This window comes from Homo sapiens, chromosome 7 (genome assembly GCF_000001405.40).
Source record: "Homo sapiens chromosome 7, GRCh38.p14 Primary Assembly".
Classification (NCBI taxonomy): Eukaryota; Metazoa; Chordata; class Mammalia; order Primates; family Hominidae; genus Homo; species Homo sapiens.
Window position 1 is genome coordinate 46,885,427 of NC_000007.14, and position 72,089 is coordinate 46,957,515.

General features: G+C 38.8%; 1 long non-coding RNA gene across 1 annotated transcript; it reads right to left on the reverse strand.

The window, feature by feature from the left end:
• Window positions 1-5,198: 5,198 nt before the first annotated feature.
• On the reverse strand, window positions 5,199-52,071 carry LOC124901626 (uncharacterized). The gene is made up of 2 exons (XR_007060316.1): window positions 52,008-52,071; window positions 5,199-5,354 (listed from the first exon to the last, which is right to left on the reverse strand). It is a non-coding gene; the product is annotated as an uncharacterized LOC124901626 (long non-coding RNA).
• Window positions 52,072-72,089: the final 20,018 nt, after the last annotated feature.

Here is a 72,089-nt window from a genome sequence, read left to right on the forward strand (position 1 = left end):
CTACCGTATGTTGTAGATAATATGATAAACTAAAACTAACAATCTAGCTTTATTGTCAGGCCACTAATAGGAATTAGGAAGTCCAAAGAATCCTTTTCCCAGAACAAACTTGTAAATTAGTTTTCTAACATAAAAGTCTGCATGCGCCTTTATTTTTTGCTTTTCCAGTGCATCAGAATGACTCCTCTGTGCTCTTTCTACTCCTAAATCTCTGAATTTTATTTTCAAGAATAGTTTTGGATGGATTTTCTTGCTGTGGGTCTCATGTTTATTGGTTGCTATGGGTTCTTCAAAGACTATGTTTCAATTAGGTTAATTATCAGGCACTACTCCCTCTGCACGAAGGCTCTTAGTTTACGATACTGAAATAGGTTTTAGTTTACAATGCTGAAGTAGACATAGATAGCAGCACTAGTGGGTAGATCAGGTGAATTATCTGCGGTCATTCACTTATTAAACATGACTTCTCTGGAGTTGGATCATAGCTAGGCAGAATATAAACATCTAGAATGTTAAGGACCACTCATTTGCTGTTCAAGGAACATGTGGCTCAAGGAAAAAAAGAACATAATATCCAAAATTACATGATCTGAACTGCCTCAACAGAAAACTCTCTGTTCCACCCCAAGTCGTAATCTCTCTGAGCCTACTTACTCACCTATAAGTGATAGTGACAAAGTACAATTTCAAAACATGCTTTTCAAGAAGAAATTCCCAGTAGTGTGGCGAGGCCAAGGCAGGAGGATCACTTGAGTCTGGGAGTTCAAGCCTGGGCAACATGGCAAAACAGCATTTCTACAAAAAATTTTAATAATTAGTCCAGTGTGGTGGTGTGTGCCTGTAGTCCCAGCTACTTGGGAGGCTGAGAGGGGAGGATCCCTTGAGTCTGGGATGTCAAGGTTGAAATGGCCCAAGGTCTCACCACTGCACTCCAGCCTAGGTAACAGAGTAAAACCTTGTCTCAAAAATAAATAAATAAATAAGGTGTTTTTTTTGTGTACAACAAGCAATTATCCTGTGCTTTTTTGTCACACGACTGAAACTATTTGAAGTCCAAAACTTTATGCCACTAGTCAGATAGATTTTGTTTTTATCTTGTTCTTTTGCTAACACAACAGTGCAGTGTGCTTGGGGTCCTGATTCCTGCCTGTTCTTTACAATCACTCACTCCAGCCACACACAAAGGAGAGGAGGACATCTTCAGCCTGTGCATACCTTTCAGGGGATGACTAGCCAGAAGAAATAGCAGCATGGGGTGACAAATACTTATTTTGCTTGTTTGCTTTTTGGCTGCCTGAGATCTGTTTGCATGATGTTCCTCATGCTTCTTGATGAAAGGAAGAGTTGGCCTGCCACTGAAATGATAAAATCAGAGAACACGCTCCTTCTCAGATGCTATCGCTGGTCAGTGACCCAGACTGGCGAGACAGCTATTTGGGAAGCCAGTGAGTGGAAGGCCAGAGGAAAGGATCTGAGAGAGCAGCGGTGGTTCTGTGGGATAGCAGCTGCCATCATGATCATACTGCTCCAACCAGACAAGGCCTGTGCTCAATGTATCTGTCACCTTCCACGCTATTTTGAGAGGTCCCTGGCATACTAATACATGAAGTGCTTTTTTACCTGTTCCATTTTTATAAAATTATATTCCCTTTAAAAGAAATAATGTTTATCGAGATATAATTCACATGGCGTAAAATTTACTTTTAAAAACATACAATTGAGTCTTTTTTTGCATATTCACAAAATTGCGTAACCATCACTACTATCTAATTTCAGAATATTTTGGTCACTCTCCCAAACATCTCATATTCATCAGCAGTTACTCTCCATCCTTTTCATATTGTTTTATCCTTTTTTCTTTCTTTTGCTCAGACTGGAGTATCTCAATTGATCTATCTTCAAGTTCACTGATTTTTCTTTTCTGGCTCACATCTGCCTTTGAGCTTAAGTGAATTTTTCCTTTCATTTATTGTACTTTTCAAATCTAGAATTTCTATTTGTTTCTTTTTTTATAATCTCTACTTCTTTATTGATAATTTTAAGGCACTATACTCACACTTTTCATGAGTTGTTTAGGCATGTTTTCCTTTTGTTCTTTACACATCTACAGGCTGGGCACAGGGACTCACTTGTAACCCCACCACTTTGGGAGGCCACAGTGGGAGGCTCACTGGAGCTCAGGAGTTCGAGACCAGCCTGGGTAGCATAGTGAGACCCATCTCTACAAAAAAAATTTAAAAAATTATCTGGGTGTTATGGTGTACCCATATGGTCCTAGCTACTCAGAAGGCTGAGGTAAGAGGATCACCTGAGCCCAGGAAGTCAAGGCTGCATTGAGCCATGATAGTACCATTGTGCTTCAACCTGGTTAACAGAACAAGAGGCTGTCTCAAAAATAAAATAAAATATAATACAAGAAACATATCTACAATAGATTATTTAAAGTCTTTGTTTAGGCTGGGTGCAGTGGCTCACACCTGTAATCTCAGCACTTTGGAAGGCCAAGGTGGGCAGATCACTTGAGGTCAGGAGTTTGAGACCAGCCTGGCCAATATGGTGAAACCCCATCTCTACTAAAAATACAAAAGTTAGCCTGACATGGTGGCACACACCTGTAGTCCCAGCTACTTGGGAGGCTGATGCAAGAGAATTGCTTGAATCCAGGAAACAGACATTGCAGTGAGCCAAGGTCACACCATTGCACTCTAGCCTGGGTGTCACAGCAAGTCTCTGTCTCAAATAAATAAATAAATAAATAAATAATAAAGTTTTTGTTTAGTAAATTCAATATCTTAACTTCCTTGAGGACAGTTTTTATTGACTGCATTTTTTTTCCTGTGTATATGCCATACTTTCTCATTTCTTTGCATTTACTATAATTTTGTAAAAACCGGACATTTCAAATAATATAATGTGGTAACTCTTGAAAGGAGACCCCTCCCCATGTCCAGGATTGTTTTTGTTGTGTTGTTTTGTTTAGTGATTTGCCTGAACTAGTTCTATAAAGTTTGTTGTAGTTGTTTGTTCTCACACTGCTATAAAGAACTACCTGAGAGTGGATGATTTATGAAGAAAAGAGTTGTTTACTTATAACTTGTGTATTTATTATATACAAGTTGTATATTTATTATAAAGAAAAGAGAAAATTGACCACAGTTCCACAGGCTATACAGGAAGCATGGCTGGGAAGCCTCAGGAAACTTACAATCATGGCAGAAGATGAAGGGGAAGCAAGCACACTTTACTATTGGGGAGCAGGAAAGATAAAGAGAAGGGGGAAGTGCCACACACTTTTAAACAACCAGATCTTGGGAGAACTCCATCATGAGAACAGCAAGGGGTAAGTCCACTCCCAAGATTCAATCACCTCCCACCAGGCCACTCCTTTAACACATGGGTATTACAATTTAACATGAGATCTGGGTGGTGACAGAGAGCCAAACTGTATCATTTGTATTCTTTGTCATGTGTGGTCACTGAAGTTTCTGCTCAATTAGCTTAGATGCAATCTCATGATTGAACAAAGATTTTCTTAAATAGCTCGAACCAATGTCTCCTGAATAGCCTTTGTTGAGAGGCTCTGCATGCATGCTATAGCATGTCTTCAATCCTGACAGGCATTGCATGGCTATGTCTTAGCCTAAGCTTCTTGCTTGTCCAGAGCCTCAAGGTAAGCCAGAGTTGAGAGATTAGGGGCATCTCAATTTTTTCCTCAGCATGCACAAGTCTTCTACATGCACATGGCTTTTTCAATTCCCAGGAACATGTTTAGGCTTTGTAAAGCCCCTTGAATACTTCTCTTTCTACAGGTTTTTGACCTGCATATCAACACTGCCTCAGGCTTATGCAATGTTAAATAATGCCACTGATTGTTTTTGACAGTCAGATAAGTCAAATATTGACAATCATCTTGAGATGAAGCTTTGGGATGCTCCAATCCTGTTTTGTTCCCCCCAATAGATGCTCAGGGCTCATTTTCATGGCTACTGTGATTATGATGCTATCAGGTTTAAATGCTCTCCTGTAGTTTAGAGAAGGTCACAGGAATAGGGCAAGTTAAACAATGCCACATAGCTCTCTGTTCTTACTGATATTCATACAGTTTTCTTGAATAGGCACTCCTTGGGTTGTTGCAAGTTTTGGTCAAGTTTCAGAGTTCTGAAAATATTGATTTTGACAATTTTTTTGCCAGTATTCTTGTTGCTTTTATAGATAAGTGGGTTTCTGGAAGTCCTTGCTCTACTGTTCTGGAAGTGACCAGAACAATCATTTTCTAATGTTTGCAAATAAGAATCCTGCCTGAGACATCATAGATGGATATGAACATTTAAATGATTGATTTAGCCCAATCGGGAAACAGCTATTTTCAGAGAGCTATAATCTCCCCATCTCCTCAACATAAAGCAAGAACTTTATATAAATTTAAACCTATATAGAGAGAGTTAGGTATCTTTTCAAAAAATTCTGTTTTTGTTTTTATGAGTAAGAACTCTATACGATTTACTACATATTCTTGCAATTAGCAAGATATAGAAAATAGATATTGTTGTCTGGTATTAAATCAACTCCTTACTAAGAAACTGCTAATAACCTTTAAACACTGTTTTGACTTTCACAGAACTTGTCACAACATATAATAATATTAGATGAAACACATGACTTTGCTGTATTTGAAATTCAAAAGTGATTTAATATCAGCAATTTTATGCAAATCAACATAATATAAATACTTCAACATATAAACTGCATGTTCATCCACTAGATTTTACACAATTATTTACTGTTTTCCTCACTATGTTCAAGGAGCTTAACTTTCTGACAAAGAGTTATCAGTAAATAAAAATTGAGTAAGCTACAATGTGTGAGAGCTGGAAGAGGGAAAATGGGATGAAAATTGGAAAAATTCTATAAGCCAATTAAAAAAGTATAGTTTATTTTTACACAAAAGTGAATTTGTCTTTTACTTTATTTTGAGGGCATTATATGTTTGTAAATATGATAATGACAGAGTTCTTTTTATGCTTTAGGAAATAAAAGGAGGCAGGGGGAAAAGACCAGTTACGTGAAAACTCTTTTAAGAAAAAATGGAAGTAAGTGAACGAAGAACCTAGACCCAGAGACAGAAAATAAGGAAAACTAGAACATGGGCTTTAAAACGGTATTGACAACACTGTCAGAAGACACAGGACAAGTAGGACTTCATTGAAAGGAGTTTATTAGATTGAGCAATGAAGTTTTTGGTACCTTGGTTGAAAGTAGATTCAGTGCATTGATAGGGGAATAATCCTGAGAGTGGGCCTTAATCAGGTGATTCATGGGTATGTGTGGAAGCCAGGAGTCTTCTGGGCCTGGTCCTAGTAAAAAGCAAAACAGATAATAGTGGATTGAATGAACTCATGGATTCTTCTTTTTCTAGACTATTACGGTTATAAAGTTCTATGATAAAATGCTTTGTTAAATTTTTTATGCTTATTTGTGGAATTATATCAATTCTTCTCGTCCTTCATTTGAATATAGATCACCCTAAGAATTTTGTAAAAACTATGGAACCTGCTATAGACTGAGTATCTGTGTGCCCCAACCTCATAATTCACGTATTGAAACCTAATCTGTAATGTGAAAATATTTGGAAGCAGGTCTTTTAGGAAGTGATTAGGTCATGAGGATGAAGCCCTTATGAATGGTATTAGTGCCCTTATGAAAGAGGCCCTAAAGAGCTGCCTGATTTCTTCTGCCTTGTGAGGATACAGTGAGAAGGCACCATCTGTGAGCAAGGAAGCAAACCCTCACCAGAGACCATATCTGCCAGCATCTTGATCATGGACTGCCAGACTCCAGAAATGTGAGAAATAAATCCATATTGTTTTTTAGCCACCCAGCCTGTGGGATTCTGTTACAGCCATGTGAAGACTAAGACAGAACCTCACTGCCCCCAAATGCAGGTTATTAGACATTCATAGACCTCAGGTTAAAAACTGATGGATTAAAATAATTGAAAAATGTGGTGATTAGTTGATAGCCATTGTTGTTATGTGAGATCTCTTCTTAAATCTTCTTTTCTTCGCAGTGGGATAGAGTGCTACAAGAAAATAGCATTCTAATTTCATTCAGTGGAAAGTCATATCTCGGAACTGTTCTAATCTTTCCATATTATCTTCATAGCTTTTCAATATATTTTTGTTGTCTATTTTGTTTATATGTGTCACTTTAATCTTTGAATTGTTAATTGCAATGTTCATTTATTTAATGATTAATACAATTAATTATAATTTATAATACAAAAAAATTGTACAATAAAGAAGGAAAATATAATTTATTTACTTCTTCTCCTTGCCATATTTCCCATTAAAATCTCCACAACTTTCACATAAATCTCTGCTTTCATTAAAATTTCCACAACTTTCACATAAATCTCTGCTTTCTTTAAAATCTCCACAACTTTCACATAAATCCCAGCTTATGGCATTTTTTATTTCAAAGTTTTTATTACCAACTCAGATGAAAGTTTATTATATAGCTTATTTTAAAAGTATCTCTGTTTTCACTCTTGTTCCTTCAAAGGTCTCCACACTAGCTATCATTTCATTCACTATCATTTATATATACATGTGTGTGTGCATAAATATATAATTATCTAATGGTTTAATCCAACATAAATGACCTTTTTCTTTATTATAGACATATCCCGGATTAGAAGGTGTTCATACATAGTCCATCAGATTTAGAATTAACCTTTGTGGACATCTAATGTACTGTCAACAATTCCTATACAAAGACAACTCTATAACAAGCAATATTCAATAAGATTAATGCTTAAGAGTTATGAAGGTAATGCAAATTGAAGCAAGATTTAAGGCAACTTTTGTAGCCACTAAATGAACGAACATGACGTTTTTGAAATTGTAGTAAAATTGGTACACTTAGGAACCGCTGGAAGCATTATAACAGCACAAACTTTCTGAAAAGTATTAAGAGCTTACATTTGTGGTTAACTCCTTATATTTGTGGTAAATCCACATACCATGTAACATAGGTTACATGTTGATTAATACTTTTCAACAAAGTAATCTTCTCTGTAATTAACTTATTCTAGGCAAACTGTCGCATGTCTAAAGATTATTCACTGTAGTGTCATTTATATTAGCAGAAAACACAGTTTAGTTATATCAGGATTTGGAAGTTTTGTAAATTAAATAGGGAAATAGAATATTATACAAACATTACAATAATTATAGCAACCCATTAAATATTTACCACATTAAATTAGTTGAAAATAAATGTTACTGAAAAGCTAAATTTTAAACACTTAAAACTTTAATGGAAAAAATACACTATAATCTTTTACTTTAAATTGGTACTGAATACTATATCTCACAGATTTACAACAGCAAAACCAACACAACAATTTCTTCTTTAACTACTACATCTATAGAGTTTTCATGGATTTATGTATCTCCCTATAACCAGAAGGAATGAATTTTCTATTCTGAAGACTGAGTCACAGCATGCTGATGGAGAATCGGGCTGTCAATCATTCTGCCTAAGGACAAGTACTCAGAACAAGGCCTGGCTGAGATGCCACAGGACCTCTGTGTAAATTTCTCTAAAAATGTAGGGCATAAATATGAGTCCTCCCTGGTGTTTTCCTGTTTTGGACCATTGTACAGGCCAATGTGGCTCTCCACTCCTGCTAGCATGGCCTCACTCATGCCCCCTCGGTGTGGAGGCTGCTGCACCACATGTTCCATTCACTATAACCACTGCACCTGCTGTGGCCCTGGCTGCATCCAGGAGCTCTGGGTCAGGAATGGTTATGACCGCAGGCACCTTCATGGATCAGAGAAACCATTTCCCAGAATCCCTCCACAGGGTCCACTCTGACACTTTATCTCCTGGACCAAAGCATGTGTGTTTGATTGTGGAGGAGAGTGTTGGGATTAAGGGCCAGGCTGCTCAGGGTCAGTTCTCTGTGGGGCACTAGGAGCTCTATGAAATGGGAAAGGTTTCCTTGTCTCTCTGTACCTTAGTTTCTCCCTTTGCAATATGGAAGTGATAACAGCACCTACCTCCATGACATAGTTTTGATTAGGATTAAATGAGTTAACACCTATAAAGCACTTAGAACTCTGCACTGTGTCATGCAAGTGTTTATGGAAGAAAAGAAGGAAGGGAGATAGGGAGAAAGAGAGAGAAGCAGAGAAGGAGGGAAGATTATTTTCGGCTACTGAATTATAAGAGTCAAACATTCAATCTAGCATTAAAAAGATCTTATATTTTTTAAAAAAAAAATCTAGTAAGACAAACTTAATGGTTTAAAAAAATATGTAATTAGTTGAAAAAATCTAAATATTTATAAAAGACTGACCTAAGAAAAGTGATACACAACGGCTAAAGGTAAACAGATTGACCAATATAAGGAGACAGAGGGAGAAATGAAATGATCATAGATACACCAGGCCAATTTAACCAAAAGCAAAAGAGACAGGCCTTTTCATTTTTAAAGGCAGTGGAATGTAAGATAAAACATATTACCTATGATCGAGTTGCTAAATTTTTAATGAAGTTCCACAATAAAATTATAATGATTTAATTCTTTTCCTGCTAAATAGCATGGCATCACAATTTAGAAAGCAAAGATGGTGAAACGGAAATAATAAGCAAAAGAAGACTTAAAAGTTCTTTAAGTGAAATATAAAATACAGGAAAATAAATGCAGATGTAAAAATAGCATAATTGGCCATGCTGAGGTAATGACAAACATATCCATAGGTACGCACTCTCATTTTTTTTCTTATTTATTTATTGTATGAGAGAGGGCCTTGCTGTGTTGCCCACACTGGTCTCGAACTCCTGGGCTCAATTGAACCTGCTCTCTTGACCTCCCAAAGTGCTGGGATTACAGGTGTGAGCCACCACACTTGGCCTAGATATTCATTCTCAGTGATAGGCCTTGATATGGTTTAGCTGTGTCCCCACCCAAATCTCACTTTGAATTGTAGCTCCCATAATTCCCATGTGTCATGGGAAGGATTCAGTGGGAGATAATTGAATCAAGGGGATGGTTTCCCCCATACTGTTCTCAGGGTAGTAAATAAGTCTCAGGAGACCTGATGACTTTATAAGGGGTTTCCCTTTTCACTTGGCTCTTATTCTCTCTTTTCTGCCACCACGTAAGATGTGCCTTTTGCCTTCCATCATGGTTGTGAGGCCTCCCCAGCCCATGTAGAACTGTGAATTCATTAAACCTCTTTTTCTTTATAAATTGCCTAGTCTCAGGTATGTCTTCATCAGCAGCATGAAAACGGACTAATACAGGCCTTAATATATATTTTTTAAATTTCAACTTTTAGATAAAGGGAACACATGTACAAGTTTGTAAAATGGATATATTGTACTCAGGTAATGAGCAAAGTACCCAACAGGTAGTTTTTCAGCCCAGGCCCCCTCCCTCCTTTCCCCCTTCTGTCCATGTGTGCTCAATGTTTAGCTCCCACTTGAAAGCGAGAACATGCAGTATTTGGTTTGCTGTTCCTGCATTAACTCACTTCGGATTATGGTCTCCAGCTCCATACACATTGCTGCAAAGGATATGATTTTGTTGTTGTCACGGTTATATAGCAGCCCATGGTGTATCTGTACTACATTTTCTTCATCCAGTCCAGCCTTGATGGGCATCTAGGTTGATTCCATGTCTTTGCTATTGTGAATAACATGATGATGAGCATATAAGTGCATGTGTCTTTTTGGTATAATCTATTTTCCTCCGGGTATGTACACAGTAATGGGATTGCTGGGTGGAATGGTAGCTCTGTTTTAAGTTTGTTGAGAAATTTCCTCACTGCTTTCCACAGTGGCTGAACTAATTTACATGCCCATCAGCAATGTATAAGCATTCCCTTTTTTCTACAGCCTCTCCAGCATCTGCTGTTTTTTGACTTTTTAATAAAAACATTCTGACAGGTATGAGATGGTCGCTTGTGTTGGTTTTGATTTGCATTTCTCTGATAACGAGTGGTGATGACCATTTTTTAACATTAATTTGTTGCTTGTGTGTCATCTTTTGAAAAGTGTCTATTCTTATCCTTTGACCATTTTTTAATTTGGTTATTTGTTTTTTGCTCATTGATTTGTTTAAACTCCTCGCAGATTCTGTATATTAGACCTTTGTTGGATGTATAGTTTGTGAGTATTTTCTCCATTCTTTAGGTTGTCTATTTACTCTATCGATAGTTTCTTTTGCTGTGCAGAAGCTCTTTAGTTTCATTAGGTCCCACTTGTCAATTTTTGTTTTTATTGTAATTGCCTTGGGGAACTTAGTCAAAAATTATTTGCCAAGGCCAGTGTTGAGAGGGTATTTCCTAGGTTTTCTTCGAGGATCTGTATAGTTGGAGGTCTTATATTTAAACCTTTAATCCATCTTGAGTTAATTTTTGTATATACTGAAAGGTGAGAATCCAGTTTCATTCTTCTGCATGTGGATAGGCATTAGTAATAATGATGGTTAACAATCTATAGATGAGAAAACTGAGGCTTAAATAACTTGCTTAAAAAATCATACAGATGATAATGGGCAGAGGTGGAATTTAAATCCATTGATAAATGACACAATGCTAACCACAATCCTAGGATAAATGGGAACGAAAAACTGAGCCAACACTGGAAGGAGATAGCAGAGATATGATATCCAATACCTTTCTCTTTCCTTTTTCTTCCTCCTTCCTTTCTTCTCGTCCTTCTTTCCTCCTTTATTTCTTGCTTTCTCTGATATTTTCATTTTTTAAAATCCAGACTGCTTATTAACCTGGCTTTCTTATTTTAAATGGTGGAGAGTAGAATCTCCATCTCAAACATGTTTGTATCACCCCAGGGGCTGTTAGGTGTCAACAGATATTTGTTTAATTGAATTGAAACAGAAAAAAAGAAACTTGAAAAAGAAAACATAGATGCAAATCACTAGGTAAACACTAAAATCTGGGTATGGTGTACCTTAATGTGAATACTTTTGAAATTTTAGTGACAAAGTTGCAATAATTTGCAGAATATTATTTTTCGCTTTTTGTCAAAGAGGACTGTCAAGGCCGGGCGCGGCAGCTCATGACTGTAATCCCAGCACTTTGGGAGGCCGAGGCCGGCAGATCACGAGGTCAGCAGATCGAGACCATTCTGGCTAACACGGTGAAACCCTGTCTCTACTAAAAGTACAACAAATAAAAAAAATTAGCCGGGCATGGTGGTGGGCACCTGTAGTCCCAGCTACTTGGGAGGCTGAGGCAGGAGAATGGCTTGAACCCAGGAGGCGGAGCTTGCAGTGAGCCGAGGTCGCGCCACTGCAACCCAGCCTGGGCGACGAAGTGAGACTCCATTTAAAAAAAAAAAAAAAAAAAAAAAAAAAAAAAAAAAAGAGGACTGTCAAATTGAATTGACCTTTCAAGGTAATTTTTTCAAACTTTCAAACTTAGGAGAGAAAGAGAACACAAAACAAAAATGAAAACGTTTCCTAACTCCTTCTCTTGAGATGTTTATCACCACCTTCTGTTCATCTACAAAGCTGGTGCAGATGGAATACTCTCCCTCCCTGGGGTTTCAGATCACAGGAAGAAGACATTATTATCATCCTCCTTATCACAAAAGAAAACTCTCGTTAGGATGATCTATGATAGAAACGTCCAGGGAAGATGCTGCTCTCGGTGCCCTGGTGCTTCCTGTTCCTTGACCCGATTCTTCCCAGTTCAATGGGAAAATGAACAAGAGAATCTAGAGAGAGCCAAGACTAATACTCCATTCTCTTAACCTGTATTCATGTCTATCTTAATATTTTTTCTATCTTGCTTAGTTAAAAAGAGAGAGAGACAGAGAGAGCACTCACCCCTAGCCCAGAGTCATATGTGGGGTGCTTTGTCTGAGAGTTTGAGGAAAGGCCAATGCCACCAGCTCCCTGTCTTTTGGAATGGGATCTCTGGGGTGCATTAGCACTTCAGGCGAGACCCAGGCTTCCTGAGCTGCTCTCTTTACCATGGGCCCAGCTCTGGCTGAAAGCCTTCTGAGAGCTTGTTAGACTGCAGGAAGGCGAGAATCCTTCAGCAAGCCAGTGAGATCACTGCTGCACCCACCTGGGTCTAGGCTGGAGGTCTCTACATGAGGGCTGTCATGGAAAGGCTCGATCCCAAGACACTGAGGTCACCCTGGTAAGCAGATGTGGAGAAGGGAGCCAGGCCCGGGAGGAGGAAGACTGACTTAATGGAAATGTTTAAGTTTTTCTTTGTAAGAAAAATAAAAAGCCAATCCACAAATTTACATTACATTATAATGGCCTATAAACTGGGCAGAATATATAATTATAATGAGGAATTTCAGAAAACAATGCTGCTTCTGAATATTTTAATAATATAAAATAATAATTTGGGGTTATGTTTTTGTTTTTGTTTTGTTTTGTTTTCTGGCCAGACACAGTATCTCACACCTGTATTTTCAGCATTTTGGGAGGCTGAGGCAAGAGGAACCCTTGAGGACAGAAATTTGATACTAGTCTGGGCAACACAGGGAGATCCTATCTCTATAAAATAAAATAAATACTTAAAAAATATATTTTTTTAAATTAGCAGAAAACTAAGGAACTCAATGGGCTTTCATGTCAGGGATCAGCTAAATGATTTTTATAATTTACAGAATTATGAGATGCACTTTTAAGTAATGCAAAATGATTATAAATTATATTTCTTCTGATGTGTTTACTCCTACTTTTACATTTTAGGTTAATAATCTACCTTAGCTATTTTGGAAATAGATAGGGAATAAATATTAACCTAGTAAAACAAGATAAATTATGTATTTAATTAACTTTCCACATTCTATTAATAACCTTTAAAAGTTTATATATCACATACACTGGATTTGAATGCTAAATAATAATTGTTTAGACTATTTAAGTCTAAAATTCAAAATCTTGGGGTGAGAGGGGGCTTAAAATTTGTAAAGTGAAAAACTGATATTTGAGGATTGAATTACCATGTGGTAGTCCAGGTTATTCTTGAACATCTCCACTGACAGGAAATGGTGTCTCTAATAATAGCTTATTGCATCTTTAGACTGTTTAACTGTGCTGAAATCCTTCCTTACATTGGCTGTTTCCAAGCAAGTTCCCACTAATTAATTGATAGGTCTTTATTTTGTTGATGTATATACTGACTCAGTTTATGTTTCCCGTGACAGGCTGCAGGATGCCTGGAAAAGTTTTCATCTATTATGTTGAGTCTTATGAAATTACCAATTTTTAGGTCAAAATGGCTGAATATCATCAATTTCATATGCTTCAACCCATGACTCCCTGGGCCTTCTCTTCTGCAGGTAAGACTCCCCAAGTCCTTCGACTCTTCCTCCATGGCAGGCCTTCACCATCCTTTTCAGGCTGGAGGCCACTCTGTGGAATCTTGGACAATTATTTACTGTGAAAAGATCCATTACATGGATATGAATACTAAACTAACTTCTGTGGCCTACACATTTGGAAAAAATCCAGAGGAAAAATTGGAAAAATATGAGAAGTGTAAGATGCTTAACAACAAGTTATACTGCTGTTTATTGAGGACTTATAATAATCTTTTAGATGTGATACCCCCTTTTTACAGCTAAGAAAACAAATTCCCCAGTAGGCTAAGTAGCTTGCTCCAGATAACATAACTATAAACTCTAGCATCCAGATTTGACTCGGATATTCTGGCCCCACATTCTATGCATGCCCTTTCCCCTAATAATGACTCCACGAGGCCAGATGTGGGTTGAACACTGGAAAATGTCAAGCTGCAAGAAGATTACCCTGACTAACTCCCCCAGTTCTCCCAGGTATGTGTGCATTGGCTTCAACTTCCCTCAGTTAACAATTCCATACAAGCCCTTCCAATTTGACGCAGGAAGACAAAACTTAGAAAAACTTTAGAAAGATCCATCATTTATTGTCTCAGTGCCAACACTTATTGGACTCACCTACCCTTTGATATCTAAAAGTAATTAATATTTTATTCAAGTCACAATGTAAGTGCGAGGGTCCAAAAGACTGAAAAGGTGGGACCTTGTGGGCCTGTTGTCTTCAAGTCAAAGGTAATAAAATGGATATTTTTGTTTAAATTATGTTGCAAAATCTTTATGTCACTTTCACTACCTGCAACAGCGTTCTCATTTCTAACTCCTCCGAATTCCCTGTTTTTATTCTCCAGGACTGTATGTGCTTTCATCTCCATCTCTTTCCTCCTCCCCCCAAAGATGCCCACATCCCACTCTGTAGAATGTATGAATTACCACAGTGCATGGCAAGATGGGCTTTGCAGATGTGAGTTAAGTTATGGCCCTTAAAATTGAGAGACTATCCTGGATTTTCTGGGTATGCCTAACCTAATCCATGAGCCCTCACAAAGAACTGTCTCCAGCTATCTGGGAAAAGAAGAGATGGCAGAATTACGGCAGAAGGAAAAAATAATTGAAATGTGAGGACTTCACCATCATTGCTGGCTTTGAACCTGGAGGAGGAAGGCCACAAACCAAAGAACACAGGTGGCACCTGGATGCTAAAGATCACCTCCAGCTGACAGCTAGCAAGGAAACAGAGACGCAATCCTACAACCACAAGGAACTGACTTCTGCTAACCTGCAGGAACTTGGAGGCAGAATCATCCCGAGACCCCAGAAAGAAACAGTGTCCTTCTGACACCTGGATTTTAGCCTGGAAGCCCAGATGAGCCATGCTCCTCCCAGACTTCTGATTTACAGGACAGTGAGTTGCATGTTGTTTTAAGCAGCTCCGTTTGCAAATATTTGTTATGGCAGCAAAAGGAAACAAATACAGTCTTTGATATATTTGCTAAGCCTCTATTTCTAAATGTCCTCAGTTTTTGTTTTCTGTATGTGTCTGTGGATCTCTGTACAGAATTGTGATTTTGTCAGCTTCATAGCATTCATTGCTCCAGCCAGCCATTGGCAGAGGCAATGGGATGAGACACAGTGATCAAGAGCACGGGCTTCAGAGACAGTGTCACCCCAGTGCCCATCTCCAGAGCTCCATTTATGAGAAGACCAGGTGACTAGAACTAGAATCACATGATGGGACTATGGATCTGAGTGAGCGGAACATGCAGATAGGAACAAGAGCTGGCCTAGGGCCATAGTACGAAACAGGAAGTGTCTGCAAGTGCAGAACCCAACTTCTATATCCCATTTGCTGTTTTATGTACATTTTGGACCAGATCTTCCTGTGCTGGGGGCAGAGTGCAACTTAGTGGCAACAGTGTAGTGAAAGTCTGTGGATTCCAAACCTTTCTGCAGAACTCAGACATATGATGCTGAAGCCTCTGGCTGCTCTCTTATCCTTTATCCCATGACTCACAATGGATGCCTGTAGCAGGGGTTTGACAAGGTGCTGCTGGCACAATTTTATCTCCACCACTTTCTCTATGACAGATGAGGGATGCAAGAACCTTGGCAAGCGTGGCACAGAGATTCTGCAAGCTCTTCAACCTGTCAAGTAGCAAAGCAAAATCAATCACAGAAGCAACCCCTCGCTGTGGTTGGAGATTAACATCTTTACAAGATAATAAAGGCAACAAATTACATCTGCCAGCACTCAAGGCAGGAGGCTCATAAAGAAATTCTTCAATAAGCAATGAGACTCTTTGCCCTGGCCCAGTAGATTTAGAGAGACAGCTGGAACCTGGGCTGCAGGCAGTTATAGATCAACTGCAAGACCTGCATGCTTATAGAGATGGACTGCCCATGAATGCCCCGATGGTTGGCTCCAGCAGCTGGCAGGATTCTGTCATGAGGAGTCACAGAAGTGGGCAGCAGACATTTGAATCACCACAGCTACTCCCTGTCCTACCTCCTGCCCATCTGTGGTAGCCATAGTTTTACACCCTCAGATCTTCAAGAAAACCTGCCATGGGGAGCACAGCTTACTGGCAGCCTGCAAGGCAATGTCTTTGGATCTGCCATTGTGTTCCTGCTGCGGCCCTGATTCCCCAGGGCTGCTCCAGCCAAAGACTGGACACAGGGCTACCAACACCAGGCCATTTCTGTCTGATGCGAGTCTCCTGCAACAGGCACTATTTGCTTCAGTTCTTCCTATCAACCTGGGCAAGACTCTTTCAAAGCTGCATTTCAATCAGAAGCTTTCTACCTAATCCTTCCTGTCCTCTCTGCTGTCACAAGTGTCAGGTGGCATCATGGTAGGAAGTCTCTCCTCTTCTCCTGCTATTTCTTTACCTTTCACAGATACTTTTCCCAAAATCTCCTTTATATCTCTCTTGAGATGGTGTCTGCTTCTTGAAGCACCCAGAGTGTAATGCACTATCACTCCAAAATGTCCCTCAGATACTAGCCAATGTCTGATAACCATAATTTCACAAATTTCTTTCCATTCATTTATTCATCCTTTCAAAAAATATTTACTAAAACCAACTCTGTTCATAAGTGGAAGAAATATTAGAGATGAATAAGACACAATCTGTGCCTGCAAGGAGCTGAGAGTTCACTGAAGATGATGAACACATCATTAAGCAGAGTGAAAATTACTATACACCACAGTGGTAAGGGAAAATCAAACAGGAAAGAGACATTTGGGGATGAGTAATAAAGGAGGGCAATGCACTATAAAGAGAGGGATGAACATGTGGATCTTTTGTGTTACAGAACTGTGAGAACAGAATGAAAGAAAATGAGTGTTATAGAGTAATCTGCAATCTTTCTGAAGAATTAGCCTATGTTAAAATGCAAACAAGAGAGACATCCACTTAGGTCAAGATTGAGCAACAAGAATTAAATTTACCTTTCTGGCTGAACAACTACAAAACAAAAAACAAACAGAGAAAAAGATATTTGAAACAATACCTTTCAAGACACTGCCTATCAAACAGCAACCCCTGAAAGGAAACACGAGAGGTGAGCCTTGCAACTGCTTCCACCTAGAACCGTCACAGAGTTTTGGGGACATGTCCCAGGGAGTGAACCTATGCAGAGCCAAGTAGGGTTGAGATGGTGCTAGACAGAGAGAGACCAAGGTGGTTAGAGTTCCCAGGAGTGGGTATTAGGGCTTAGAGGTCTGCACAGAGAACCCTAGAGACCACAGAGGGTCATCTTTGAGTACACAAGAGAGTTCTGATAAACTCATGCAGGTATGGAAAATACTGAAGGCCACAAAAACACGGCCATTAAATCATCTGGCCATTAAACCAGAACCATTAAACCATCACATAAAAGGGTGAGAGAAAACAGTGTCTGGTACTCCTACACACAGCTAAAAGTGGTGCCTGTTCCCACTAACTAGAATGGAAAACTTAATAATTCAAAGGGAATTGGGCAGGATACTCAGACGGATCTAACCTTATGATTGAGGAATAATTGACATTATAATGAGATTTTCAAATATTAAACATCCTACTGTGTTAAGCCATTCTTTGCATTGCTATAGAGAACACCAGAGGCTGAGTACTTTATAAAGAACAGAGGTATACTTGGCTCACATTTTGGCAGGGTATAGAAGCATGACACTACCATCTGCTCGGGTTCAAGGGAGACCTCATGGAGTTTTACTCATGGCAAGAGGCAAAGCAGGAGCAGGCACATTACAAGGCAAGAGCAGGAAAAGAGAGAGAGAGAGGTAGGGGAAGTACCAGACACTTTTAAACAACCAGATCTCACAAGAACTCACTATCACAAGTACAGCACTAAGCCATGAAGGAGCTGCCCCCATGACCCAAACACCTCCTCCAGGCCTCACCTCCAACACTAGGGATTACATTTCCACATGAGATTTGGGCAGGGCAAATATCCAAACTTGATCACCTGCCTAACGAACATTAAAGATAAGTCCCAAAAGCTTCAAAGTGTTTCCAAGTAACCTAAGGAATTCCAGAACAAAGCTCAATAATATTTAAGAAAATACAAAAACGTTCAGCACCAGAAAGGTAAAATTCTCAATGCCCGACATTCAATCAAGTGTTTCCAGGAAGGAGAGAGGAAATATACATGAGTATTTAAGCCATTTTGAGAAGAAAAACTAATCAATTTAAGCCAGTTCAGAACTATCACAGATGTTAGAGTGATCAGACAAGGACATCAAAACAGTTGTAACTGCAGTCTCTGGGCAAACTAGAAAAACCATTAAACAAGTAGAAGAATGGAAAATATTTTAAAAATCAAACTGCTAAAGATAAAAATTAACATGTCTATGAAGTAAAATACAATGATGGAATTAATGGCATATGAGATATTGTAGGAAAAAAGATTTGTGAACTTGACAACATAGCAAGAGAAAATACTTAAAATGCAACAAAGAAAAAAATAATTTCAGAAATAAATAAATAGACCATCAACAAGCCGTGGATCAACTTCAAAATGACCTAATATGTGTGTATCTGGAATCTTCAAGAAAGAAGGGACAGAAAAATTATTTGAATTAATAATGGCCAAAATTTCCAAATTTGATGAAAACTGTAAGCTCACTTATTCAAAAAGATCAATGAACCTCAAGCAAAAGAAATATAAATAAATCACATCAAGAATGTTTTAAACGAATTGCTTAGAATGAGAATACAAAACTCCTAAAGGCAAAGAAAAAAATCCCACATTATATACGGAAGAACAAAGATAAAATGAGAGCAGATTTATCATCAGAAAAAAATGCAAGAAGACAGTGAAGTGATATATGTAAAATATTGAAAGAAAAGCACTGTCAATCTAAAATTATTTGGCCAACAAAAATAACTTTTAAAAGCAAATGTAAAATAAAGTCTTTCTCAGATATACAAAAGCTGAAAAAAAAAAATCATCCCTAGCCATCCCAAACTACAAGAAATACTAAAAGAAGATCTGTAGGCATGAAAAATAATAACAGGTGAGAATCTACATGTAGATTCCAAATAATGAAAGGTAAATATATAATATGTTCTTATTTAAATATCATAAATAATTAACTGTTTAAACAAAACTTTAAAAAAGAAACCTGAGCCAGGTGCAGTGGCTCACGCCTGCAATCCTAGCATTTTGGGAGGCTGAGGGGGGCGGATTGCCTGACCTCAGGAGTTCGAGACCAGCCCGGGCAACATGGTGAATCCCCGTCTCTACTAAAATACAAAAAATTAGCTGAGCATGGCAGCATGCACCTGTAGTCCCAGCTGCTCAGGAGGCTGAGGCAGGAGAATTGCTTGAACCCAGAGGTGGAGGTTGCAGTGAGCTGAGATTGCACCACTGCACTCCAGCCTGGTGACAGAGCAAGACTCCATCTCCAGAATAAATAAATAAATAAATAAATAAATAAATAAATAAATAAATAAAATAAACCTGAACAAAATACTAGCAAACCAATTCAAAATCTAGCAACATATTAAAAGGATTATACATCATGACCAAGTGAGTTTTATTACATGAATGCAAGTTTGTTCCAACATACAAAAAGTAATCAATGTATACACTATATTAACAGGATAAAGGGGAAAAAGAAACTCACAATCATCTCAATAGATGCAGAAAGAACATTTGATAATATCCAACAACCTTTCATAATAACAACACTCACAAACTAGGATTAGGAGTGAACTTCTTCAACCTAATGAAGCACATGTGTGAAAAACCCATGAAAACATCATACTTAATGGTGAAACACTGAGAACTTTCCTCTAAGATCAGGACTAAAAGTCTAATCTCTTAGGATGTCTACTCTTGCCACTTCTGTTCAATGCTGTACTAGAGTTTCCAGCATGGGCAATTAGGCAAGACAAAGAAATAAAAGGATTCCACACACACAGATTGAAAAAAATAAAATTATCACTATTTGCAGATGACATAATCTTTTCTATAGAAAACCTTAAAGGATCCACACATAGCCCCTTCATACACACACACAAAATCTATTAGAGAGAGAAAACAAGTTCAGCAAAGTTGCAAGATAAACAAATATATGAAAACCAATTTCTATATACTAGCAATAAATAATCTAAAATTAAAATTAAGAAAAAAATCATTTTAAAATAACACCCAAAATAATAAAATAGTTATGACTAAATGCAACCAAAAAAAGTGTAAGACTTGTACACTGCAAACTGCTAAACATGTTGAAAGAAACCAAAGAAAACCTAATAATATGGAGAGGCATACTAATTTCATGGACAGAAAGACATAATACTATTAAAATTGGAATATCCTCAATTTGATCTACAGATTCAGTATGTAATCCCTATCAAAATTCCAAATGTGATTTTTGCAGAGATGGAGAAATCAATTCTAAAATTCATTTTGAAACACTAGTTATCTTGAATATCCAAAACTGTCTTGAAAAAAATAACAAAGTTGGAGAACTGAGATTTCCCAATTTTGAAACATACTCCAAACCTAAAATAATTAGGACACTGTGGTACTGGCATAAGGATAGACATATAGATTAATCAAATAGATTGAGAGTACAGAATAAACCCAAACATATATGGTAAACTGATTTTTGACAAGGATGGCAAGGAAATTCAATAGGAAAAAAATAGTCTTATCAACAAATGGAGACAACACTGGACGTATCGACATGCAAAAGAATGAATTGAACCCTAAATCACACCAGATGCAAAAATCATCTCAAAATAAATCAAAGACTTAAATATGAGCTAAACTCTTAGAAGGAAACAGGTATAAAACTGTGTGACCTTAGATTAGGCAATAGCTTCTTATATACAACATAAAATGCACACACCAACAAGCAAACGAAAAAGAGAGAGATTTCCTCAAAGCTAAAAACTTTCACTTCAAAGAACACCATTAATAAAGGGAAAAGACAATCCACAGAATGGGGGAAAATAACTGTAAATCATATAGCTGATAAGAGTCTAGTATCTAGAATACATAAAGAATTCTTACAATGTAATATTTGTTTTAAAAAACAAAAACCCAGTTAAATATGGGCCACAGATTTGAATAGCCATTTCTTCAAAGAAGATATACAAATGGCCAAAAACTCATAAAAACATGTGCAGCATCATTCGTGATTAGGGAATTGCAAATCAAAATCATAATGAGATACAATTTCATACCCAGTAAGATGACTATAACAATTATTTTAATGAAAATAAAAAATGTTGGTCAGGCACAGTGGCTCATGCTGCCAGCACTTTGGGAGACTAAGTCAGGCGGATCTCTTGAGGTCAAGTGTTCGAGACCAGCCTGGCCAACATGGCAAAACCTCATCTCTACTAAAAATACAAAAATTAGCTGGGCATGGGCTGAGCTGGGTACAGTAGTCCCAGCTCAGGAGGCTGAGGCAGGAGAATTGCTTGAACCCAGGAGGTGGAGGTGGCAGGGAGCCGAGATCGCACCACTGCGCTCCAGCCTGGTGACAGAGCAAGACTCCATCTCAAAAAAAAAAAAAAAAAAAAAAAAATGTGTTGGCTGAGCATGTGGAGAAATTGGAAACTTCAAACGTTGCTGGTAGGAATATAAAATGGTGCAGTCACAGTCACAGTGGCAAACAGTTGTGGAAAACAGTTTGGCAGTTTCTCCAAAAGATAAACATGGAAATTATTATATTACCCAGCAATTATTGATCTGTTGTATGAAAAGTTGTGATTATTTAACTCAAAAAGTCTTTTCCAGATTGATATTATTACAGGAAAATTAGATCAGTTATTACATGCCGTACTCCCAGCCCATAGTAAGTGGTCAATGTATATTTCCCCTGTGATGAACATGCTTAGAAAAAAGTGAACTCTGATAGGGGTTAGATGAGTTAGGCAGAGGAGTTGCTCAACTCTGCATTGACATCCTGATCAAACTTATAGGGCAGGTGGTCCTAGATGTAGGATTGAGGAAAGGAGAATAAGTAACTGGAAACTGGAGAAGGAGTAACTGAAAAATAATGAGTAACTTTTTTATGGAGTAAAAAAAAAAAGTTTGAAGTTAGATCTAGATCATGTAACTGGATTTTAGTTTATCTATACAGTGGTAGCAATTTTTCTATCTGCCTCATAATATTGGTGAGGGGGAAAGGTGGTAAAATTTTTAATGTATACATAGAAAAGTGGAAGAAGAGCAGCCGTGGGGTTGAGCTTCTCCTCCTCACATGTTACCCCTGCCTGTTGATGCTTTAACTCAGGCTCCTGTCCTACGGAAGTTTGCTACAAATCCGAGGAGAGCTTTCTACATTGTGTACGGTAGAGCAATTTGGAGCCATGGTCCAAACTTCCAGTGCAGAGAATTAGAAATGGATGTCTTTCCAGTCATCTGTGGGCAGCAGTCACACAGAGAAACCAAGAGCACAGAGGCGTGGGAGGCTTGAGTGTGGCCCAAACACCAGGTGAGAAGGGAAGAGGTCTTCAGGTGTTTGGATCTTTTGTTCACAGATTTACTTCATTTCCAGGACTTCCGAGTTGATGATTGCTTCCACAGCTCCTCCTTACCCACCTTAGACATCCTGTTTCTTGTATTCTGTCTCCTAATATTTCCTCTCCACCTTCCCACTCATTTATTGTCCCTCATAGAACAGCATTTAGTAGCATTTCCTATTTGCCTGGTGATGCATCCATGAGTTTGAGAAGGGGCAGTGTGTGCCTGTGTGCAGAGGGGAGAAAGTCAGCGCGGGGGCTGCAGGGGGCAGGTCGGAGGGCTTGCCTGAGAGGACCGCACCAAAAAGAGATGAGGAGTGCAGGGGAAGGCATGTGGAGGCCTATCCTTCATCTTGATGTTCAAGCAAATAATGTAATCTTAGCTCACTAGTAACAAGGGAATCTCCAAGGGTCTTCACACTCTTTGGCTTCTCTCCCTCTCCTCCTTTCCTCACCTCTTTCTTCCCTTCCCACAGTGTTGGTCTTCCCCTACAATTCTCTCCTATTTCCACACTTGGCCCCTCCCCCTTTACCTGAACCTTTTACCTTTTCATCTCCCAGGGTTGGATCATTACCCTGCAGTTTCCCCTGGAATGTCGACACCATAGACCACTCACTGGCCTAACAGCCCCCCCAGGCAATTTTTGTTTGTTTGTTTATTAAAACTGAACATTACTTTTAAAATAAAAAAAATTACTAACAGTGGATTATGTATGTGAAAGCTAACAATGCTAAATAGTGGCTCCCCACTTTAGTAGGGACAGAAGGTCTCCCCATCACCCCTATCAAGACCCCTATTCTCTTCTTATAAAAAGCTCATATCTACATTCTGCATGGCTTGCCTAGTCCTTGTTAGCATGTGAGCTTGTAGCTCCTGGTCCAGATCCTCATCATGCTGGAAAAGTTGGGGACCCAGGGCCCATGCAGCCAGATCTTGGCCCAAGGGGACCCTTACTGACAGCAAAGAACTTAGTCAAGCCCCAAGAGCATGGACTGTAACTCAGGAGGCCTGGTCTCCAAAGCTGCACCCTGTTTGAAATGTGTAAAGGGCAATTCATATGACCTTTCTTAGCTGGGCAATGAGGAGGGGACATCTGAGGTTTTCAAGAAGGGCTCCTCCAACCCCTAGGGTGCCACAATTTCTGCCATAACTTAAATGAAGCATGTAAGGAAAAGAACGAAGGAGAGCAGAGGTCAGCAATGCAGGATGTGGTTAAAAATAAATAAATAAAAGATTTTATTGTAAGAACAATGAGAACCACTGGAATGTGTTAGGCAGAGAGTAATGTGATCCAATTTCCAGCTTTAAAAGCCTAGTGGGTTGTAAAGAAACACAGGTCCAAAAAAAAAAAAAAAAAAAAAAACAGAAAACAAAAAACAAAAACAAACAAAAAAAAGGAGACTAGTCAGGGAGCTGTTGCAGTTGTCCAGGAGAGAGCACTGGACTGTGAGTCAGAAGACTGTATGGGGGTGTCAGGTGGTGGTCTGGACAAGGTGTTCATAGAAAATTTGATGATAAATGGAAAAGACAAAATCAACAGAACATACCAATAGATAAGATGTGGGGAAGAGAAAAGAATAATCCATAAGGACACGTAGATATGTGTTCCGAGCACCAGGGTTGAGAGTGGTGCATTTTACAGAGTTTAGAAGGGAGCACAGATTTGTGAAACCAAGTTGAGTCTGGGGAGCAATGCGTAGCTCAATATTGCTGAAATAGACCATACAAGGGATTGGGAAATGGGGCAGAAAATGAAGGAAGAGATAGGTTATAGAAGGTATGGTACATCTGGATTTTATCTCGAAAGTGTCTTGACACCCCCCATACCTTCTTTTTCTCATAGAAATGTTGGCATGACATTTAGAATGTTCTCTCTGGCAATGGTGGGGAGTTTAGATTATAGGCGAAAAAGCTAAAGGGAAGAAGACAAATGAAGAGGCTGGAGCAAGTCAGAGGATGACTAAATCCTCCCCGCTAGCTACTTCCCTGAAATAAAATTACCCATTCCCTGACATCAGCATTCTTTCTGCCAATTCCCTTCATTTTGAATGCAAATTCCAAAACGTGCTTTCAGCTAGGGATAATTATCTAATTATCTATTATCCGGGGTGTATCGTTTCATTTTCCCCTCTTCCTCCCCCTTTATTCAGTGTGTGGCTTTTGGCGGGCTTGAGAAAGATATGACTCAATTGCCTGTCAGCACAGCTTGGGTGAGGAAAGAACATCATGGAAAAAAAGGAATCGAGCTTGTCTAGGGAGCAGAGAGGTAATTGATTACTAATTACTGAAACATTATGTCTGAAGGAGGCAAGGCACAAGCCTATTTTCCAAGGCTCCAGGTAATTAGCAAACATATTTAAGATACTCGCGATGGCTCCAGGGGAGAAACATCTGAGAAGGAGGTTTCTTCGCCTCCTTATAAGGTCCATTTATGGCTTTTGCGTGATGAGCTTCACACTCCCAAGCATGAAGGAGGGAATTGGGGTTGGGACCAAGGGCTTCCTTCAATATTGCCATCCAAAGGCAGGTATTCCAGAGTCAGCCCCTAGGGTTATCTAATGGCAAGGGTAAGAAAAAAGCAGCAAGGAAAGGAAGTTAAATAACTGAGCTCTTCACTTTCAAAAAAATGTTGAGGGTAATCTTTCAAAAACACAAGTCTAATCATGCCACTCCTCTGCCTGAAAGTCTCCAGTGACTTCCCTTTGTCTGAAGAGTTCTAGATTCTCAATGTTGCTTACATGGCACTCAGCCTCCTGTCCCATTGCTCCTGGAGAAAGACTGGCTGAGGATGATGTGTGGGCCACCTGTCTTGCAGTGCTCCCCGAGGACCATTCTTCCTCTCAAACCTGAATGTGTGCATCAGCCGTTTCTTATGACAAGCACTGTCTCCTCTTTTACTGTCAATTCTTCCTCACCCTCTTTGTAGCTCAAATGTCCCTCTTCCAGCAAGGTTTCCCTATACCCTAATTGTTGTGAAGTTCAGCCCCCCTTTTTTTAATGAACTCTATTTTTTAGAACAGTTTTAGATGCAAAGGAAAAATGCAAAGATGGTACACGGTGTCCTCATATTTTCCATACTCAATTTTTTCTATTATTAACACTTTACATTTGTATGGCATGTTTGTTACAATTAATGAATCCATGGTGATATACGTTTATGAACTAAAGTCTACCATTTATTCAGATTTTCTTAGTTTTCACCAGATGTTATTTTTCTCTTCCAAGATCCCATCCAGGATACCTATTACGTTAGGCACAATGTCTGTTTTTAGGTCCCTTGTGGCTATGACAGCTTCTCAGAGGTTCCTTGTTTTCGATGACCTTGACAGTTTCGAGGGGTCAGGTATTATATTGTATAATTCTCCTCTGTTGGAATTTGTCTGATGTTCTTCTCATGATTAGAATGGGGTAATGAGCTTGTCAGAGGAAGACCACGCAGGTAAAGTGCCATTTGCATCACATCACATCAAGGGTACATACAATCAATAGAATGCATGACTGTTAATGTTGACCTTGGTCACCTGGCTAATGTAGTGGATTTTGTTTGTTTGTTTTAGTAGAGACAGGGTCTCGCTATGTTGCCCAGGCTGGTTTCAAACTCCTGTGCTCAAGCAATCCTCCTGCCTCAGCCTCCTCAGTCACTGGAATTACAGTCATGAGCCACTGTGCCAAGCTCCTAACATAGTGTTTATCATGTTTCTCCACTGCAAAGTTTCTCTTTTTCCCCTCTTTTCATGCTCATTCCTTTTGATTTAAAAAGGAAATCATTATGCACGGGGCACACTTAGGAGTGGAGTGTTATGCACCATCTCATTGAATGTAGAGTAAATACATAAATTACTTGGGACTTTCCTGGATGGACATTTATTTCTTCTCTCTACTCATTTATTTATGCAATTATTTATTTATATCAGTATATCAATACTGATATATATTTATTTTATTCATTAACTTATGGTCCAATACTGCTTCATTTATTTTGTTGCTCAAATTGTTCAAGCATTGGCAACTGGAAAGTTTTTTTTAGTTAACTTCTGTGTCCCATTGACATACCCCATTATGGGACATTTGCTTGCTTGCTTGTTTTTCTTTGAGCACTTCCCCACTTTCCAGTGCTAAAGGATAGATTCCACAGGCTCAATCTGTAAGACAGACTTCCTGTCTTAGTCCTAACACCAGCCACTTCTCCAAGAACCTCTATTTTCTTACATTAGAAAAAGATGTTAGAAACAAAAGGTAGGCATGTTTGTTGCCACTGGGATGCAGTTATATCTAGGCTTCTTGGTTGAAATAGCAAGAAAATAGATGAGTACATACTAGCCCGTGTATAGACACATATCTGTGAATATTTCTATATGTATCGTCTTTGACTATATCCTGAACATGAGTTCATACTGCTATCTCCAATTCTTAATTACCACAAAGATCATTCTAGCCTCCTCCATATGTTTATCTATAAACTCTCACTTTAACAGTAAGAAATCTGGCTCACATCTTCCACTATCCACTCATTTAACTGTTCCTTTCCAGTATACACGGATAGCAGTATCAGAGTGTTAACCCATATTCCTGTGGAAATCAACATTTTCAATAAAGTATAGTTCTTGTTGCATTTCTTTTCCTGTAGTCTAACATACTCTATTCATTTCCAAAGTTAATTAAGTCGGCAGCTTTTTCATTACCTCTTTCTATAAGGTTGATTAATACATTTGTAATGAAGTTACATTGTTTTGTCATATTCTGAATTTCATTCTGGAATCCCTCAATCTCTTAGAATTTTACTATTTTGACTGTAAAGGTCAATGGACTCATAGAATCCACCATCACAGTATCATAAATGATAGTTTTCCATCCTAAAATATCTGTTCTGCTTCACCTACTTAGCCTTCTTTACTCCCTGAACCCCTAGAAAGCACTGATCTTCTCATTGTTGCTACTGTTTTACATTTTCCAGAATGTTACATATTTGTTGTCATATTGTGTAATCTTTCAAACTGGCTTCTTTCATTTAAACACACATCTACTATTTATCCTTATCTTTTTGGTTTGATAGCTTATTTATTTTTACTGCTGAATAATATTCCGTTGTATAGATGTACCACAGTTTATTTATGTATTCACTTATTGAAAGACATCTTGGTTTCTTCCAAGTTTGGGCAATTATGAATATACCTACTATAAACATCTGTGTGCAGATTTTTGTGTAGAAATAAGTCGTTAAATCCACTCAGCAAATATCAAGGGTTGTAATTGCTGCATTATATGGTAAGAATATAGTTAGCTTTGTAAGAAATAATCAAACTGTCTTCCAAACTGACTGTATCATTTTGGATTCTCAACAGCAATGAATGAGAGTTGTATTATTCCACATTCTCACCAGCAATCAGTATGTCATTTGTTTTGTTGTTGTTTAATTTTAACCCTTCTAATATATGTGTGATGGTATCTCATTTATTGTTTTAAATTTCAATTTCCTAGTAACAATTGATGTTGAACATTTTTTCATGTGCTCATTTGCAATCCTTGTATCTTCTTCAGTGAGATGTCTGTTCAGATCTTTGGTTCACTTTTTAATTAGCTTGTTTGTTTTCTTATTGCTAAATTTTAAGAGTCCTTTCTATATTTTGGAGACAGGCCCTTAAAGCCAACTGGGCCTGTTTTTTTTTCTTTTGAAGTTTATTAATTATTGATTAAATTTATTTTGTGTGTATAAACCAATTCAGATTATTTTATTTCTTCTTTTGTGAGTTTTGGTAGTATGTATCTTTCAAAGAATTGGACTATTTAATTTGTCAAATTTGTGGGCACAGTTTTTCAAAGCACTCCTTTATTTTATTTATTTATTTTTTTCATAAGATCAGTAATGATGATCCTTACTTTATTTCTGATGTTGGTGATTTTGTATTCTCTCTTAGGTTAAGTTAGTCTAGCTAGAGATCTATTAATATTATTGATCTTTGCAAAGAATAAACTTATGATTTTGTTGATCATCTCTATTATTTCCTTATTTTCATTTCATGAATTTCTGTTCTCATTTTTATTATTTATTTTGTTCTCCTTAATTTAGATTTAATTTGCTATTCTTTTCCTAGTTTCCTAAGATGGAAGCCTATATTACTGATTTTAGATGTTTCTTCTTCTATAGCATAATGCTATAAGTTTCCCTCTAAGCAATACTTTGCTGCATCCAACACACTAAAACAAATTGTACTTTTATTTTTGTCACAATATTTTAATGTATTAGTGATTTTGTCTATGTCTCTGCTGTTTTTTTGGGTTCTGCCTCACGTTTTAACATGAGCTTTCTAGTGCGTACGAATTTAGGATTGCTATGTCTTTTTTGAGGAATTTACCCCTTTATCATTACATAAGCCATTTTATATCCCCGATAATTTTTCTTTTTCTTAGGTCCTTTTTGTCCAAAATTAAAATATCTATTCCAGTTTTCTTTTTGCTAGAATTAGCATAGTATATCTTTTGCCATCTCTTTTCTTTTAACCTGAGAAATATTTAAAATGGATTTCTTGAAGACAGCGCACAGTTCGATTTTGTGGTGTTTTTTTTTTTTAATTCACTCTGAAAATCTCTGTGTTTTACTTGGTGTATTTAGATCATTCACATTTAAGGTGATTATTGAAATTGTGATAATATCCTAAGTGCTGAGATTGCAGACATGAGCCATCAAGCCTGGCCCTGCCTTCTCTGATTTTCATTGAGAATTTTATATGATTCCATTTTCTCTCGTATCTTAACATATCAGTTAGATTTTTTAAAAAGGTTTTTGTTGTTGTTGTCATAGAGTTTGCAATATACATTTAAAACTAATATAAGTTTGTTAACTAACTTTAAAAACAATATACTGATTCATGTGCAGTGAAGATAGAATTCCAGAATTTTGTTTTTGTTTCTGTTTTCTTGTTTGACTTTAAATATTTCACTCTACTTTGTCTGGCCTGCATGGTCTGATGAGATGCCCACTATAATTCTTATCCTTTTTCCTCTCTTGCTAAGGTTTCCCCCACCTTACCCCTGGCTTCTTTCAATTTGTTTAATGCTTTGTTTTATGTAATTTGAATATGATGTTTCCAATATTTAGGGGGTTTTTGTTTGCTTTTCTTTTTAGTGTTCTGTAAGCTTCTTCTATCTCTGCTTTTGTTTATGTCATTGATTTTGAAAAATTGTCAACCATTTTTACTTTAAATACTTTTTCTATTCCATTCCATCTTTCTATACCTCCTGATATTCCCATTAATTGTGCATTGCACTTTTAAAAATTATTTTACTTTTTATGAGTACTCTATTTGGTTTTTCCTTTCTTTTTTATGCTTACATTTCTGTTTGGGAAATTCCTATTGACATATATTCAAGAGTATTAATTCTTTTGTTGGCCTTATCCAGTCTACTGAAGAACCCTTCAAAGGCATTCTTTATTTCTGTTACACTGTTCTAATTTCTAGGATTTTCTATTTTTGTTTGTTAATTTGTTTTTGTTTTTGAAACAGGATCTCACTCTGTCACCCAGGCTGGAGTGCAGTGGCATGATCTCGGATCACTGCAACCTCCACCTCCTGGGCTCAAGTGACCCTCCTGCCTCAGCCTCCTGAGTAGCTGGGACTACAGGTGCAAGCCGCCACACCTGGCTAATTTTTGTATTTCTTGTAGAGACCGGGTTTTGCAATGTTTCCTAGGCTGGTCTCAAACACTTGGGCTCAAGTGATCTGCCTGCCCTGGCCTCCCAAACTGCTGGGATTACAGGCATGACCTTCGGATATTCTTTCAATTCTTTCTGGGAGCGTCCATCTTTCTCGTTACACACCCAATCTGTTCTTGCATGTTGTTGATTATTTCCAATAGAACCCTTAACATATTAATCATAATTATTTTAAATTCCTTGTCTCATAATTCAATATCTGTGTCATATCTGATTCTGGTTCTGATGCTTGCCTTGTTTCTTGAGACTATGAGGCTTTTTTTCGCCTTTTAGCATGCCTTATAATTTTTTACTGAAACCCAGACATGATTTATTGGCTAATAAGATCTGGAGTTGATAGGTATGCCTTAGTCAGCTTGGGCTGTTATAACAGAATTTCATAGATTGGGTGGCTTAAACAACCAGCATTTATTTCTCAGGGTTCTGGAGCCTGGTAAGTCCAAGATCATGGCAGCATCAGTTTTAGTGTCTGGTGAGGGCTCCCTTCCTGGTTTGAAAATGGCCATTTTCTCTTTTTGTCTTCACATAATAAAGAGAGAGATCATCTGTCTTGTGTCTCTTCTTACAGTGAAACTATTGTCATTCATACAAAGGCTCTACCCCCCTGAACTAACAACCTCCCAAATGCCCGATGTCCTTATACCACCACCATGTTGGGGATTAGACTTTAACATGTGAATTTGGGGGTGAAGGGAGACACAAGCATTCAACCCCTAATAAGGCCTTTGGTGTGAGTTTTTATGTTTACTGGGCTAGACGTTAGGCTGTCTTTAATGTTTGCTGCATCAGTAGGCATCAGAGGATTCAAATTCCTCCAGTGTCTTTTTTTTTTTTTTTTCCTAAGTTATCATTGCGTTTCCCTTAGATTTTTCCTCAGGAAAAGACTGAATTTCAGCTCCTTCAGCTGCAATCCACTGTTGTTATACTGGGGCCCTCTTGATGTGGACTGAAGGGAAGGAAACATTCTATAATATTGTGATTAATTTCCAATCTTTAACGTGCTCCTGGGCTGTAATATTCTCCCACCCCAACACTCTCTCATGCCGTTAGTTGATGCAGAAAAGCTAGAAGAGGCTGGAGTCTGAAAAATCTCCTCCCCTGCCCCTGATCCATAAGATAAGCCCCGGATAAAAGTGTTTTCCCCTGCAGAGTAGGCTTTTGCTGTGGAGGATCCTTTGCAGATTTCACAATAGTGTTCTCCTCTCTGCCTGAGGCATGTGGAGATCTTGGATCTTCAAGGGGTAAAACCCACTGGAGTGTGGGGCTCCATGAAGACTGTAGCTCCTGGAGTGTCTCACTCTCACACTAGCCAACACTCAGGCAGTTGGTCCAAATCACCACTGAAGTGTTCCTTGCAGTTCATGGCTCCAGCAGCTTTGGTTCCAGGCAAGCAGATTTTAGCTGTGCCTCTCAAGATTCCTTCATCTCTCCAGATTTCTTCAGACTGCAGAGATGATTTGCCCTATGACCTCTTATGGATCCAAGAAAAGTTGTCGATTTTCAGTTTGACATATTTTTAAAATTTTATTTTTGTAAGGGTGGCATTGTCAGTTTCCAAGAACTGTATCTGTCAAAGGTGAAAGTGGAAATCTATCAGCTCCTTTTCATGTTTTTTCATAACCCTCCTGACACTTGAAGGCCATGGAAATGTATTGAGTTATTGGGTCACATTTTACTTTACACTACTTGTCTAAAAGCCATCTCAGACTCTTCCTGGAAAAAAATATAGAGTTAAATGAATACAAATTTTTATAATACTCTAAAAAGAAATACACAATTATATAACTGTGTTTTAGGCACTCTGCTAGCATCTGGGAAATCACTGTAACTAAAATGTGGTGCCAGACCATGAGGCTATGACTGCTGAGGCATTCAAGAGAGAAAACTGGCCTGGCACGATGGCTCACACCTGTAATCCCAGCACTTTGGGAGGCTGAGATGGGAGGATCACGAGGTCAGGAGATCAAGACCATCTTGGCCAATATGGTGAAACCACATCTCTACTAAATTGCAAAAAATTACCCAAGCATGGTGGTGCACGCCTGTAGTCCCAGCTACGCAGGAGGCTGAAGCAGGAGAATCTCTTGAACCCAGAAGGCAGAGGTTGCAATGAGCCAAGATCACGCCGCTGCACTCCAGCCTGGCGACAGGGCAAGACTCGATCTCAAAATCAAACAAACAAACAAAACAAACAACAACAACAACAACAAAACAAAAACAAGAGAGAAAACCAATGGGGTATGATGAGCATTTCAATAGAAAATTCAATAAGACTACAGCAGAGGGAGACATTAATTGTGCCTAGGGAATCAGAAATTGCTAAAAAAAAAGCTGGTTTTTCAAGATAAATGAAAAATTAGCAAGAAACATGTTACATTTTTATTGTTTCTCTTATACTATTCATTACTAGTAACTCAGTTCTTCCTTAGAGCTCCAATATCCACATATGCAAACAATAACAGCTTTAATGATGCTACCTTTACATACACAGTAGGACCTGTTGCTTTCTTGGGTCACGGGTGCTAGAATATATTTACTGCTCTTAAGTCCGGGTCGCAAACACCGCAATAAGTCCTACTCACAAAGCACTTTCTCCTCCAAGACATAGCAGATCTTGTTAACTCGTGACACAGCTAAAAAGGACAGTACTAAGAGGAAGCATTTGTGGTGTTCTGGGCCTGAGGGAGACAGAGATTGTCACGGCTAACATTTAAGCCCTCCTCTTTTGCCTCCAGGACTGTTGTTCCATCAACTAATGGGACTCCTTGACCCTGCATGTCTCCCAAAGCATCCTTTATACAGAGGTGTTGTCACCTTCTTGTTGTATTGATTTTATATAATCATTTTAAATTTTCTGTAGTTTCAAATGCTTCTCAACAAGTATGCCATATCTATGCAGTAGTAAATGTGTAAGATTTCTAATATATAAATATAGATAAAATCAGAGAGCTAAAAATTTATTGATGGAGAGCCTGAGTTTTAAAAAAATGAAGACCAACCACAGACCCACATCTCTACCTCTCTCTGTTGCATAAAATTCTCAGCAGTCTCACCAGCCCCTTATGCTGCTCCACACAATGAGGACGACCTGAGCTGAGAGAAGAGCAGGCAGAGATGTCTCCCTGTGTACATGGGAGAACGTGTGCGAACCTAGAGAATGATGGCTGAGCAAATCCCTGGCAAGTCTCCTATTACTTGTCCCTGGGGACAGACCCCTGGATTAACATCTAAAATAAAACAGTATTCTGAGCCTTTGCTCTGCTGGTTTTTATTTGGCTTCATATGGGCCATTTAACCTCTCTGAGCTTCTGTTTTTCCCTTCAAGCACCGGAGCAAGAATGCCTGCCTCACATCATAAGGGTGCGTCTGAACAAGTAACGGATAGAAAAACTGAGGCTTCATACCAGCAATTAATGTTATTACCCTGGAATTCCACATTTATAAGTAGTAACAACATAACTTATTTCATGTTGTTTTTTAATCAAGAGTACTTCTGATGGAAGATTTTATTAGAATGTAGAATCATTGGATAAAAAATGATTTTTCACTTATAAAACAGTCTACCCAAGACAGGACTCCTGTCTACAGAATTCCTGGAAGATGATCACCCAACTTTTCTTGATTATGACTAGTAACTAGGAGCTCACAACTTTGAAAGAAAAGGGATTTCTTTTCTTTTCTTTGTGAAATGATACCATATTAAGTAAAAATATCCCCTCTGGTATGCTTTCTTTTTGAGTCTGCATCCTTGGGAAGCTCAAAATATTTCACTCACCTCTAATCACAATCATGATAAGTCTTCATAAAGCCATCTGTGTGCACACCACTGAATTTCCTTTTCATGGGTAAACAGGCCCAGATCTCTCAGGATATTATAGTAGGATACAATTTTCAGACACCTTATGTCTTAGTTTGTTCAAGCTGCTATTTAAAAATACCATAGACTGGCTTATAAACAAGAGAAATTCATTTCTTATAGTTCTCGAGGTTGGAAATCCAAGGCCAGCAGTTTCAGTGTCTGATGAAAGCCTGTTCCTCATAGACGGCACATTCTTCATGTCTTCATATTGCGGACGGAGAGCCATAGAGCTCTCTGGAGTTTCTTTGATAAGGGCACGAATCTCATTCATGAGGGCTCTGCCTGAAGGCCCTTCCACTCAACACCATCACTTTCAGGATTTCAATGTTTGCATTTTGGGGGGACATTGAGACCACAGCATCTCACATGCATCGTCCTCTTGAGGCATCTTATGCATCTATCTGCTTTTCTATTATTTATAAGTGGTGCCTAGAACCAAGTGTAATATGATCTACATGTACTATAACTTGTTTGCTTCTATTTTAATGATGCTGTGTTACACTAATAATGAACCGTGTAGCTAACAGAACACAGTCATACCTAATGTCTCACAAAACACTGAAGAATCCCTTTTTATAGATGTGGAAACAAAACAAAGACCCTTAGAAGTTAAGAGGTTTGTTCACTATCTCACAGATAATCCAGGATTAGTACACAGGTATACCAGCTGTCATTGACTACATTGCTCAGTTAAGGGTAGATTAAATTGACAGGTCACCAATAGCTTGGGTCCACCAACTCTCTCAGCCTTTTTTCCACATTGAATGATGCCAAAAAAGTGTTGTTCTTTATGAAATTGTCTATTTATTTTTAACATTAATACAGTTATATAAAATTTAGAAATATGGAAGGTTTAGTGTAAGAAGCCTTACAGATTATGTTAAACATATAACACATTTATGAATAAGCAACTGGCAAACTAATCAAACATCACATAGTTAATCTATGGGCAAAAATGATATAATTGAGGTCTTCAAAGACATATGAATTGTCTTCATGCCATAGCATTAGCAGACAGGTAGGTAGCCTTTACATTCTTTTTAGAGGGGTTCCTCATCACTGACAATCCTATCAAAAAATCTAGATTTATCTTATTGCATCCCACTTAATAAAACCATTAAACTCAACTTGTCTTTGTATAATCACTGTAAATCCACTTGTGGCGAGAGGATGGACGCTTAGACTGATGGGACATGGGACAAGAAATGAGCACGTCCGTTTATGTAAAAGCCAATGTTTCCATTAACACATGCTTGGTGCAGTCACAAGTGGCAGCTGCTACTGTGGATTTCAGTTGCTATTTCTCTGAGGACCCCATAGAAGACTGTAAAGAGTGCCTGAGGACTGAAAAATGTGCCCACTCTTTTAGCCCTGGGAACAAACTACTCAATATGGCTATTTGGAAACACAGTGTGGCAATTCAGGAATAAGAATCACTAAAATTGATTGTTCTCTTTGGCCTCATTTAACTGATCACAACTCCACATAAGTCAAGAGCTTTTTGCATAATAATTTTCATTACCATATTATGTAACACTGAAAAATTGTTAGTTCTTTCATAAATTATCTGATTTTAAAAAGTAGCACACATTATCAAACAAGAAATTTTGAGAAGTGGTCATGGCTGGTGTCCAGTACAACCTCTTCCACTTTGAAAGTGCTCACTGTTACTGTTTGTGTCTGTTACTTGGTACCTCACAAAATGAGATGGCACAATCTTTTATTACAGTGAGACATTTATAAAATTATTTATGCATTTTTTTCAAAATGTACCTTAATAAATACCAAAATGTTGCTAAATTGTAGTTTATGTTTTTGTCCTTAATGCAATCAAGTAGAAATGAAAATAACTACAAAACATCACCATCAAAAATAAAAACATGGAACTGATTAAAGAAAACTATTAAAAATTCTTGGAATCCAAAAGGACCTCAACTCTGAAATTAAGATTATTTTATAATAAAAACAAGGAAAAAGCTTTATATTAAAACCCATTGGATGTTTCCAATCTTTAACCTTTAAAAAATTTTATGTTAAATAAAAACATTGAGAATAAATAAACTAAGCATTTTTTTTCTGGTAATAAAAAAGCGTTCAATTTAAAAAGTGAGATTGAAAAATAAAATGGAAAAAAACAGAATAAAACAAAATTTAAAAAACAAAAAAGTGAGATTGAAATAGTTAAGAAATAGCAACAAGAAATTGAAACTTATTAAGATAAAGAATCTACAGATAAAATAAAATTTTATTTTTATAAGACAAAAAATTTAAAACAAAGAATCTGAAAAATAAAATTAAATATATGTATATCTGCAATCATGAAAAAGAAAATTTATGAGAAACTCAGGAGAAAATAAACAATTGAAAGAAATATCCCAAGCAATTTTATATCAAAAGCTGGAAACCTACATAACAGTCGAAGATACCTTTTGAAAATATAAATATACAAAATTGAGTAACAAAATAGGATATGATTGGCAGAGGTGTCAGGAGGGAAAGAAGAAAAGGAAAAGGAGGAAGGGAAAGAAGTGGAAAACGAGGAGGAGAGAGCAGAGAAGTGAGAAGAGAAGAGAAAAATTATTTGGTCACTTTAATACATGACTATGATAACAAAAATACTAAGAAACTCTCGAAGTAGTGCTCATAATAGAGTTCAGTGTGGTAGACAGAAGTAATATAAACTAACAAATTCAATATTTTTAAAACCAGTAATAACAAGCTTGAATAAGCATCTCAATATACTTACACAAAAATACATTTTCCTTATATATTATTACCTGATAAATACAAGTTAAACAACATGTAATATAATTAATTTGTGTTAAGGAAAGTAGCATAGAGAGGAATATGTTTATTTTCTGTGTGTTTATATATGTATTAATGTATGTGTTTGTATGTTGACATGAATGTATGAATACTGTATATTTGCATGTGTGGGTGTGTCTGTGTATTTAGAAAGACATGCCCCAAATTATAAACAGCATTTTACTGAGGGATTCAGGTTGGAGATGAACACAAGGGGTTTCTTATATGTTGCATTTTATAATTTTATACGATGAGAAACACTGTGATTTTTTTCTTTTTATGTTTTGCTCTATTTTTCAAACATACTGTTTTTTATTTTTTTAATTAATATTATTTTTAATGGACAAATTATAATTGTATGCATTTATGGACCACAATGTGGAAGGATTAAATCAAGTTAAATAACATATACATCATCTTTCTCACTTATCACTTTTTGTGGTAAGACATTTGACATTTACTCTTAGTAATTTTGAAATATACAATACATGAATATTGACTATAGGTCACCCTGATATGCAATAGATCTCAAAACTTATTTCTCCTGTCTATCTGAAATTTTGCGCCATTAGATCAACAACTCCCCATTCTTTCCCCACTCCCAGCCTCTGATAACCACTATTCTATTCTCTACTTCTGTGAATTCAACTTCTTTAGATTCTACGTTTAAGTGAGATTATATGGTATTTGTCTTTCAGTGTCTGGCTTATTTCACTTAGCATAATGTCCTCCAGTTTCATCCACATTGTTGCAAATGGCAGATTTTTTTTTTTAAGGCCTAAAGAGTATTCCATTGTAATAGTATTTCACATTTTCTTTATCTGTTCATACATTGACAGACACTTTGGTTGATTCTATATCTTGACGGCTGTGAATTCACACTGTGTGTGAATATTGCTGCAATGAGCAAGGAAGTGCAGTTATCCCTTCAATATATTGATTTCAATTCCTTTGAATGTATACCCAGAATCATGATAGTTCTGTTCTGAGTTTTTTGAGGCACCTCCATACTGTTTTCCACAATTGCTACACTAATTTACATTCCCACCACAACACTCAAGAGTTTCCTTGTCTCCATAATCTCACCAACACTCGTTATCATTCATCTATTTTATAAAAGCCATTCTAACAGGTGTGAGGTGATATCTCATTGTGGTTTTATTTTGCATTTCTCTAATGATTAATGATGTTGAATATTTTTTCATGCACTTGTTAGCTATTTATTGTCTTCTCTGATAAATGTCTGTTCAAGTCCTTTGCCCATTTTTTAGTTGGATTGTTTGTTTTCTTGTTATTGAGGTCTTTCTTATACATTTTGGATTAACCCCCTATCCAATGTATGCTTTGCAAAAATTTTCTCCCACTATTGAGTTGTTTCTTTACTTTATTGTTTTTTTTTTTTTTTTGCTGTACAGAAATCTTTTAGTTTAATGTAATCCCATTTGTCCATTTTTGCTTTTCTTGCATGAGCTTTTGGGGTCATATCTAAAATGTTATTGAACAGGTCAGTTTCATGAAGCTTTTACCCTACATTTGCTTCTAGTAGTTTTACAGTTTCAGGTCTTATATTTAAGTTTTTAATTCATTTGAGTTGATTTTTGCATATGGTGTGAGATAAGGATTCAATATCATAACTCTGCATGCGGATAGCCAGTTTTCCTAACACAATTTACTGAAGAGATTGTTTTTCCCCACTGTGTGTTCTTGGCAACTTTATTGAAGATTAATTGACTATAAAGGCATAAGTTTATTTCTGGGCTTTCTGTACAATCTTTTCCATTGATGCAGAAAAAGCATCTGACAAAATTTAATACCATTTCATGATAAAAAGTCTCAACAGATTAGGTATAGAGGAAATGTACCTCAACACAATAAAGATTATATATGAAAACCTGTAGCTAACATTATATTCAACAGTGGAAAGTTGAAAGATTTTCCTCTAAGATCAGGGACAAGATAAAGATTCCCACTCTCACCACTTCTTTTCTTTCTTTTTTTTTTTCTTGAATTATACTTTAAGTTCTGGGACACATGTGCAGAACGTTCAGGTTTGTTACATAGGTATACATATGCCGTGGTGGCTTGCTGCGCCCATCAACCCGTCATCTACATTAGGTATTTCTCCTAATGCTCTCCCTCCCTTTGTTCCCCCACCTCCTGAAAGGCTCTGGTGATGTTTCGCTCCCTGTGTCCATATGTTCTCATTGCTCAATTCCCACTTATGAGTGAGAACATATGGTGTTTAGTTTTCTGTTCCTGTGTTAGCTTGCTGAGAATGATGGTTTCCAGCTTCATCCATGTCCTGGCAAAGGACACGAACTCATTCTTTTTTATGGCTGCCTAGTATTCCATGGTAAATATGTGCCACATTTTCTTTATCCAGTCTACCATTGATGGGCATTTGGGTTGGTTCCAAGTCTTTCCTATTGTGAATAGTGCTGCAATAAACATGCGTGGGCATGTGTCTTTATAGTAGAATGATTTATAATACTTTTGGTATATACCCAGTAATGGGATTGCTGGGTCAAATGGCATTTCTGGTTCTAGATCCTTGAGGAATTGCCATACTGTCTTCCACAATGGTTGAACTAATTTACACTCCCACCAACAGTGTAAAAGCATTCCTATTTCTCCACATCCTCTCCAGCATCTGTTGTTTCCTGACTTTTTAATATCACCATTCTACCTGGCGTGAGATGGTATCTCATTGTGGTTTTGATGTGCATTTCTGTAATGACCAGTGATGATGGCTTTTTTTCATGTCTGTTGGCCACATAAATGTCTTCTTTTCAGAAGTGTCTGTTCATATCCTTCACCCACTTTTTGATAGGGTTTTTTTTTCTTGTAAATTTGTTTAAGTTCCTTATAGATTCTGGATATTAGCCCTTTGTGAGATGGATAGATTGCAAACATTTATTCCCATTCTGTAGGTTTTCTGTGCACTCTGATGATAGTTTGTTTTGCTGTGCAGAAGCTCCTTAGTTTAATTCAATCCCATTTGTCAATTTGGGCTTTTATTGCCATTGCTTTTGGTGTTTTAGTCATGAAGTCTTTGCCCATGCCTATGTCCTGAATGGTATTGCCTAGGTTTTCTTCTAGGGTTTTTATGGTTTTAGGTCTTATGTTTAAGTCTTCAATCCATCTTGAGGTAATTTTTGTGTAAGGTGTAAGGAAGGGATCCAGTCTCAGTTTTCTGCATACGGCTAGCCAATTTTCCCAGCACCATTTATTAAATAGAGAGTCCTTTCCCCATTGGCTGTTTTTGTCAGGTTAGTCAAAGATCAGAGAGTAGATGTGTGGTGTTATTTCTGAGGCCTCTGTTCTGTTCCATTGGTCTATATATCTGTTTTGGTACCAGTACCATGCTGTTTTGGTTACTGTAGCCTTGTAATATAGTTTGAAGTCGGGTAGCATGATGCCTCCAGCTTCGTTCTTTTCGCTTAGAATTGTCTTGGCTATACCAGCTCTTTTTTGGTTCCATATGAAATTTAAAGTAACCACCACTTCTTTTCAACATCACAAAAGAACTCTCACCCAGAGCAATTATCAAGAGAGGGAAATAAAAACCATCCTAATGGGAAAGAAAGAAGCAAAATTGTTTCTGTTTGCTGATGACATACCTTATACCTAGAAAGAAAACCTAGACTCCACCAAAAACCTGTCAGAACTGATAAAGTCAATAAAGTTGAAGGACACAAAATCAACATAAAATAACAGTAGCATTTCTATATACTAATAATGTACTATCCAAAAAGGAAATAAAGAAAACAATCCCACTTACAATAGCAATAACTAAATTAAATAACGTAAATAAGTGTAAATTTAACCACAGAGATAAAAGTTCTGTATACTGAAAACTAATGAAATATTGATAACAGAAATTGTAGAAAACAAATTAATTAAAGCATAGCCCATGTTTATGGCTTGGAAGAATTCATATTGTTAAAATGTCCACACCACCCAAAGGAAATCTACAGATTCAATGCAATTCTTGTCAAAATTCCAACGTAATTTTTCACAGAAATTTTTTTAAAATCCTAAACTTTGTATGCAACCACAAAAGACCCTGAATAGCCAAAACAATCTTGAGCAAAAGGAAGAAACCTGGAGGCATCACATTCCTTCAAAATATATTATAAAGCTATAGTAATCAAAATACTATGATACTGGCATAAAAACACACATGGTTCAAACATATTTTAAATCTTTATCTCAAAAATCAAAATAGTTTTATCATAAATTTAAAATTATAATTCAAAATGTAAAAATAATTCTACACATAGAGGAATAAAAGATAAAATGTGGGCCGGGCACGGTGGCTCACGCGTGTAATCCTAGCACTTTGGGAGGCCGAGGCGGGCGGATCACGAGGTCAGGAGATTGAGACCATCCTGGCTAACACGGTGAAACCCCGTCTCTACTAAAAATACAAAAAATTAGCCGGGCGTGGTAGCGGGCGCCTGTAGTCCCAGCTACTCGGGAGGCTGAGGCAGGAGAATGGCGTGAACCCGGGAGGCGGAGCTTGCAGTGAGCTGAGATCGCGCCACTGCACTCCAGCCTGGGCGACAGAGCGAGACTCCGTCTCAAAAAAAAAAAAAAAAAAAAAAAAAAAAGATAAAATGTGAAAAATAAAAATAATATTTGAAAACAGAGAGAGTTAGTTATCTTTCAATATTCTACTAATTAGTTTCATTATTATGCATTTTTCTCAATACGAAATGAAACTATGCAATGGGAGGTGCCTAGGTAGTGTTTCTAATTGTATAATAGAAACTTAAAGTGCTTTGTATTCATAGAAGAAAAGTACTATGACAGATAACAGCATTGAACACAAATGCTCTACATCAGTAGAAAAATGGGACATGATTCAAACTATTGTCAGGCTAATCATTTAAATGTTATTCAATCTAATTTTTAAAGAACTATAAAGATCAGTATTATTATTGCAAATACATCTAAAATTGAGAAGTTGGTAAGCCAATTCAATATATGCAGGCACATCCCATACATTTTAATTATGTGATTTAAAATCATGTGGTGAAAAATACTTTCCGAGACTCACTTCATGAAGAAAATTAGAAAAGAAAATGTAAATCCAAAGATACCTTTTACCAACAACCACATACTTTCAGGGCAGGGGCCATAAGTGACTTGTGAACTGTGTTTACACCATGGGCATGTGGCAGAACCAGTTAAGCTGGGAAAGAGATCTGTCTGTCATTCTTTGTACCTGAACCATGTTTAAGAGCTTCAATGATGCTATGAACTATCATGCAATTATTTTAACGTATGGGGTACTTTGATGACAATGTGAAGCCTAAGCCAAATTCAGCCTGACACTTGAATTTGCTTTTGTAAATAATTTTTATGGGAGGACAGCTGTGCCCATATGTTTACGGATTGTCTACAGACACTTTTGTCCTACAATGTCAGAGTTCAGTATGATTGTATGGCTTGCAAAACCTAAAATATTTACTATGTGACTCTCTACAGAAAAATTTTGCCAACCCTTGTCCAATAGCAATGTATCCACTTGTTCTTAAACCTGCTAGGCTATTGTTAACCCACTTATGCCAGAGGTTGCAATTTTTTTGTGTGAAAAATCAGACTTTGGCGATGACCTTGAGCAGTAGGATATACATGACTCCCACAAGTTTAGTGTTCCAATGATGGGACACTAGGCATAAATGGGTTAATGCATAGCCACTAACAAATCCATAACTTTGGAATGGAAGCTACATTAAGAAGGCCAACCACATCAAATAAAATATGTTGCTAACCTATGGACAACTATTCTACAAATATTAGAAATAATGACGAGAAAATTGTAAAACAAAAATAGATTTTCTTGTCAAATTATACATGACATACTGACATACATATAATTTGATTAAATGAATGGTTTTTAATAATCTAGAATTAAATTTCTTTGTTAAAGCTATTTCCTCTCCATGGAATTCATTCCCAACCTTCTAAACTTAGAGAGATCCATAAAGCATTCAGACTTAGCTCAGGTTTCCTGCCTGGAAGCCTTGTAACAGCCCATTATGGCCCAAACACAGATTCTAGTTTCCTCTTCCAACTCACTGCCCTATGAAGTGCTGCTTCTGACCCACTTCTGCCTGCTCCCCTGAGCCCTGGGGACCTCCACATGTGGATCTGGCATTTCTGTATAGGGTCATGATCTAGCTCAGTATCTAGTGTTTAGAGTATGCTAAGCATGAGTTGCCTAAATTAATTACTTTAATAATATTTCAAATTCCTAAGGGAACCATGTCCAAAAAGTGCCTTTTAATATTACCTCATCAACAATGCAAATAATCTTAAAATGTGAATCTTAACTGTTGATTTGTCTTTTTTATGAGAATATTTAAATATTTTTACTTTTTAAAAAATCCACTTTGTAGTAAAAAAGAATTGATTTCATTTTTTTGCAGTTATTAAGAAAGTAATTGTAAGATATTTGGAAATGCAAAAAATTAAAAAAATTATTTAAGTTCTACCATCCCAAATAAGTGGTGTTCACACCTGACTATGCTATTAATAGGAATCTCCTGTTCCCTCTTTAAAGTCTAATCATTTGCAGTCGTGGACTTCAGAGGTTTGCTAACAGAATATACCATGCTAAGAGTCAAAATGGTAGCATTGCTATATTTATGTTAAACAGCAAATCTGCTAGATGTCTTTTTAATCAGACTAAGTGGTCACGTTGCATTTAGTCAAAAGCTGTCACTGATTGTCTTTCTCAAGATTTCCAAGCTTCAAGTTGCAGGTTTACATTAGTCTGTTTTGATTTTTAGCGAAGTTAGCAACTCATTAACCAAATGAGTTGCTATGATAGAGTAAGTCCTCAATGCTAATTTACCTAACATGCACATTTTTGGGATGTGGGAGGGAACTGGAGTACACGAAGAAAACCCAGACATGAGGAGAATGTGCAATCTCCAAACAGACAGTGGTCCTGGCTAGGAATCATTTATTTTTTTCTTTCCAATGTTATAACAAAACAACAGTATTCAAGATCGTGCTGTATGCCATATACCCACAAAAGGAGCATTTACAGCTTTATTTTGTAATCCTGGATTATCAGATAACATTCTTTTTTGCATGTCAGTCTTTTCTTCTGCCTAAAATGTCCCTCTTTAGAAAGTAATCCTTTAGAAGTTGATTTAGAGAGGGTTTGCTGGTCATAAATATTGTTATTGTGTGTTTAAAATATTACTATTATTTTAAAATGTTAATCTCCCAAAGAAGAGAATTCCAGATGATCAGTTATAATCTCTTAGTTTCTTAAAAATATTTAAAGTATAAAGTATACTAGAAATTGGAATTTATAAAAATGCATCCACTTTGCTGTTACTACTAATTTTGCAATTGGTATACTTGTTTCTTTACAGGCAATGTTTATTTTATCTTCCATTGTTTTTGAGATCTTATCTTTGCCTGTGATATTCTGTGTGTCCAGCTGTGATTGTCTTTTTTTTTTCTTTTTATTCATTCTCCTTGGAATTCATTATACTCTCTAAATCTGAAAATTTTTGTTCTTCATTAATTCTAGACAACTCTCATTTAGCACTTTTACTATTGCCTCCTCTCATGCTCCTTATGTTTAAAGATCCAATTAGATGAATATTTGCCCCCTTACTATTTTCTATGTCTCTTAATCTCTCCTTTATACTTCCATATTTCCTCTTTTCTCTACATGTGTCCAACTCCTGGTAAATGTTTCAGGTCTATTTTCTAGTTACTGATTCTTTTTCATGTATCTCTTACCTGCCACTGAACACATCATTGGTGAGGTATTTAATTTTAATGACTTTTTTTTTTTATTTTAGCCGCTACATTTGGTTATATTCTAGTCTTCCTAGCATATTTTGGAGCATATTATTCTTTTTCATCTTGTATTTCTTTGAAAAATCTAAATAATTTTTTTTGTGCTCTATGATTCTGTTACCTGAAGATCCTGGTTTCTGCTGGCTTTCTCGTGGTGGCTTGTTTCTTTGTGTACTTGGTGATTTTCAAATGTGAGCTTATATTTCATGTTTTTCTGGATTTTATTTGCTGGAATCCTGGAAAGCATGGGTTGAAGGAGCAAACCTTCAGAAAGTCAGAGCCAAATACAGTTTGTTTCTGCCAGTTACCCTAAGGCATTCTTACCCATGTGTGACTACATAATGTTAATTTCTAGGATTGGTATTCTCTGTGCCATGAAAGTAATGTAAATCTGAATTCCTGGGGACATGGAAAGCCTATGATTTAGAAGTTTTGAAGAGAGAGTATTATTTTTTCAATGAAAGCACAGGTTAAGACAAACAAGTGCCAGTACAGTCCAGGGCTGAGTCAATCCCAGAGCCCGCAGATGAGTCAACTCCATCTAGCAGTAATCCAGATGCTCTGCCGCACACAAGGAAGAGAGAGAGAGACATGAAGAAATCAGGCATAGACTCTAACCTTTAAGAACTCACATAAAAGTGAGGCTGATGGAAATGTACACCGCTAGTAGTGATGCAAGGATTTAAGATTCACCCTCTGTGGCAGCATAAGCAAAAGTCTACCTGTGGCTGATTAAGGAAGCAGTGAAGCAAAAATCTAAGCATGTGGTATTTGCACTGAACCTTGAAAAATGGCGACCATATTCACAGGCCCCCAGAAATGAAAAGGCATTCTAGATACAGGAAAACATCAGCAAAGCATGGACGGCGAGGCCATGTGGTGGATTTTAGAGGTAGAGCCTGAAGTAAAATGAGAGTTGCACAGGAATGTCATGAGAGCCAAGATCAGAGCAGTCTTGTGCTTTACCTGCCATCTAAGGCATGTAGATTTCACTAAGTAAATAAAAGTGAGCCAACACAAATCTACAACCAGTGAACTTTCATGTCAAATCCTCCTACATATCCATAAACAGCAACCATTCTACCCTGTTCCTCAACCTGAGCCTTAGTTGGTTTTAGATGGTACCAAAACAAGTCGTTTGATAGAGCAATATTCAGTAAACTTTTTAAAACATAAATATGATGTGAACAATTCAAATTACGTTGACATTTTTCCTGAGTTTCCATGTTTGGGGCAATCTTTAAGTAACCTACAAGTGTTTGATATCATGATACATCCAGCTTATGTTTATATTAAATCAAAATGGACAGGAGAGGAAAAAATGTTAAGGATCCCAGTGTTTGATGTACCTAATGCAAATGATTTATGTCAATGTCATAACTTTGTAAGTAGACCCTCCTATGAGCACTTTTCTACATTTCTGTGGACAGCCAGTCAGAATAGACTAAGGGGTAGCTCTATCTACTAGGAACATTCGCCCACTAATATCTTCAATAGGACGTAAAAGATAGGTAAACAGAGGCCATAGAGCAAGGCTGTGTCAATAAAGCAAAGGATTGTAAAGTTAGATTTTTAGAGATGTTAAGTGGCTGAAAGAAAAGGCTGAAACTAGTGAGGCAGTGTTTCATGGGGTAAAAACATCTACCTTTGATTCTCTCACTTCAACTAGACCCAAGCAGAAGGGAACTTATTTAAACAGCAGTTCATGGAAGAAAAGCCATCATAGGCTACATCATCAACTCAAAAATGACATACCCGTGAAAGCTCTGCCTAAACATCTAAACTCAACATAGGCAGCTTTAATGTAAATGAATAGTGGAAACCTAAGGATACGATGTTTTGTTGCACTTGCCATTGGATTACTGTGCTTGACTTTGAGTCACTGCAAACTGCCATGTGTTTAGAGGTGATCCTGGATGTTGCAGGGGTCCAAGACCCAGGAGATCCTGGATAATTTAAGTGGCAAGTAGCAGACTTCATGGAGGACATTTAGTGTAAGAAAGGAGAAAACTTAGGTCCAACATGTAGAAGTTTCAAATAGAAAAGTTTTGATGTGTCACAGCAGGAAGTAAAAAAGTATCACTTCCACTCTAGGAGGATTTCCTATCAATTTGAGCTCTTCTAGTTTAATCACAGATTTTGTAAAATAATGAGGTCTGCAAAGGAATTTAAACAGGGACTACGCAACCACTTGATGGGATATTGGGAATATCTACATCGTGCTGGACAAAAATATAAATGGTTCCTTGTGTGGCTTTGGAACCCAGATTCTCCTGCATCATCATTCTACATTGGTGCCATGAGGGCCAGACACTCTCACAACACTGCCCTTCTTGCTGAAAATATCAGTAATCTCCTTCAAACAGATAACTTGACTTCACCAGACTTTTTTCAGCACTTGGCAGCTATATAAACTTTTTATTAGTCCATTTATTGTTTATTTTGCACTGTTTTGTTTTAAGCATAAAGGGGTGAAGTACTAAAATATGTTTAGGGCCCATATCCCATTAAATCACAGATACTCAGTATGGCTGAGCAAATGTTTACTTCCCAGGGTCAGCCTAAACAAAACGAAAACAGCAGTCCCAAATATTTCCTTTGCAGAATAATCACAAAGGCTGTCTCTCCTGAAATCTTAATCCTAATCTTAAATATTTGCTGTCCTAAAATGAGGAAAGTCCTGTCAGTAATTGTATTATCTGTTCTTCTTCATGCTCATCATAAATGCCAAAGGGTAATTCTTCCTAGAAAAATCAATCTTTAGTGATAACACGCAATGTGTTTTTAATTAATGAAGCTGCTTGATGCTGGCAGACTGGAAGTATCTTATCATCACATGCTGGGGAATTCACACAGGGTCCTGTCTGTGCATGCCGATCCCTGGAGCCAAAGAAAAATCTCCTGTCATTAAATCCTCTGCTGAACTAGCCTACATACTAAATAGGCAGAGGATCACGCCAGCCATCATGCTGGATAAGTGTATCAAGATATAACGCATGCCAGAAGCTGATGAAATACTTTGGCAAGAGCAGTGACCAGTTTTGTTATAATAAGTTGTGGTTTATCTCCAGTGTGGAGGGGAGAAAACTCATTTATGATTGCTCAATATTCTTGAGCAAAATACGACTGTCATCTGAATCCAGAGTAGAAGAGAGGATTTTTGTTTCTTTGTTTCTACGTTTATTTTGTTTTTAAGAGGAAAAGCAGCTTCTCAGTTGATGGGCAGTGGGAACAACACTGGATTTGTGAAGAGGGCTCACTGTGATTGAGTCACTTCACTTTTTTCCTTGCTCCTATACTTGGTACAAGTCCCCTACCCTCTCCAAGACTCATTTCCTCCTTTCTAAAATGAGGACAAGAGCACCCACTTCAGGATGAACACACAAGTTAAAGCGTTGAAGCACATTGTAGGCTATACAGATAAAGACATTGTTATTCTTTCTAGAAATAATAATTATTTGTTTCTTACAGACTCCACTAAAGTGAGAGTTGGAACTAAACATTCTCCAACATTCCTTTTAAAAAATTATCAAATTATTAGTTTTTAATTCCAAAATTTTAGGTTTTAGTTTGTAGGCCTGATTAACAAAAGCTACTTTTATTTATTTATTTATTTTTTTCCGTGTGTAGCCAAAATTGAATGTAGGCATGAAATGCAGGGAATTTTTGGATAATGGGACAGAGAGGTATTTATTGTTTCAGAAAGCACTTCCTGAAAACATTTATAACCAAAGAGCCAATAAAATGATCGGTTCAGAGATAAGTATACTGGAAGGAAATAATGACCATTGCAACACATGGCTAAACACCCTGGAATCATTCTTCCTTGTATTATTAAGCATAATTTTTACATTAACACAGAGTCAAAATAAAAGTTCCCTGCTGTGCTTACACAATACTCTGCAGCTGAGCAATAAGAACTTCGAGTGAAGTAAGGAGCAATTAGAGCAAAAGACAACTCAAACTAATTATTTTTAATCATATAAGTATAGCTTAGATCGACTCACCTGTAAAACAGGATAATTACCTAGGTATTGGATACTCTTTAAATGTTTGTAGGATTAAATTGACATTTCAGTTATAAGCTATTATTGAGTATTGGAACCAAACAAGCATGGAATACAATAGGGATAAATCAAATAATGTAACTACAGATAAATTATAATATAATAGAAGGATAATATTATTACAATATTATAACAATTATATCTACAGATCAAGGAATTTTGTAAAGATAATTGAGACAAACCAGATGGAAAAAACTTGTAAAGATGCTAAAAAACAAACAAAAACATATTGCCCTTGCTCACTTTCTTGGGCCCAGTATAGAAAAGACTAACTTCTGTATAATTTCCACCTTAGTTTCTAGGTGAAACAGTTGAACTACTGACCTCTGTGTAATTATTTCGTAATCTGCTTCCTCTTCATGAAACGTTTAGTCCAAATCTCTGTATGACCAAGCTTTTCCCATCTTCCAAAGCCCAGATGAAAGAGGTCATCCACAGAACTCCCCTGTTCCTCTACTCCACCATATTTCTCTCTCCTGCAAAGGAGTTCTCTCTAGCATTGACCTTGCAGTGGTCTATTCCATGAGGGCCAAATCTAAAGCATAGAGTCATGCACCACACAATGGTGTTTCCATCAACAACAGGCTGTGTATTCAACAGCTGTCTCATAAGATTATAATGAAGCTGAAAAATTCCTACTGCCTAGTGATATCATAGTGCAATGCATTACCCGGGTGTTTGTGGTGATGCTGGTGTAAACAAAACTACTATGCTGCCAGTTGTTTAAAAGTATAGTGCATACAATTATGTACAGAATATATTACTTGGTAAGATAATAAGTGACTATGTTACCACTTTATGCATTTAGCATACTATATTCTTGTTGATATTTTTATTGTATTTTTATACTCATAAAAAAAGTTAACTGTAAAACAACCTCAGGCAGGTCTTAGACATTGTCATCATAGGAGATGGCAGCTCCATGCACGTTATTACTCCTGAAGACCTCCCAGTGGGACAAGCTGTGGAGATGGAAGACTGATATTGATGATCCTGACCCTGTGTAACCCTAAGCTAATTTATGTGCTTCTGTCTTAGTTTTGGACAAAAATGTTTAAAAAGTAAGAAAAATAAAAATAGATACATGCCTATAGAATAAGGACATAAAGAAAGAATATGTTTTTGTAGCAGGTATATAATGTGTTTTTATTTTAAGCTACGTGTTATTGCAAAAGAGCCAAAAAGTTTAAATAATTTAAAAGTTTATAAAGTAAAATGTTGCAGTAGGCTAAAATTACTTTGTTACTGAAGAAAGAAAAAATACTCTTTTGTAAATTCAGTGTAGCCTAAATGCACAGTGTTCATAAAATCTATCATAGTGTTGAGTAATTGACTCACTGGGCTTTCATATTCACTCACCACTCACTCACTGACTTACCCAGGGCAACTTCCAGTTCTACAAACTCCATTCATGGTAAGTTCTCCATATATATGCACCCTTTTAAAAAATATTTTATCCTCTATTTTTACTTTACTTTTTTGATGTTTAGATATCTTTAGATACAAAAGTATGGAACCATTGTGTATACTCGTCTACGGTATCAAGTTCAGTGACATGCTGCACAGGTTTGCAGCCTAGGAGAAACAGGCTATACATATAGCCTAGCTGTGTAGTAAGCTCTACCATCTGGGTTTGGGTAAGTACAGTCTATGATGTTCACACAAGACAAAATTGCCTAATAGTGCAATTTTAATTTCTTAGAATGTATCCCCATTGTTAAGCAATGCACGACTGTATTCACACTTATATTTCCTGGTATCTTCCAACAGTGCTTACTTATGTCTGGTGTGGCCCACATAAAATTGATCAAATGACAAAAGAGTGATACTCTTAAAATAAGGTAAGTGGGTGTGTCTTGCAGGGTATGGAAGAGGAAATGTCAATAATACTGACCATTCAATGTAGGAAAATTTGATTTGGGACACCGTCAAGATATTACTCTCCCTTAATAAGAGTTGGCAGACCAAACAAGAACATATGGGAGAATGATCTCCAGTACTAACTGTTATTTTGCAGTGTACTAAATAAAAACTAACTTTCTTATACAGAATAAGAGACAAATTGTATTTAGAAATTGAATTTACAATTCACAAGAAGCTGAAAGAGTAATTTACACTCTGCAAAAGGATAGAGACTTAAGAAAAGCATAGACACCCAGTTCTATGTCAGAACCCGACAGGCACAGGCTCAAAGGAGCCCCATCTGCTCTAGAACACGAACCACTTCTTACTTAAGGCTTCTCACCAACATTCTTTTGAGAAGGGAAGGAGAATGTAACAGGAAAACTGTGCTATGTTATGTATGTAATTTTCTGTGAATTAAAATGAAAAAGCTCTAGTCAAATGCAAGTAATTATTTCATTTTGTGGGTTTGATAAATCTTTATTAAAAGTTGTATTGAACCTATACCAAGTTTAAAAAAAAACTTCTTTAGATATTATCTATTTATTCTTACGTGCATTCATTTATTTAGTGTAGGATTGTTGAGTGCACACCGTTGGATGATGTCTACATGTCAGGGATACAGAAAGGAAAGAAAAACAAATGTCCCTATCCATAAAGGTGGAGGATATTAAACTAATGTTCCCATTACTCGTGTATGTTTTTGGAGGAGTAATGTTAATGAAGGAAGATAATATGGTTTGGCTGTGTCCCCACCCAAATCTCATCTTGAATTGTAGCTCCCATAATTCCCACGTGTTGTGGGAGGGACCCAGTGGGAGATAATTGAATCCTGGGGGCGGTTTCCCCCATACTGTTCCCGTGGTAGTGAATAAGTCTCACAAGATCTGATGATTTTATAAGATGTTTCCCCTTTCACTTGGTTCTCTCATTCTCCCCTGCCTGCCACCATGTAAGACATGCCTTTCACCTTCTGCCATGATTGTGAGGCCGTCCAGCCACGTGGAACTGTGTGTCCATGAAACCTCTTTTTCTTTATAAATTAACCAGTCTTTGGTATGCAGTGTGAAAATGAACTGATAGAGAAGATAACCATATTCAGCAGTGTGAAAACAAACTGATAGAGAAGATAACCATATTCAGCTACACAGTGTTAGTGGATTAACCATTAGTAGGTCATGGAAACAGGAGTTGAGGATATGATGGAGTGTGGGATAGAGAAACAGGTGTTTTGCTTGGAGATGGTCCTGCCCCCCATTCCCACTACGCTACCCACCACATTTAGAGAGCATAAGTCTTAGGTATGAAGTAGTATATTTTTGATACCAGAAGCAGCATAAAAGAGGAAACTGGAGCTTTTAACAGCCAGAAGCCATGTTACCCAAGAAATCGGAAAAACATGCTTGATGTTGTGCTCCACCCCACCATCCCCAAAATCATACCCTCTCCTTCCATCCCAGAAGCAGCAAAAAGTGTGCTTACTCACAGATGATCAGTGATTTCTTTTATGCTGTAGAAATTCACTCACATGGCCTCCTCAAACTAATTTCCTATATCCAAATAAAAAGAAAAAAATCAAGAATCAACATAAAAGTATTAAATAAGGAAAATCAACTCAACCAGTAAAACTTGGTGAAATATTTAAGTACATAATAGATTAATAAATATATTAATAGATGCATAAAATACTTCAATAGATTCAAGAGGGTATTATATTTATTCTATAATCTTTAGTAAAAAGTATCAGTATTTATAAATATAAATATAATTAGTGAAATTGAAAAGGACAAAAATAAACAAGCAAAAAACCTTCAACAAATGACCAAAATAGCCATATCAACTCCTTATAAATTGGTTAAGAAATATAAATTATGTGAAATGAGTAATAAAACAAGTAATTAAATAATAAAGCTAAATAAAGTGTCATGTGCGATGAATGTGACAGAGATTAAAACCATGTAAAAAACTTTAAGAGATAAGGAGTAGCTCCTCTTGGGACATGATCTTGGAGCCTGTAGCCACAATGTAAGCCCAGCTACACAGAGGCTGTGATGTGTAAAGAATGTGTGAAGAGATCACGTGGAGAGAGACAAAGATAGACAGAGCTGGGGAGAGAGGGCAGGAGACAGAGAGAGAGGGACAGACCAGTAGAGAGCTCAAGCTCAAGGAAGCCCAGAGTTCCAGCCTCTAGATGCGTGATGTGCCCCAGTCCAGACACCAGACATGGGAGTGAAGAAGCCTGAAAGACAGCCCTAGCCACCATCTCACTACAAAAGCATAAGAGACCCCAAGTGAGAACCACCTGGCTGAGCCCCACTGATCTGCAGATTCTAAGCAAGATATACAATGGTCATCGTTTGAAGCCCCTGCATATGGATTGCTTGTCACAGAGCTGAAGACAGCCAGAGCAGACTTGCATACCTGGGAGTGGAGTGCTAATTCACAAAGCCCAAGACTTGTGAGTGAGATGGTGGCTCTGCAAGCAGGTAGCCTTCAAGGTTGGAAGAATACTGGTGGTGACAGGGGGATAAGGGCTGGGAGGAAAGTGAGGGAAATGTTGGAAGGTGAAGGAGACAAAAGGGCACCCTGTTAGTTAGTGGCAGAAACTCTACCAATATGGCCCCACACAGTGACATAGGAAAGAGTAAATGTAATAAATAATCTGGGGAAATCTGGGAGACTTGTCAAAAGTGACAATTGGTGTATTTTGGCTATGTATGATTAAATGAGGATAAAGAGAGGAGTTGAAAAGAAAAGGCCACTTAATTTTCACGCAAAATTTATAGGAAAGACAAATAAGCCTCCAGGTCTCAGAAGTTTGAAAGTAAAGCTCAGGGCCAGGCGCAGTGACTCAAACCTGTAATCCCAGCACTTTGGGAGGCCAAGGCAGGCAGATCACTTGAGGTCAGGTGTTCAGGACCAGCCTGGTCAACATGGTAAAACCCTGTCTCTACTAAAAATACAAAAATTAGCCAGGCATGGTGGCACAGGCCTGTAGTCCCAGCTACTTGGGAGGCTGAGGCAGGAGAATCGCTTGAATCCAGGAGGCAGAGAGTGTAGTGAGCTGAGATCACACCACTGCACCCAGTCTGGGTGACAGAGTGAGACTCCATCCCAAAATAAAAATAGAGAAAATAAAGCTCTGTTATTCTTAGCATGTCCAGATGGCAAACAATGCTAAAATGAAGAAAGAACCTAAAATCCAGTGTCAGAGATGACCTGTTAAGACCTCAGGAAGATCTAAGGTGGGCCTCATAGATCCTTTCAGAGAGACAGAAGAGCTTCTGAGACTTGAAAGTCCGGGCCTCTCAGATTCTGCTAGAAATAGGGCTTCTCAGAAGCTTAAGATCACAGTCTTACTGGGAGCCTCAAGTAGAGACAGGCTTATCTCAGAGATGTGTGGTTGCAGCCTTTGCGTAGTGGAAGGCACCCTCATCTCACAGGAGATCCCCAAAGTTCTTAAGAGAATTATTCTATGGAAACATGACCCACTTGGGCTAAAAGGAACAAAGATAGACACAATAAAATGATAACTATGGACCCCTGAACTGCCAGGAGTGGTGTGGTGGGCAGAATTTGAAGACGGCTGCCAAATCTCTGGGGGAAACACACCAACCTCCAGTTGTTTCATCCAATGTTAATCTAGGGACCACTGTGAAGGGATTATGTGAATGTAATTAAGGTCCTGACTCATCTGACCTTGAGATGGGTAGATGATCAGGTGAGCCTGATTTGATCACACGAGTCTCTTAAAAGCAGGAGCTTCTCTCCAGCTGACGGCAGAAGAGGAAGTTGGAGGGATGCGCTCTGGTGAGCCTGGCAGAACGCCCATATCTGTGCTGCAAACTTCCCTCCAGGACCACTTGACAAGGAACCGTGGGCATCATTCAAGGAGCTGAGAGCTAATGGAAGAACAGACGCTTCAGCCCCACACCCGCGCAGAGATGAATTCTGCCAGCAACACTGCACTTGGAAGAGGACCCTGATCCCCCATGAGAACCTGGCCCTGGCCCCATGAGTCCCTGTGCAGAGAACCTGTCAGCCTGGGCCTGGACTCAGGACCCAAGGAGACTGTGAGATAATAAATAGGTGTTGTTCTAAGCCACTAATTTGTTGTAATTTGTTCCAAAGCAGAAATTGGAATGAGGACACTATTCGGCTCCAGAAACGTGTCACTCCCTATGGAAGAAGAAGGGTTACTCCGAGCCCAGAGGGTGAAGCCAGAATGGGCCCTAGTCTGTGGACTGTGAGTGTCTGATGCATCTCCACGTGATATGGACCAGGAACTGCTGTGCCCACTCCCCCATTTCTCCCTTTTTCAGCTTGAGAGTTTATTGGGGCCATCTTATTTCTGCCCTGCAGTTGTAAGTTAAGTGAGTGAGGGACAGAGACACTGCCTCTTCTGTGGTTTTCGTTTCTCTCCAGATGGAGAGAAACTAGATCTGAGGAACCTCAAGCCAGAAACCTCACCTGTATCGCAAACTGATTCAGGCAATAATGAGGCTTTGGGGGAATTTGGCAGGGGTGGATACCATTTTCATGCGGGAGGAACGTACATGATTTGTGGCCAGATGTCTGACTCTGGTGACTTAAAATCCTGTCTGGAAATTCTCTAACATCCCACCCAATATGAGGTGGTCTCTGTCTCCTCCCTCAGCTCTAGAGGTTGGGGGGCCTCCTAACTGCTCCCAGATAGAAGAAATGGTGCTGTGTTTGAGGAGGCCACATCCCTGCCAGCTTCCCTTGTCACCCTCTTTCTCCTTTAGCCATGCAAGAAGCATCCCCAGTCTGAGTTCACCAAATGGAGAGGTTACCTGGGGTCCCTGGAGAGAGAGAGAGTAAGGAGGCCCCTCTACCTCAGCAGCCCTGAGCCTTCTTAATCCAGGATGAGAATGGGGGGTTAGGGTGACATTGAGAAGACCCTGACCCCCGCCACCGTCTTATGCAACAGCGAATGCAGAATGAAAACAGCCTCGCTGAGCCTTGCTAGGCCTCACACTCAAGAGCAAAATCAGTGATCTCTATTTTTTAAATGAAAAATCAAAGTCGAGGAGTGACAATTAGACAATTGAACTGTCACCTAAGAGGATTTCCAGCATATCGAAGACATGGAAGGGGAGGATCCCATTGAACAGGAGAAAGACCTACTGCTTAAACTGAAATGACATTCAAAGTGTAAGCCAAAAAAAAAAATTCAGGGGGACATGTTGAGCTATATTTCGGTGAGAATTCTGGTCTCTAAGGATAAAAGAAAACATCCTTTGCTCCCTGGCTCCATCAGGAACAAGGAGGCAGACAGGCTGTGCCATTCCTTCTTCACTGGCACCTGTTCCCATGCCACACCTCCGTCCTGAGCAGGTTTTGTTTACTGGGGGACATCATCAATTATTTTGGATAGGATATCATTGCAGAAATCTCCTTTCAGTCTTTGCATCTTCATTCATGCTTTAAAAACAAGACAGGCTCAATCACTGGTAGAAAAATAGAGCAATAAGAAAATGAAAATTGGATAAAATTAATTTCCCTTATTGGAGGCACCTGGGCATGGCCACCAGGTTTTCCCCAGAAACGCTGGGAGAGGGTCTCTGCCCAGACCCCAGGCGAAGAGCAGAGCCAAACCTTCTCTGCATTGCATTTGCCTCCTTATCTCTCAGCTCTTTCCCTGTGGCTAAGCCTAGAGCCCCTCTGACTTCTCCCCCATTTGTGGGGCCTCAGGGGCTGGGCTTTCCTCTCCCTTTACTCCATTTCCTAACTTTCTATCCTGTGTTATAGTAAAACTATGATAGGCGTAAGCAGATTTTATCTTAAAATCCTATTGGAGCCAAGAAATTTAGAATACCTCTCTCTCTCTCTCGTCTCTCTCTCTCTGTGTGTGTGTGGTGTGTGTATACCAGTGCTTGTTTTTTGTTTTTTTGTTTTTTTTTTTTTGAGACGGAGTGCTCTTGTCATCCAGGCTGGAGTGCAGTGGCACAATCTCAGCTCGCTGCCACCTCCGCCTCCTGGGTTCAAGCAATTCTTCTGCCTCAGCCTCCCAAGTAGCTGGGATTACAGGTTCCCACCACCACACCCAGCTAATTTTTTGTATTTTTAGTAGAGATGGGGTTTCACCATGTTGGCCAGGCTGGTCTCAAACTCCTGACCTCAGGTGATCCACCCACCTCAGCCTCCCAAAGTGCTGGGATTACAGGCATGAGCCACTGCGTCCAGCCTGATTTTTGAACCTTTACTCACTAAAGTGGTGGAAATAGATTGTTGCAATCCACAGAGAAGAATGCCTAACTGAAAGTGTTTAATAAAATAATCAAAACATTTGCTATTTCTTATAACAGAAAATGTGGATGAACCCATGGCTTTTAGTTCCGACGCAGACGCTGGCCTAATCCTTTTAAGAGATGATTTCCTGCTTCAAAGACCCCTCTTTGTTGCAAGGTAGCCACACAGATTTAGTCATGGTGTCCCCATCCAGCTACATTCAAAGGGAGTTTTGTTTTTTTTCTGTAGAGAATAAGAGACACCTTCCCAGACCACCTGGGACCCTTACAAGGACCTGGGACAGGTGTCCTGTGCTAGCTGCAAGGAGCCAGCTCTTCCAGGAGAGGCCTCGGTGGACGAGAATAGCTATGAGTTGGCCAGCAACAGTGTCATTCAGAGATAGAGAAACTCTCAGGATTGCTCACCGTCTCCTTCCCTGGAGTGCCAGCCAGCATGGTTCAGCCGCAGAAGAGAGAAATCAAAATACGTGGATTCAAAAATTTTAAATCACTATCCCTGTGAGTTCTGCAATGCATAGTGTGCTACCCTGGGACCTGCTGGCCTGTGAGGGTATGACCAGCAGCCTGCATCCACCTAGGGGAACTTAGGGGAGCAACCTCCAGATCTGCACAGTTGGGAGAGCAGGCAAATGACAAACCATGAAGCAAAGACGCACACTTTGGGAGGAGTGGATGCTGGAAGAGGACTTCAGACACTGGCTCCTCAGAGCCATGCTGAAACAGGTATCCAGGAAGCCGTCTCCTTTTAGGTCACTTTGCACCCCATGGAAGACCATAGCATTTTTCAAAAAATAAAATAAAAAAATTAGGCCGGGCACGGTGGCTCATGCCTGTAATCCCAGCACTTTGGGAGGCCAAGGTGGGCGGATCACTTGAGGCCAGGAGTTCGACACCAGCCTGGCCAACATGACAAAACCTGTCTCTACTAAAAATACAAAAAAAATAGCCAGGCCTGGTGGCAGGCACCTGTATTCCCAGCTACTGGGAGGCTGAGGCAAGAGAATTGCTTGAAACTGGGAGGCAGAGGTTGCAGTGAGCCAAGATTGCACCACTGCACTCTAGCCTGGGCAACAGAGCGAGACTCTGTCTCAAAAAATAAGAAAATAAAATCAATAGAGCCTAGAACAATCATGTTTATATGGACATTTTGAGAACGATAGTCTTTGTGAAGTTGTCTCAAAACTAACAGTCCCTCCATGTATGTAAGAAATTAAAACAAATGACCACAAAATTCTGTACAACCTCGAAGCTTTGATGAATTGGAGGCAGTTAGGAAATGCCCCAAAGTAGAAAACATACAAATATTTGTGTTTTTCCTGAACACATGAGTAATATAAAGGAATTCTCTTCACTTAAAAAGCAGTGGTCGTGCCTCGTCTGGTCTTCTTTTCTGGGAACTGCCCGCCATGCACACGGGTCTTTCCCATCTTCAGTTTGTGGCCTGTAACTCAAGGGAGTTGGTCTGTTTTCTGTCTGCTAAGTGAATTTGGTAATCACGAAGCCACAGCGGTTGTTTAATGAAATGTAGGTGAAAGAGCTTTGTACATTTGACAGTAATTACAAAAATATAAGTGCCTGTCACCAACCAAACTGCACTCAGCGTGCAATCGGAGCTCTGTGTGCCGAATCCCGTCTGGCTTTGTCCTGCTCTCAGCAATTTTTTAAAATTACGATCCCTCCTTGTAGCTGACTTGATACTTAGGTTTGATTCTCCTTCTTTCTTTTCCTACTAAATCCGCCATTCATGAAGCCCTTCCCACTGGGCTTCATAGCTGCCCTCTACCCCAGCCTACCTGGAGCTCTGTACGAGGTGCTGGGAATGGATCCAGATAACTCTGGTTCCAAAAGGATCTTTGCTTGTCTTGTCACAGCAGGGTCCAGGCCTCAGGATTTGGACTTCTGGCTCTCTGTTCCTCTCTTCAACTGCCAAAAAAACTACGTGTTCCCAGACAGAAGGCTAACCATGCACTTCTGTCACCCATTGACACTGCGCATGATAAACAGTCACCATGGCATTGTTAAGGACACAGTGGAATAAGATGCTGGATGAGCTCCCCACCAAAGCAGGTGAATCTCTACTGCCTCCCAACTTGCAGCATGGATGGCTCACACAGGCCTGCTCACTTCTGTTTCCACTGCTGTAAAATGGATGAGCTGAATAAAATATTTCACAAAATCTCTAATACAACACTGACATGGCAAACAAAAATATAATTTCACTAGTTCCTGAGGGACCATAAGAGACCACATTTCAAGTTGCAAGAAATAAACATATTAGAAACACAGAAATGCACAAAATAAAACTGCTGGAATCTTTGGCTTTTTTATTTTTATTTATTTTTTTTAGGCAGAGTCTCACTCTGTCACCCATGCTGGAGTGCAGTGGCACAATATCGGCTCACTGCAACCTCTGTCTTCCCAGTTGAAGCAATTCTCTCCCTCAGCCTCCTGAGTAGCTGGGATTACAGGCCCCCACCACCACACCCAGCTAATTATTTTGTACTTCTAGCAGAGATAGGGTTTCACTATCTTGGCCAGGCTGGTCTTGAATTCCTGACCTCAGGTGATCCACTGGCCTCCGCCTCCCAAAGTGCTGGGCTTACAGACATGAGCCACCGCACCTGGCTGAATCTTTGACTTTTATAAGCAACTGCATTCATTTACTAGGATTATCATTAAAAAAAAAAAAAAAAAAAAAAACACACACTGAGTAGTAGCTTAAACAACAGAAATGTATTTCCTCCCATTCCTGGAGGCTGGAAGTATGAGATCAAGGTGTGGGCAGGGCCAGTTTCTGCTGAGGCCTCTCTCCTTAGCTTGTAGGTGGCCTTCCTCTCCGTGTCCTCACATAGTCTTCCTCTATGTGTGTGCGTGTGTGTGTGTGTGCGTGTGTGTGTGTGTGTGCAAGTATGTGTGTGTGTCTGTTCTAATCACTTCTTTTTATAAGGACACCAATTATTCTGGATTAGGGCCCACCCTAACAGCCTCATTTTAACTTAATTATCTCTTTGAAGACACTGTCTCTAAATACAGCCACATCCTGAGGTCCTAAGAGTTGGGGCTTCAACACACAAATTCTGGAGGGACACAATTCATCCGCCTCACAGTGACAATCTTTTGTTTTAGTGGAGTGTACAGGAAAAACCAAGAGCAACTTATGATTCAGGAAAAATATTTTTTTATCTCTATATAAAAAGTAAAAGCAAGCATTTATCCCTAGCAACAAACTGAGACATTCCAGTGGCCTTGATGCAATCAACTGGGAAAAGCTTTATTAACTCCAGCCCCACAGATCAGAGGGAAAACATAATTCCCTTAAGCCTCAATCCTTAGCAATCATCTGCTTGCTCAGATGAGTCCCTGGTCACACCCTGGAGAGGGGAGAAATGCACCCAGGGTATAGATGGGAAGCACCTGCTGGAGGCTGGCCCTGCCCAGCACTGTCTGGGCACTGGAAATGCAGCAGGCATGAGAGAGAGGTGAAGTCCCCCTGTTCCTGAGACCTATACTCCAGGGTGGGGGCAGGAGCACAAACAAGAAAGGAGTAAATAAGTAACTTAACAACATAGTCCCAGGGAACATCAATGGGATGGATGTAACAAAGTGACTGGGGGGGTCATAGGAGGAATCAGGAAAGGACTCAGTGACAGAGTGTCCAGGCAGAGGGAGGAGGAGGGACAGGCTCCAGATCTTAGGAGCATGGAGTGCTCTCCAATAGGACAGCAAGGAAGATGGAAACCACTCAGGAGCTCAGGGGGTTCTATGGGAAACCACACCATGGAGGGCTTCAAGAAAGGGGACAGTGTGATCTGAAAAAGAATAGCAAGGGAGCAAGAGCTTATGGAGAGGGCAGGGGGAGCTGGGGCAGAGGCCCAGAGAGGTCACAGGGAAGGGGCAGGGAGGGATGGAGGCTGTGCCTGCAGGGTCCACTCTGTACTCCTTACCACCGTCCAGGGTGTAAGAAAGACTTTGTGAGAAGACAACACAGATAAGTATGAAACAGTCATGTCACTATGAACTTATTCATGGCAACATCTGCAATTTTACCCTTGGCACTTCCTAAGAAAAGAGCATGCTCTCGTATCAGAGGCTGAGAGAGAATGAGAAAAATGTTCATTCAGGCCCATGCATTCATTGTGTTGGCCTACACAGATATTTTAATTTAAATTTGTTTCCAAAATTTACAAAAAAATTTAATGCCATCCCCAAATCTGCATCTCATGTTTCCCTTAAGGAATTGTAAGACTGCACAAGGCTGAGCATCAGGTGGGCCCTGCAGAGTGCGTCCCTATTTTCCAGGCTGCTGTAGGCATCACTGGGCTCCACGCAGGCTGCGGACCACCCTGAGCAGCCAGGCGGGCCTCCAGGCTGCATCCCTGCTCCACAGGATGCCCTCAGTCGTTCTGAGCATTCATGTGGCCCTGCAGCCTCTCCCAGTCTTTGGAAGGTCCTCTCAGTCACAGGGAGCAGTGCATGGTTCCTAGAGAGTACAACCTTGGCCTCCAGGCTGCTACGGGCCCTTCTCACCAGCACCTGCCTCCTGGCCTCCTTTGCTCTTTCAGCTGCCATTGACCTTACCCAGCAGCAGGTCTTTGCTACCCACACCTGCTTGTGGCCTCCCACAGTGCCTTCCAAGCTGCTCCTGCCCTGCCGGCCATGTCCTGTTCCCCTTGCTGTGCAGGCTATGCTGAGCATGGGCATCTCCTGCCCACAGCACTCACTCTCTCCAGGCTCCTACTTTTTCTGCCAAGTCCCACAAGCCTTACACAAGGTGCACAGCTGCTTTGCAGGCGCTGCAAGCCACGCTCAGTAGTGTGTGGCTCATGTAGATGAGGTTCGTGTTCTTGGACTGCTGCATTCCCTGCTGAGCAGCATGCATGTCCTGCAAGCATTATCCTTGTTCTCCCCATCACTGGACCAGTCAGGTCTTTGGGTTCCATCAGTGAGGCCAATTTTCAACGCCACTTCCAATGTTAGAGTTATGTGACGTCCTACATTGTTCTATTTCTCTGTCCCTTTTAACCATTTATTATACATACTTCATGTACATATTTTCATGAAGCTAATATAAAATTTAAAACAGTGGCCGGGAGCAGTGGCTCACTCCTGCAACCCCAGCACTTTGGGAGGCTGAGGCAGGTGGATCACTTGAGGTCAGGAGTTTGAGACCAGCCTGGCCAATATGGTGAAAGCTTGTCTCTACTAAAAATACAAAAATTAGCTGGGCATGGTGGTGCACACCTGAAAGGAGGCTGAGGCAGGAGAATCGCTTGAACCCAGGAGGCAGAGGTTGCAGTGAGCCAAGATCACGCCACTGCACTCTAGCCTGGGCAACACAGGGAGATTTGTCTCAAAAAAAAAAAATTAAAACAGTAATATTATTTAAGTTGTCCTAATAATTAATACAAATTACTTCAATACACATATGCTAAGGCAGCACATCAGTAATGAAGAAAATTTTCAAAATGGGGAAATGATACACAGTCAAAGGAAGGTTACAACAGAAAGTGCATGCAACTAGGTTAGCACAATGGGTAGAGGGATCATCAGTTTGTCTCAGCATTTTTGGAAAAGAAAACAAAGAGTAAGCAAACAATTGCCTTTTCCATCAAAAGAAGAAGATAGAAAAAGATTGTTCAGCCTAAGCACAGACACAGAAGGAGATATTTCCAATGTGACAAAAGGGGAAGCGTATATGATACACTTCACTTCAAAACACCTTGTCCTTAAACTGACATCCTTAGAAGAATGTAAATGACTCATCAGAGCCCACATGATACTGGCCTTTAATCTGAAAATGTCATCACCATTTACAGACGTTAACAAATGTTCATCTCTCCCTTGAGAAAATAATTCTAAGTTGAAAATGAATCACAGTTTTGGGTTTCAGTAAAGATATTATTGAATACTAACTACTAGTAAGCTCTCTGCTAAATCTTTTACATAGGTTATTTCAAGAGAAGCAGATACTATTGTTGTCCTAAATGAACAGGTATTAGAATCCAATACGTTTTCGAACGGTTCCATAATCCCAACCACAGAAGTATAAAGAAAGAAGCTTCTGTTTTAATTTAATCTGTTAACCATGGTGTCCATCTGCTTCACTACATAATAGATAATCTGTGGTGCTGCATCCAAAATTCAAAATATTGTAAATATTTTCGGTAATATGATTATTATAAGCATTTCTAGTAGAATATATGGAAAAATATAGGTCTATAGGTTATGCTTGGGGGAAATAAATTCCTTCTCTGTCCATTTTGGTCCTTATTGAACTGAAACTGGGGGACAGATGACATTGCAAGGTCATTTTCTGACCTGATCCCTTCCTTGCAATAAGTCAGGTTTGAGCACAACTGTACATGTGATATTGCCCGGAAAGAAGGGACTTCCTAGAATAACACACATCTCAATAAGCCACTGCTTCCTAGAAATGAAGTAGCAGGCATCAAATTCCTCTATGGAGAGGCTCTTTGATTCAGGTGGAACTCCACCCACCACGTCCTGCCACTGCACTATGCTAGATTTCACTGCACTACCAACTAATGTGAATAAACCACCTGTCCACTGTGTCACACTGAAATTGTCTCTGGTTTAGCTCCCAACCTCACCCCTCCACCCGCTGCTGGACTGTGACGGTGAGCTTTCTGAAGACGGCCATGCATCTTTTCTTCTTTGTCTTCCATGCTTGGCTCAGGCCCAGCATGTGAGAGCTACACTATAAATAATCTGTAGAGCTTTACCAAACAAACAAAGAATTATATGCCAGGCCCTAAGCTAGCTCATTACATAACATCCCCTCACTTTATTTCTCTCCAAGCATTCGGAAGAGGGCATTGTTAGCCTCCGGGTACAGATTTTAAACATGAGCACAAGTCACATGTTTTATTGCTAATCAAATCACAAAACACAGATTCCAACTTAGGCCCATCTAAACATAACATTTTGGTTTTCTCTGGAAGAAAAGAAATTAATTTTTACTCAGTGGCCACAGGCTTAATACAAATTTAGCAAATCTCACTATGCTTACGTTTTTTTTCCCCTCATAGTGTTAAAGATGCATGAGCTTCCAGGACCCCAAATATGAGGTGACACTAGTTTCTACCCACCTGCAACCAAGATTCTGTATTCCTGCTGCTTGGGTTTTAAACCAGAATAGTGTGTTCACTGAAATTCTCACTGTGCTTAATCCAACCTCACCTCCAGCAGAGGGAGGGAGACTGCCTCTCTGACTGCCTGTGGCACACTCTGCCCTTCGACACCCACCTCGTGAGTCCTCTGCCTCTTCTGCTCATAGGCTTGCTTCTGAAATGAGTTCCTTTGCCCCTGCAGCTTTCAACAGCAGCCCCTTTCTGCAGCAGGATGAGAACACTGAGATATCCTCATGTTCGGCCCATCCCAGGATTCTGCTGGGGGCACAGCTGCACAGAATTCTATCTACTTTGTCATTTCACTCTGTGAATAAAGGTCAATAAAGTACAAATGCCTTGCCTCAGTGTCCATGGAACAGTTCAACAGCTGCGCCCAGAGACAGCCTGTTCTCAGCAGAGCTTCAAGTGGGGCCCTATCTGCCTTCTTGGAACAAAGTGGCCCTGAGTTTTGATTCAGGAATCAGAGTAGTATTTAAATGCACATGTGTAGGTTTATATTAACACATAAGTGCATAGAGCTTGAAAATGGTAGTCCATTTATTTGAGCATTATGTTATTCTTCAGTGATTTTCTAACACTGACAAACACTTTTATTTGACATATTTAAAAGAGAATGTCCTTTATTTCCAGAGAAGAATGGGTGAATGTGGCTGGAAGATAGAAGAGGCACCTGCTGGAGTTTAAAGCATTTGCCATCCCGAGTTTACTACGTGACACTCCGTTTTTCTTTGGACGTTTTAAGGTTGCACTTGCAAAAAGTAATGGCAGGATACATCCATGTAATCAGTGCCAAAGGACACCCAGGAACTGGAGAAACTGCCGCGTCTTTGTTCTATTTTCTTTTTTCCACGCATTGACAAAATTTTAAAACTCATATTAAATAATGTGGACCTTGACTGTACAGTGACTGCATAAATATCAAAGCTAAACCACCAACATCCCAGCTCCTAACACCAAGAAAATTGTGCATCTCCATTTTGACCAATGTGTGCTTACAAGGAAAAAATGTTCTCACTGAAGTCAGAATATACTAGAGAAGATATTGGGGGTATTCAAGAATGTGACCAAATAGTCGCTATAGCTTAAGTATTATCCTCTGTGTAGTAACAAAGTCAAAACCAGGTGTCTAGGTGCATGTGTGTGTGCAGAGAGGAGAGACAGAGATTACACACTGGAACACACATCTGCACCCTTCTATTTCCCTCAGAGCAATGTGATGGCATGTTCATCTGAACAAATTAATATTTCTACTATAATTGATTTGTTTGGTGGAAACACCAAGTTCACCTGCTAGTGGTGACTAAAAAGATGGAAAGACTTGAAGGAAGAGCAAAGGGTGAGATTGCATGTGCGGCATCTAAGGGGCATCTACACTGGAGCCAGCAGACCTGGCTCAGAACCCAAACTTTCATTCATTGCTCAAATCACGCACCTATCTAAAAGAAAAAGGATAAGAGTCAGCATTTTGCTCATTCACAGGCTCATTCACATGCTGGCACGCAGTAAGCACACCAGAAATGGTAGCTATTATTTTGTAAAGAGGGTAAGTTATGTGGAAAAGCTATGTGAAAAATAAGGCATCGTATAAGCAAATAGCAGGGTGTGACCAACATCAAAGCAGGAGGTGAGAAGGAAAAGACTTCCCAGGAAGATGCAAGTGCCACTCCATCTGAGTGTCGGGGACAAATCAAGAAATGTAAAGATGTTCCGTTATGCATCATATTTTGGCCCCCTTCTGTTGCCATCCCAGGTCACTTTTGATTAAACTTGGTTCAGATTTTCTTGCAAAAGTATCTAAGGTCTTCAAGCATTGCTTGGCTCAGCATCCATACTTGGGCTAGTTAGTGTCCAGGTACTTGAGACCTTCTGCTAACCAGCTTCTCCACACCACTTTGGCAAGATTGAGGCTTTGTGGGCCATCTCCCTACATACATTACAAACTACAAATGGAGGTTTTATTTTTTAGTTTCTGCCAATCACACACAAAACATTTAATACATATTCGTGTAAAGGATGATGCAGTGAATGACAAGGGCTTACTACATCACAAACACAAAATTAATTACTTTTTCCTTGAATCACAGTAGCATATATAGAAACTCATAGGCTGGGCGTGGTGGCTCACGCCTGTAATCCCAGCACTTTGAGAGGCCAAGGTGGGCGGATCACCTGGGGTCAGGAGTTTGAGACCAGTATGGCCAACTTGGTGAAACCCCACCTCTACTAAAAATACAAAAATTAGCCGGGCATCCCAGCTACTTGGGAGGCTGAGGCAGGAAAATTGCTTGAACCTGAGAGGGGGAAGTTGCAGTGAGCCAAGATCATGCCATTGCACTCCAGCCTGGGCGACAGAGCAAGACTCCATCACAAAAAAAAAAATAAGAAAGGAAAGAAGGAAGGAAGGAAGGGAGGGAGGGAGGGAGGGAAAGAAAAAGAAAGAAGGAAAGAAGGAAGGAAGAAAGAAGAAAGAAAGAAAGAAAGAAAGAAAGAAAGAAAGAAAGAAAGAAAGAAAGAAAGAAGAAAAGGAAGGAAGGAAGGAAGGAAGGAAGGAAGGAAGGAAGGAAGGAAGGAAGGAAGGAAGAGAAAAGAAAAAAGAAAAGAAAAGAAAAGGAAAGGAAAGGAAAGGAAAGGAAAGAAAGAAACACATGAGCATGTTCGTGTTTTTTGGCACAGTCAGGTTGGTACAAATGACATTTTTTTTTTTTTTTTCTGAGACAGAGTCTCAGTCTGTCACCCAGGCTGTAGTGCAGTGGTGTGATCTCAGTTCACTGCAACCTTCGCCTCCCAGGCTGAAGCAATTCTCCTGCCTCAGCCTCCGGAGTAACTGGGATTACAGGCACCTGCCACCATGCCCAGCTAATTTTTGTATTTTTTAGTAAAGATGGGGTTTCACCATCTTGGCCGGGCTGATCTCAATCTCATGACCTCAGGTGATCTACCCCCCTCAGTCTCCCAAAATGCTAGGATTCCGGGCATGAGCCACCATGCCCAGCCTACAAATGACTTGTTTTTAATGTCTTCATATTTTATGCTAAGAACTTTGCTGATTCCTGAAATCTGAGGAAACAAGACATTAGATTTTAAATTCTATCTGGGCATACAGGAGTACTTAAGTTTTTCAGAGATATGGATGTTTTGTAGTAAAAATCTATTCACTCCCTCTACTTAGTTAGACCCTCAATCATCACTGCTTAACCAAAACTGCAACCACACATGTGGTTTCTTGTGGGTCTTTTGCATGTTTCTTGGAGTGAGCAAGAGTTCAGCCATGATGTTCCTGTGTTTAATCAGAACTATATGCATTCTCTGCATCATCTCAACTATCTTCCTTTTACGCCATTCTTGCCGTAGTGACCAGTTCCAACTTGTACTTGGGCACAGCTTCTCCACAGCTGATCCTATTCATAAATGATTATTCTAGCAGTCTGAAGACCTGGGCTCATTCCCAGCTCTACTCCCCATGGGCAATGTGAACAAAGATGGCAGCCACTGCCCCACTAGGCCTCACCTGCCACTGCAGGGTCCGAGACAGAAGGAATCAGCACTTATGGACCGTCTCAGTACACTCATTGTACATTCATTGTACATAAGTTCATCTCTCTGCACATAATAAGATTGTGGACATGATTTACTGGCCTATGCTCAGCATCAAAGAATGGCCCAGGTGTGGCATGAAATAGACCTGCATCTCTCCAACCTGGCTACTTTTCTCCGGCCATGGCTGACATCTCCCTAGGTCCCTGGAGGAAACAAGGGACAATGAAGTCATTGGCATATGAACATTATGTCCTCATTATTTCTCCTATGTCTTGACTCTCTAAGCCACATGCTCTTCTTTTTTTTTTCCTTTAAGCACATGTTAATAACATTATGCCATGATTTACTAATACAGTCTTCATGGAATTGACACTGAAAAATGTTTTGGAAAAACTAGAAAGCTAATTTTAGAATGATAAAGGAACTACTTGTCCATTTAAGATGCATCCTTTCATTGAGTTGCCTTTATGAACAAACTTAGACTCATAAAGTAGAAAAAGATCTTAAAACATTGGAGCATGACAACCTAGGGTTAAAAATTTGATTCCAGCAATATTCCTAACTTGCTTAAATGAAGGTTACCTGAGGCAAAGCCTGGAGAAAACACAGTTAGGTATCACTATGAGCCTTCATTATCTACTCGGGCCACATTTTTAGTCCCCTCCTCCCACCTGTATGGCACAGAATACCACATGGCACTATCTCTTAAAAGATATGATCTGGAAGGAGGTTATTTCATTCTAGAAGCAATGGGAACCATTCTGTGTCTCTCAGACAGATAGCAAACTTACATGCACAGCATTCTATACATACAAGAACACATCAAAAGGAACACATCAAAAGGATCACATCTGGTTTGCCCTTTAATTGTCACCATATCCTAATGTAAGAAGACCCAGAGGAATATAAACACATTCAACACAAGCTGGTTCTATCACAGATTATTAAAAGTTAGAAATCTCTTTGATGTTATATGCATATAGACAGATATAGCTTGGTGTCAAGTCACTATCACATCTCCTTTTTAAATTCTCTGCATGACAATTACTATATGTTAATAGTCTGTATGAGTGTGTGTGTGTGTGTGTGTGTTAGTATGTTTATTATTAATCTCTTTAACAAGTCTGTATTTCATGAGAATACAGATCAACTGAGAAACAAGTTGATCGTCAAGTTCATTTGAGGTATAAATGATTATGGGATCTAAGGAGGAATTTCATGCTCTGATCTATACCTCCCAGTTATATCTGCAGACCCAGATTGATGCAGCACCCAGGGCAGTCCCTGGTGTAGAGCAAGCGTTTCATAAACAAAGGCCTGCTGATGTAGCCAGTAGGTTACCAGAGTTTGCAAACCCTTCCTTGGGCTTCATAATAATTTATGTCTCAAATTAACTTGAGGGTTGACTTGTTGCTTTATCCCAGAAAATTCACATTAGTTTTTTGCTCAGTTTTTCTGGAAGGAAGTCAAATTTGAAACTTCAAAGACGGAGCTCCCTTGACCCTGTCGAGACAGAGAGAGAAAAATCATTCAAGCATTGGTGTGCCACATGACAGCATTGTTCAAAGCAGAGAGATAAAAATTCGGCTGAGGAATTTTATCTACACTTGCTATAAATGGGCTTATAAATGTAGAGAAAACTGTAGCGCAGGAGCACTCAGCTATGATAAGAAGTAAAGAGGGGCAGGAAAGAGGGCATATTCACTTCAATTTTTAGGCATCAAAATGAGTCCTAATATCTAGGGCTATCTGGAGGCCAAGTCTAAATTCTGTGTTTCCTTCAGTTGAGCTAATTTCCTCACCACTAATTAAAATAGTTGTCTGACAGCTTCCATGTTGCCCATAAAACTCCCAATTTTCTGTGTTTGTTGTTCAGCCATGCCTCAGCTAACCTCCATTTACAAAACACTGAGGCAAGCTTCCAAGGAACGCAGGACAAAATGCCCACTACCTTTTCCTCTGTTATCACTAGGATACTGTAATAGTCAAGCCCTAGCACAGCAGTGGAGTGAGATTTGAAGCTAGAGATAACATTAACACCTTTTTTTTTGTTTCTTTTGATCTTAAGAAAGAAAAACAAAAACAAAAACAAACAAACAAAAAAACAGGATTTTAATGGAGGGGGAGAGTAATGGGCCTGATTCTTCTCATCTATTCCTAATTCTCTTTGCTATTATCTTTGATGGTAAAGGCAGTTCCTTTCTCAGCATCATTTCTGACATCTTACTCCATACCTAGTGAGGCCAAAACCTGGTGCATGCAGATTAAGATTGGGAGAAGGGCCACATGCAGGGCTGGAATCCAGGCCCTTTTAGTCAAATGCCACATTATTTTCCAAATTGTTGCATCTTACCAGAAGTTCCTGTGATCCATGTTGGCACTGCTGCCCATATTAACTTTTGCCAATCAAGTCAGCATAAAACTTTATCTCATGGTGTTTGATTCACATATCTGTGATCACTAGGAAGTAGACCAACTTTTCATTTTTATATTGGCCATTCATGTTTTCGTCCTCAGTGAAGTGTTATTTGTGGTTTTTGTCCACTTTTTTGAGTGGTTTGTCTTTTGCTCTTTATTTTTACAGACAGATGATTGATAGATAGATAGATGATAGATAGATAGATGCTGATCACATTGTAGTATATGTAATATGTGTTACAAATATTTTCTCCACATTTTTAGCTTTTTTTTTTTTTTTTTTTACTTTTTCTAAGACAGTCTGTGATAACCAGATGTTTGTAATCTCAACATAGTGGGCTCATCAATCACGTCTTTTGTGATTTAGCGCTTTTTGTGTCTTGCTTATGAAATCCTTCTTAACCCTAAGGTCAGAATGATTTTCATCTACAGTGCTTCTACCAATTTTAAAGCTTTGCTTCTGACATTTAAATTCCTAATCCATCTGGACTTAATTTTTCTACAGTGAGAGGTAGAAACTGATTTAATTAATTCCATGTAGAAAGACATTTTCTTAGCTGCATACATTATGTAGCTCTTCCTTTAGACAATGAACTGCCATAGCATATCATCATTTATCAACATTTCAAATGGTTTTCAGTCTCTTTCTATATTCTACACTATTTCGATATAGTCTCTTTCTATATTCTTCACTATTTCTGTTATAAAAATAAAATAATTGCTAGAGTAACATAACTTGATCAACCTCAGTAGTGTCTGCTTTTGTTTCTTTATAACTGAGAGTTCTTTAAAGATAGGAGCCTGTGGTTCACCAGGTAGCACCTCCCCTGATTGACTCCGCATCTCACTTCACTGCTCTCAGTTTTCCCCTGCAAAACAGTTGCATTGTACTCAGTAACTTACAAGTTTTCTTCTTAGCTCAATTGTCTCTTATTACAAATGAATTCAATCTAATAATCCTGTAATTGAAAGCCAAATTAGACTTATTAACTCAGAACTTCCATTCCCAGGATTTGCCAGGTGGTTGGGTGTTAATGGTTACTATTATTGTATGTTATTTACTGGATGTGTAACATTCACAACTTAAATTTTTTTATAAAAATGATTCACTATTCATAATATATACTCTGACCACATTTAAAAGGTTTGGAGACTCTGCATACATTTACTAGAATTTAAAACACAAAAAAGGTAACATACACCAAAATTCATATTGATATAGCTACCATATGGTAACAAACTGACAATGCCCATAATAATCATTACATTCAGTTTGACTATTCTAGAAGCAAAGACAAAACATTATGGACTCTCCAACTTAATTGTTTGATAAAATTTAGCTGGCAAACTTCTGAGCAAAGATCAAAGATGTAGTGATAAATTGCTGAAGTGAGGGTTGTCATGAAAAAAAAATAAAGCTTACAAAATCTAAAAACATACTCTTATTAATACAACACGCTTTCAATTAAACACCAAAGTATTATCATTTTACAGATGAAACAACTGAGGATAAGAGAGACCAATTACAATTACTTAAAATTATTCACCTTCCAAGTGCCCGAGCAAGGTCTCAAACATAGATTCACTGAGATCTTAAAATTTCAATCTCTTTCCACTATGCTTATAATAAATTCAAAGTTCAGTTTAATATTAGGACCTTATCCCAGGACATTGGCCAGCCTGTGAGCAATGCCGGTGATAGCATTTATTCAAAAATGTAGTGACTTTTCCTTGTATTAACTTTATGTAAAACACTCATAGAAACGATGCAAGTACGTTGCTTATGTTAGGGGAATGAGGGAGACTGAGCAAATGAAACTCAAAGTTCATAAAAATGTGCCCCAGAGAAGATGGAAGAATAGATGGTTGACCTGTTCCTGCCTTTATCTCTCTCAAATATCAGTCTCCTCAACCAGGTCTCTGATAGGAATTGGAAAGCAACCCATCCAAAATTGGTCTTCCTTGGCAAGCTGAAGTAATAAACACCATTAAATAAATTTATTGTGCGCTGTTGCAACATGCTGTAACCTGCATGTGTGATAACAGAAGTGCTGTGTGGTCCAGTAATTTTGGTTAATGTTTTCATCAGAAAAGGGCAGGTACCTTCCAGTTTCGTCTCATGAGTTACTGTTAATAAGTTTTAACTTCAGTAAACATTAAGCTTTGAATTGTAAAAAAATCTCCACTAAA